The 60,948-nt window shown below is 38.6% G+C and overlaps 1 protein-coding gene and 1 pseudogene across 1 annotated transcript in view; both read left to right on the top strand.

Moving 5' to 3' along the window:
* The first annotated feature begins 1,636 nt into the window (after positions 1 to 1,636).
* Positions 1,637 to 24,790, top strand: LOC139457016 (uncharacterized; annotated as a pseudogene).
* Positions 24,791 to 58,762: 33,972 nt separating this feature from the next.
* Positions 58,763 to 60,948, top strand: part of LOC139457015 (uncharacterized) — a 19,910-nt gene continuing 17,724 nt past the window's right edge. The window contains exons 1-2 of the mRNA XM_071238469.1: positions 58,763 to 58,832; positions 59,861 to 60,157. Of these exons, the coding sequence (XP_071094570.1) occupies positions 58,763 to 58,832; positions 59,861 to 60,157 (367 nt within the window). The remainder of the gene's footprint in view (positions 58,833 to 59,860; positions 60,158 to 60,948) is intronic.

The following is a 60,948-nucleotide window of genomic DNA, read 5'->3' as shown; positions in this document are numbered from 1 at the left end:
AGTCAATCTGGACTTCAGTCAATTTCTATATTACTGATATATTTAGACATTTTAAAAATTGCCTGAGTGAATCACATTTTACACATTGAGTGTAACATACATGTATACACACCTACAGGTACAAGAGGAACAACAATGATTTTGTCCAATGCAACAGCAAATGAATGAAAACAAAATGCAAATGTCATAAAAACGACCCACCGAAGTTTTATGTATACATTTGGGCAGCTTCCTTGTTCGAGGAATGTATCCATGAACATTCACAAATAGGAACAATATCCCTTACGTCTGCAGCTGTGCAAATAAATTTATTCGACTTCACATGGCTCTGTTACATTCAAATGTTTTAAAATATATACATATAGCGTTTCTGGGTATTATAACTCGTGTTCGTTTCTCAACTGATCACTAAGTTTGTTTCAGATGTTTCACAAAGGTGTCTAGTCTCATGGGTCAGCTGAGATAGCACGTGTGACAATTATGTTCATGATGTCAATGGTGCTTTATAAATATCCATGGAGTTAGAAAGCAATGAACAATCAATAAACGTATTATCGGCTAATCCTTTGAACCAAGTATGTTGTTTTTACATCGGCACTTCACGCCATGATATGAGTGTATTCCGTCTGCTTTAGTAAACCTACACATGTAAACACTTACAAACCCACTGTGCAAGATAACAGTGATTAATCAATGAACGTATTTTCTGTGGAACTTTTGATGGCGAGGAATGATCCGTTTACAAAAAAGTAAATGAACTGATCACTCCTCTTGCTGGGCTGCGACGTGAATATTACATAACATACATTTCACCTCACTTCAAACCTGGATTCAGATGAAATAATTACCCCAGACACAAGGCACAACAGCCAAATGGGAACCGTTGTCAGGTAATCTGAGTAGTGCTACCACTAACTATACCTGTAATAGGTTCATTAACTGAGCAAAGACATAGGTGTAGGGTTATGCCAGAAAACGTTGATAACAACAAGAGATAGCAATCGTATTATCCGCGCAATCCAAAATCCGAAAATGCTTTCACTGCTGGGATACCATTTTTTAAACTATAAAAATAAACTGAAACGTTACCAACGATATTTCTATGATAAAATATGACCAACACAAATTGAAGCAGCAATAACAATTAACACGTCCCATTTTAATTCTGGAAACCCTAAAGGCCAGAAACTCTACGGTCTTTTCCCAGTGTCGGTCAAAGGTATTTACAAAAATAAGCATGCTGTTTTCATTGAAACATACTAAGGAAGAAAAAATGAAAAAAAAGAGTTCAAAAACTCAATATTTACACCATCTCGCCCATGGGCCAATTATTGTATTGTAGAAATTCATCATTCAGAACCGTAAAATTGCTAATTCAACAACAAAGTCCTTGACCTCCAACAGGGACATTTCTTGACAAGGGGTCATTCGTCCAGTATTCGATCAACAACATTGGTTACAACTTTAAGGTGACGACGGCCCAGACCGTACAAAACGGGATATGACCTCCATGAGCGACAATGCATCTTCGAATGCGGCGTCGAACTGAGTAGACAAGCGTCCTCACATCGACCGCAGGTATCTGATTCCATTCCTCACGGAGGGCAACGATCAACGCTTGTCTCGTGAAGGGAGGATGTTGACGTTTCCGAAGACGACGCCCCAGCTGGTCCGAGATGATCTGTGGGTGACAGATCTGGTGATCGAGCTGGCCACGGCAGGACAGTCACGCTGTTGGCGTTGAGGAAGTCTCTAGTAATACGGGCTTTATGGGGTGTGGCGTTATCTTGTTGGAACACCGTCCGTTGTTGACGCTGGATGAAAGGAAGAACCACTGGCCGTACGATATTGTCAATGTAGCGTTGTGCTGTCAGATTGCCTTCGATGATGAGAAGTTCCGTCTTCTCGTCCCCGCAAACGCCGCCCCAGACCATCACACTTCCGCCCCCGTAAGGTTCAACCTCCTGGACACAACAAGGAGCCCTACGTTCACCACGTCGTCGATAAACTCGCGTCCGCCCATCAGGTTTGAAGAGTTGGAACCTGCTCTCGTCACTTAACAGCATTCGCCGCCAATTGCCTGCACCACGTAAATCTGGCACGTCGATGTTGACGGGTCAAGGTCATGCCCTTGAAAGGGCGATAAGCCCGGAGACCATAATGTCGTAGTCGTCTGGTCACTGTTTGTCTGCTGACCGGATGTCCTAAGCTGTTGGCAGCTGATGACGTCACAGTAAGAAATCTGTTCCTCGGATGAAGTACCCGTAAAAAGCGGTCATCCTGCGGGGTCGTGACCTTTGGTCTGCCACTCCGTGGTCTGTCTGCGGTTCTGCCAGTCTGTCGGAGACGTGCGACCAGTCTGGATCAGTTCATGTTAATGGCAACCGCTCTCTGTGTCGCTCCAGCATACATATGGCTCTCTGCCTCTGAACAGCGGTGGGGCGGTCGGGTAGCCTAGAGGTTGAAGCGTTCGCTCGTCACGCCGAAGACCCGGGTTCGATTCCCGACATGGGTACAATGTGTGAAGCCCACAATATCATTTTATCCGAATGCTACATTTTGGTCTGTGAGAATTTTCTTTTAATGAATATTCTAGTAGTGTATAAAATTGCCTCATTGAGAAACTCACTGGCTTGTGATTATTTCTGTAACTCACAGTGTAGCCGCGAATATCTGCAATACTGCTGATGCGGCTTTAAGCAATATTACTCACTCACTCACTGACGGTGATAGTTAATGTTTTCACCATCATTGGACATTCACGCACACAATTTCTTTTGTAAAATATATTGAGCATGTTGAGGGTTTTATTATAAAGTACATAGGAAACTGTAACAACGGGAGATGACTCAGACTTTGTGTATGTAAATTACATAGCATTTCCAAGCTCAAGTCATAAGTTTGCGAAATGCTACTTGGAGAATCAAGAGCATGAAAGAGGCATGACCAAAGGATTACTAACGTGCGCATGGGCCTTGACCTTATGATATTACGCATGCGCACGGACAGCGTCTAAAACGCGAGAACACGAGAACGCGAGATCGCGAGAAAATGAGATGTCGCATTCTCGCGTTCTCGCGATTTCGTGTTTTTGTGGCCTAATTTGACAAGTCGAGATTGCGAGATTGCGAGATTTTGCATCATGTTCAAATGTCGCATTCTCGCGTTGTCGACTTTTGACAAAAATGGCTATGTACCCAAAACACGAGAATGCGAGATCGCGAGAACGCGAGATTTTGGCCAAATCTCGCGTTCTCGCGATCTCGCATTCTCGTGTTTTTGGCATATTTACCTCGTTTCCAAAGGTCGAGATCGCGAGAATGCGAGAACGCGAGAATGTCCCTTACAGTATTCCATACTTATCTGAGTGAAAATCAATACCAACTGGTAAGATAACAGGACACGGGTTGTGAACTTGTGAAACAGGCATTCCTGCACAAATTTACCCCAGTTTTTAACCAGGCCACTTAATACACAATTAAACAATGAATATTTACCTCTCTGAAACCAAAACTCTATTCGTAGTAATACTGACAAGTGTTTCCTTTAACGGGAGCAATGTTATTGTATGATATCAATAAATATTAAATAGTTCAGGGAGCGGTCGGGTAGCCTAGTGGTTAAAGCGTTCGCTCGTCACGCCGAAGACCCGGGTTCGATTCCCGACATGGGTACAATGTGTGAAGCCCATTTCTGGTGACCCCCGCCGTGATATTGCTGGAATATTGCCAAAAGCGGCGTAAAACCATACTCCTTCACTCACTCACTAAATAGTTCTGATGTCCAGTTGTTGTTAGATGATATCCAATATTGTTATTATGATTTTAATAATTGATATCTAACGCTTTCCTCATAACTATCATATAAATATCACTGGAACAAGTGTTTCTTTCACAGTAAAATTATTTCCCTGTTAACATACTTTTGTAAACCCATATCTGAGGCGAGTTGAAATATGAGACTGCCTTTCAGGAGCCCATTGCCTTCTATTATGTTATGTTGTCAATGTGATAAAATCTATACGTTATATGCTTCCTCCCCATGCACTATTTCAATTGCTTTTGTTTAGTGTTCCACGAGTCTAACTATAAAAGTCAGATGCAATCTGCTTTATGAACATATATTGTTCAGCTAATTTTGAATAGTATTATTAACAGACAGTTGGAAATCAAAATCATCAGACGAAAGTGTGTAATCTCGAACAGCTGTCCAACATTCCTTCCAACAGTGAAAACCACAGATAGTCTTATTACAATGCTTGTCGTGTGCATCGGTGAAAAGCTACCTATTTTCCTTATATCGTTTAAATGCCGAAATACCTTTCAAATTTCACATATTGAACTGACGTCATCGGCTTCAAATCCAGAACACAGGTATATACTCAGTAGCCCCTCAAAACGGAGCACACATAACGTTTCCGCCTTTAGTATCTATAGTGATTTAGTGGATGATAACATGTTTGTGCATCTGTAAAAGTCGAGATATACAATGAATTATACAGATATATATATATATATATATCTTACCAACCCTCTCTTTACAATAAAGATTAAAATCCTACCTCTACCTTAACAATTTCCCCACTCCTTCTATTGCACTAACGATTCCCCTACTCCTCACTTTACACTAAAGATTTCCCCACCTCTACCTTCAAACACTTTTCTCATAATTACCACAATGTGGCTGTAATACAACTGATCGTTATATAGGAACAAAACTTTGTGTTATTACAAAATCAGTTGTCTCACAGGTCCCGGTCCGTACACCCCCCTCCCTCCGCGCCAATACCACCGGTTTGTTCGCTCACCAGCTTAAATTGCACCGAGGGCCCCGGGGACTAACACATATGAACTCAGAGATTGAGAAAGCCGATTTATGTTCAGAAATTACAATTGTTGAGTGTCCGCCCAACTCTTAAAAGAACCAGTCAGGTTCCCGAAAGGGTTAGCCAGACCCAAATGAAGGGAATTTCTTCACTATGCTCATTGGAAGAAAAAGTTTAAAAAAAAACACACAAAAACATGACTTAAAGTCAAACCACAATAAATGTCCCCGACCGTTTTCAGGTCATATTCTCCGGGTCTAAAAACAAAGAAAAAATACATCTCAACAGAATATATGATCACAAAACGAAAAAGTAGTCCTTATCCTCTCCCAAGATCTTAATGAGATCCTAACAGCTCAAGATATTGCCAGGGAGCTGAAGAAGAGACATATTATTATAATAAAAAGGGTTGTTGTCGGGGACACTCTCACAGAATCAATTGACGTGCCCAAAAGCATTAACGAAATCAAACTAAAATGGGATAACCCAATGTGGCTACCAATGTGATTACCAATTTGACTAAGTATTACTGAACAGCCGCTGTTTAGGCTGCAGATTAGCCGGATATTTTGAAACGAGGAATCTGCATGGTGTGACATATACATTTCAAGATTTCACGGATCCAAAGCCAAGTAGTGACAGAACTTAGACATTACATTTGTTTCGCAGAAATTGTGGATCGTGTATGATTTTCTTAATTGTACGTGTTCTGAAATGAATTTCATCAAGTTTTATAAGCTGTCACTTCTTTTGGGACATTGTTTTCGTGGACTTTCGAAAGGGGAGTATTTTCTGATGGACTTTCAAATCGCCTCCTGCTAAACGGTGGTGGTTGACGGAGATGGCAACGAATATCGATCAGAAAAAGGTTTGTAAACAACATGTTGTCATGAATAAAGGTTTTTCAAACAATTTTTACAATGTTATATTTTACTTTCATTGTCGGTTGTTTCAATGAGGAAATAGCTTAAATTGTTCCTATTCTGGTCACCATCGAACATTTCTCTAACAGTTGCATAAACATTTCATTTGTATGCAAAAGATATGCCTTCGTTAAATCTTCTAATGTCATCATCGAAGCAGTCAGGGTTGCGGCCTAGAACGCCCCAAACATCCGATATCAAACTACCGTATTTCCTCTCCTTGACGCTACGCCGTCTATTAATTTCGCGAGGGCCCTTGACTCGGCGTGTATTAGAGACCTGGCTTGTATAAGAGACCCATTCGCACGGTCTCACCTTTGATTCATACGAAACGACAGCAGTGAACCAATGTTCTTCATCATTTTACCTCACTCAGAGAGTCTGGTTTTGGACAAACCATACATACTTAATAATAATCTTAAATCACAAAGTCACATAGTTTTATCTCAAATAATTAGTAGATCCAGCTTTTGGATTATGTCATTTGCGGTTTAGGAAAACACATTCTTATTCTAAACTTTAAAGTCCCATGCTTGCAACACTAAAAACACATTATACCACAATGTACATTAAATTTGAAAGTCCTATGGTTCTATCTCAGTTTCAAGCCAATCGTTTTTGGCACACTAATTAGTTTGGATTATGTCACTTCATGTTTCGGAAAAGACTTCCATACTTAATTTGATTTTTTAAACTTAATTGTCTTGTCTAACAAAGTAATGAGTATTTTTTATTTGATTATTTCACTCGGGATTTCGGGAAATAGGGGCTGACTATGTCAGAATATCAAAGGATAAAGTGATGTGAATGTAGCTTACTTTGTAGCTTAGTTATTAGTACTTCCTGTTTTGATTATGCCCCTTCTGGTAATTAAGTATAAGTGTAGTCGTTTTGTGACAGATAAAGGGTCAAGCATGCACTTTGTGATAAAAACAAGAAACTTGGCACAGTTGTAAATAATGACTTTCCAAATATCTTCAGATTTGGGGCCAAGGAAGAATCCAATATGGCCGCCAAATCCAATATATTCTCCATTGATGAATGACACTCTGGTAGACAATATGCAGTGAATATCTGATGGCTTTGAGTGGTTAGGGACAATTAAATGTGATTACTATTTCACCACATTTGAAAAGTGGTGAACCAATAAAATGTGCCACAACACCCACCTTGCTCTGCACCTCCTCTCAGACTAGCAACCACATCTCAGAAGCTTTTAGTATGACTTAGCCAGCATGAAATGCAGGTCTTCTGACATGTTGGTACAATACAGCTGACGGAGGACAATTGGAATCAATTGATTTACCTTTCGGAGTGAATACGTCATCAACTCTTGTATAGATACTAACCCAACCATTCATTAAACACCAAATGACAGTCATCGTGATCATGTTTGGTTGGTGCATCACCAAAGCGATTGGGCGTCTGTTACTGCCACTTTTAAACTGAAACTCTTAATAGAAAATTATAGCTCAATTAAAAGCAAAGCTTCAAGGCTTTAAGCATATCTTTTGATGTTTCGGAAAGCATATGAACCTCAATTATTTAGGACCCGTGCCTCTCACATTCAGCAAGATTGGAGGGTGTGTGGTTCTAGGTGAATAAGGTAAAACATTCTTAGTAATTATAGTTTTAATTGTCACTCCTGCTTTAACAACTAAAAAAGTCACACATTTACAATACCAGACCTTCAAAACCAAATTGCTACAAAGGTTATAGTTATATTTTAAAAAAAATTGCCGTTGATGTAAAGGTGGTTTATGGATGCAATCTCCACATTTTCGTCTTGGTTTGCGCTTCTTAAATTGGATTTTGTTGTTATTACTGTAAGTAAGATTCCTTATCGCTTGCAGCTATCTTCGTTAGTTCATAATCGCGATATTTCGTGAATCTATTTTAAGTGGCGAAGAATAAAGCGTCAACAACCAGATCAAAACATTATGTGAACATGCTACTTGAGGCAAAGATATAGTCAACCAAACTAGCTCTTGGTTTAGGCCTCGCATCTCTATTTTTCATATATTAATACTGCGTGCAGTACACACACACATATACATACACGTGCACGCACGGACGCACACATGTCCGCACGCACACACACACACACATACACATACACATACACACACACACAGAGTTTTAGTGCAATGCTCTTAAATGTTAATCCCAATGTTACCCCTATACATGTATAAGCTAGTTATCGGGTTTGATTAAAAGGATATTTGAATAGAAATATGTTCCCCGTTGTATCACCATGCAATTATCCGCCTTGAAAAACCTAGACACATAATCAGGGCCAATCACGGATTCCACCTAAAAGCGTTTCGGGAATGTTAGTAAAATAACTTATCAATTAATGAGGTTGATGTTCTTTTATTTTACACTGGTTTGTTCTGAACACAACACCTCATCTCAAAATAACCATATTAAAAACAAAAAAGTATCTCAATAGAGCCATGCTGAATGTCATGTTGAACACAATACCTCATCTCAATATAGCCATATAACACTTCATTTAAATATAACCATGTTGAATGCAACACCTCATCGCAATGTAACCATGTTGGATACAATACCTCATCTCATTATAACCATGTTGGATACAATATCTCATCTCAATATAACCATGTTGAATACAATACCTCATCTCATTATAACCATGTTGGATACAATATCTCATCTCAATATAACCATGTTGAATACAATACCTCATCTCATTATAACTATGTTGGATACAATATCTCATCTCAATATAACCATGTTGGATACAATACCTCATCTCAATATAAGCATTCTGGATACAATACCTCATCTCATTATAACCATGTTGGATACAATATCTCATCTCAATATAACCATGTTAAAAAAAACAATACCTCATCTAAAAATAAGCATGCTGGATACAATACCTCATCTCATTATAACCATGTTGGATACAATATCTCATCTCATTATAACCATGTTGGATACAATACCTCATCTAAAAAAAAACATGTTGAATACAACACCTCATCTCAATATAACCATGTTGAATACAATACCTCATCTCAATATAACAATGTTTAATAAAACACATCATCTCAATATAACCATATTGGATACAACACCCCATCTCAATATAACCATGTTGAAAACAATACCTCATCTCAATACAAGCATGCTGGATACAACACTTCATCTCAATATAACCATGTTTAATACAACACCTCATCTCATTATAACCAAGCTGAATGCAATAAATCATCTCAATATAACCATAATGAATGCAATACCTCATCTGAATATAGGCAAGTTGAACACGATACCTTATTTCAATATAACCATGGTGAATAGCAAATAGTTCTGCTATAAGACGGCGGTCTGTAAATAATCGAGTCTGGACCAGACAATCCAGTGATTGAAATCATGAGAATTCACCTACGCAATTGAATTGAGTTTGTGAGTTGGGTTTAACGCCGTTTTTAACAAAGTTACCATTATACCATGGCGCCTTAGACGTCTGAGCTACCCGTGCCCCCTAGTTTTATATACAACGGAACTACTTAACGCGTTTCTACGATTTTACGTTTTTAGATCTTGTAATTCTTATCAAGATAATGGAACTATGCATACATATGCTGATGATGGGTTCGAATCCAACATTCGTCCTATCATGATCCTTTGTGTGTCAGCACCATTTCATTATCATTGACTTAGGCAGTAATTAATTAACACATAGGACTCTCAGGTTAATGTTACCGGATAAGCAGTTCGTAGACAATTTTCACTTTGATGAAGTTTCCAAGCATGGGATCGAACCCAGATGTACGGTCGCTGACAGGTCTAAGGGTCTGAAACCTGCGCACTACTACTGAACCACCTATTATCCACGTGGTGACTAGCTGCTCAGTATCTTCTGTCACTTTCAAAGGTGGGTTCAAAAACAGAGAATTGGAACAGTTTTTCAGTTATTCTCAATCGATTTCGAGCTAATGACACAACTCGTTGTCATATGTGAAATGTACATAACACACCAATATTACATCTAGCTTTTGCATGTACAGGTGTGAGATTGGGAGTGAGTGAGTGACTGTGCGGAATAATGCCGCTTTATTTTCCTAGCCCACTCAGATACACCACTCAGACACAGTGTACCAACAGTCCCATCAACGTTTTTTCACGTTTTAACGTTTTTTGGTATGACGCCTCCGGGGATCGAACCTCTGTCTTATAGCTCTCCAGGCAGACGGTTTACCCACTAGACCATGGAGGCTGTACGTTTTCGTGAGTTACATTGATCACAAATTCGCTGGTACTGACATGGTGCTTTTGCAGTATACACGCCTCGAACAAATCAATACCTTGGGAACCATTCTCTTGGTATAATCTTGCACGTCGCTTTTGACAAATATCTGACAACATTTATATTTAGATTTGCATTGTGCCAGACATCAAACTCTCTTAACTAATAGTGTGAACCGGTTCCATTGTTACGTCCGTTATGGCCGCTTAACGATGGGCGATAGATCTTAGAAAAGTAATAAAGTTTGCCCCCACGTCCTCGTGATTTTACAATACTAGTTCAGGGCAAAAATATACGTTTTTACAATACACCATAGAGCAAACTTTGTTTCTTAAATCAGTAAACAAATTGATGAAAGAACAGTGACGAAATCGATGGAGTTATCTCCCTTTTGGTACACGCTTGAAATGCCGCTGTATTGCTGCACCAGTGCTGGGTAAATGTGTTGAAGGGTGCACACACTACGGCGGATGTCTGGAACGTGACAAAACAGACAGGAGTGTTTGGATATGTTACTTTGTAACCCATAACCGTATTGGATATCATCATCAGTTCTTTACAGCCATGAAGGTGGGTGTATTAAATGCTATATGTGTCTGTACTTCTGTATAGGAAAAAGTCTGTCAACTGCGAATGACACCTTAATACCAGAGAATACGTTTGAATATGGACAAGTCATAAACGCATATGAGGAAATGTCGACACAAATAGTTATGAGTCTCTACATTCGTTAGGAGTAGAGTATTCGGCTCTGGTCGATACGTTTTGACTTTCCTCCGTTTTTAAATGACGAAAACACTGACGCACTAATACCACATTCCCAAGCACGCAATCTTACCAGGGGAGTTTCTAATCATTTAGACACGTTAACTTTGAATTCAGGATGTTTGCATATATTAAAAGATCAAAGTGTTTGACTGCATGCCCGTGGTCGATTATCCTCGCTGCGACCCATCCATATTAACAACATGAAAAAATGAACACCCAAACCTATTGACTCGATCCGTGCCTTGACTGACAGTGACATTCTTCAACATTCTACAGCAATCTATGAATGTACTTCAGTATCTATCGAGACACAGAAATAATCACCTATTATTGGTAGTCCAAAAGATCATTCACATAATTAGCACCTAATCGCTTCGGAAATACATCTCGTCACAAATATATGTGACGTCTTGTACAAACTGGTAAAACGAATACTATAAACAAGTTGAACATTTTAAGTGTGTTTGATGTTCATGTGTAAAACTTGTTATGTAATACCCTTAAACCTATAATGAACTTATTACAACTTAAATGTGTAAAAAGTTGTCGTCTGCCCAATCATTAAACCCTGAAAAAAGGATTGAAATGTTCATTAAAACACACCTGTTTCGTCATTCTATTGTCTAAAAGATCCATTATTTTTCAGTAATGGTGAGTAGTTTAAAAGTTATATATAATACCAATTTTTCAATTAATTTATACTTGCAACAGACTGAACTATTGTTTGTATTATTTTGACAAGGGAAGGATTTCAAATTCTGTAGGAACATATATGTCGCCAGCAGATTTCGAACCCGCATCGTTTGATGTCTGGACGTCTATTTGTCGACCTCAGCTACAACGACACAAGACAGCATGGTGTGAAATAAAAAAATCTATAAAGAATTCTGGTTTATTCTTGAAATATTTTCCACAGGAGAATGTTTTGTTAAAGTGTAAAAACAGGGATGTGTTTCAGGTAGTGGAATGTCGTCGTAACTCTCCATTTCTTTAAAATAATGGGCCTCGGCCACTGCTGGGCCTCTGCTCCATTATTTTAAGGAATGGTGAGATCTTCAGACATTCCGCTCCAAGTATGACACACATGTACAAAATGTAGCATGGCAGAGTTCATCCCTGCTACATCCGGGCTTGAGTGCATAAATATATGACAGCAAATGCAGTTATATATACAATGTTAGAAACATATTCTATATACGCATAAATGTGGCATAATGTGGTAACAGTTCTTATGTGACTAGGACATTCAGTTCCAACGTGCCTCGAGTACAACACCGAATCGAGAATACTATTGCAATGACAGAACAATTTCTTGAAATATGAAATGCATGTTGAGTATGTCATGTTGCCTCTACCCGTTACTACACAGGGTAAGGTCTAATCAGTTGTAGGTTTAGGATGGGGAGACATTTTAAATGGATATGTTTCAGGACATTCGATGTCTTAGTATTTCCATTCCTTTGACATAACCATATGTTTGTCTCAAACCAAATGACACAAATTACGACCAAAACAGTAATCTACGAAAAGGTGATAACTATACTCAAGAAAATAGCCGATTTATCGATTTTGTGTTTAACATTTCCATAAGAAAAAACATCTCTGCTACAAACTCTATCGATTAGGGATGATACCAGATGTTCAGGAAAAGGTGAATATGCCTTGACATAAATGGGGAATTGACTATAATCATAAAATATTGTGAATAGTTTTCGTCAAACTGAATCTTAATGGACAGATTTGAACAAGGCTGTTTCACTGTCCCTTTTATTTCTAGTTCAGGTGCGTAAATCAGTGGAAGGGAATTGGCTGTTATTGAACAACATCAGGTTATCGATTTACCTAAAGTTAAACTTGTTGGCTAAATTCACATGTTTTAAAATTACAATACGAGCAGTAATTCCGATGCATAATAGAGAAACATATCAGTGAGGAGGGGCGCATTCTCAACTCAGATAAAATATCTGGTAATGATAATTCGACATACACATAAAGGAACTACATTTGGTTTCATATAATATGTAGAATAGCAGGCCAACAGGGAGAAAATACAGATACATTATTCTTTTATTTTTATCACATGATCATTTAGATCACTGGGTGTCCGAAAAGTGGTACATGATAACGTTTATGGACTGAGAATAAACCACTTCAATTAGTTCATTGTTATGAAGTCGGGAGTATAGACGTTTCCAGACATTTTTGTATATTATTTAGATGTAACTAACATGGAGTTCAGCCATAAAAATATGAATTGTGTCACATAAACAATGGGTAATTATAATGTTATAAATCGTTTTTGCAGCTGATGTTGGTATCTGACATCTACATTCTAATCATCGCATGGTTAATGCATCTATCAAACTGTAAGTTATGAAGTTGTAAAACCAATTGTTCATTAAATACTGATTAGTGGACCTTATTTGTGTGCAATCTATTATCAATACTAGATTATGACAGATGTCAAACAGTAAGTACATGGAAACATGTCTGATGTGAAAGGAAAAAAGCCCAATTTGATTAACTTGTATATGCGCCATGACAGTAAACCATAAACACACATGGACAGTATGAATTTTCTGATATTTCTCTCTGTTCTCTACAGGCACAGTTCGGCTCCTCTGTCCTGACATCTCCTACCTTGGTGTTTCTGCACAGTTGACCTGCTTGACGTCCGAACCCTTTACCAATCATATCTATGCAGGACCTGAGAACCTGAAGGCCCCAGTATGCGAAACATCATTTTCTGGCTGCACAATAGTGAAAGGGTTCAATGCAAAAATCATCAACGCAACTCACACTGATCTGAGGATACTGAATGTAGAACAACCGCATGCAGGCACATGGACATGTGAAGATGGCGCAACGAGTGAAAGTGCTTCTTGTAATCTTCTGGTCGCAAGTAGGTAGACCATCTATGGATTCTGGATAATGCTCTTATATTCACTGAATAATAACCTAATACAATTGGTTTTATTTTTGATGTTGTATTTATTACAAAAACTAGATAAATACAGTAGGTTATACAACATCCTAATATTCAGTTACATTGTTTATATTTATACTGATTGCCTGATCACTTTCCTTCCCAGTGAATTTAACCCAATGCCAATCAGTACACTTTAAGCAATTGTTCCAAATAACTGTTAAAATATAAAAGAAAATCGCTATGGGGACCTTCCATGGTACAAGGTAGAACGCGATGTCAAACCTGGTGCCATCACTGATTTTCACTGATCCATTCATATCACTGTCATACCTCTTTTGCCGTTTACGCCCAATGGAATCTGTGTCGTCTGATAATTTTCCTTCAATTTGAAGTTTTAAATTAAAAACCTCACCCTATTCCAGTGTATGGGCAGTGGTTTCATAGACATGTGTGTGAATATATAATGATTCTACTTACGCTGTGGTATGCCCAATCAATTTCAAGATAAATAGAGTCTCGTCAATAACTTAATAACAATAAAATCAAATCAGATTTGGCTACGTTCATCAATTCGAAAGAGGCACTGATGATAATCTTATGTGCAAGTGTGGTGATTATTACTAGTCATTCACACTCATCAAAAGTTAACATATATGGCTCATACGTTATATAAACAATATACTACTATGTGTATCGCTATATCGTCATATTACCACCTCTGTGTTGTAGTGTTTACATATTCTCCTTGACGAACGAAAGATCCCCTTAAAAACATGCTACCTGTTGTTACCCTGCCTGGTGCTCACCTTATTAGTCTCGTTCAACAGTGATGTGATGCTATTTCTGAATCAGATAACCTATCCACACATGTGACAATATGTCCATGCTCAGCTATAAAATAAGTGTATAGTCTAACTGTTATGATGCAAATATAAATGGAGGACATGTTCACTGGTTATCAAGGGTTATGTTCACTGCAATGAAAAAAACTTCTCCCATCGTTTTTTGCAACTATGGAGACCTCGCTTGTAGAAGCCCTCATTTTGCGTCTCAAACCAGGACTTGACTTAAGATATCAGTGTTTCATCATCTGTGAAACGTTTTCCCCTCAAAAATGACTTGATGGTTGGAAAGAGGTGGAAGTCAGATGGTGTAATGTCAGGAGAATAAGGAGGATGTGGAAGGATTTCATAGCCACAGGACCGCGTTTCTTTCTGGGCAACATGAGAGTTGTGTACTGGAGCATTGTCTTGCAGGAGACCTTTGGTCAGCATGCCACACCTCTTGAGCTTGATAGCGTCCCGCAATTTCCGCAGCAGTGAAGCATAATAAGCTCATGTAATTGTGGTACCCTTTGCCAACAAATCCATCATCACTACTCCGTGCTGGTCCAAAAACACCTCGAGCATGACCTTGCCTGCAGAGGGTTGGACACATGCCGTCTTTGGGGATGGTGACGCCACTTGCTTCCATTGCATCGACTGAACTTTAGTCTCAGGATCATAGTGATGGACCCATGTTTCACACAAAACCACAACAAAATATACTTTGGTTGTCAGTGATCAACTGAAGCATAATCATCAGTGTCAGGGTTTGATAGAATGATGGGATAATACATAATATTTATTACAAGATACATATATACATATTATATGTGAGTGTTAAGAGTATTGATCAAGTTTAAATCAACTAGAATTTGTTGTGGAAGTATGGACGTGATTTAATTCAGATGAGACTCCTTCGCACGGGTGGAGTACTGTAGTAATAGCATATCCTTTTATAATATATAATAAATTGCTTCTGATTAGATCATAATGGCGTCTTCATAGTCGTGACCACAAGAAAAACTTGGACTGTCAGTTATAAATCTGTCGCATGTACGTCCGTTCAGGTCGCTGCACCCGATTCTGAGGCGACGGTGGATAATTGGACAGAATCTGGTTCCAACAGTTGTGTTAATGACATGTTTGTAATTATGACTGCATGATAATGCATTTCGAAAATCGAACATGAGCCAATTAATATATATTTTCTTCAGATACAGTATTCCACATTGTTTGAAGGCCTTAGGAATATTTTGCAGAGACTACCTGGTGCTAAAGTAGTTACCATTTCGTTTTCTATCAATCGATAAATTTTCAAACCAGTTTAATAATGTTCCTTTAATACCATAAGTATCTAGTCTGATAACTAGTTGAGTTAAAATGTTTAAGATAATAAATGTACATACTCAAAACAATGTCTCGTTTTGATCTACTTTACACATCCATACTGTGAGTAGACTCATTGCCTGTTGGCTGATAATCTCGTGACCTGTTTAAATTAACTGTATCTTCGTAGTTTGTTTTTTTGTTTTTTGTGTATTTGTACTCTTTCTGAGAAACTCGTTTATAAGCGTATTTCTACTAATGCTTATATCATAAAGCGGAATTCATTTTCGTTTCTCTGCATTCATGGCTGATCCATCGATTTGGCGTTTGTCGCACCAGCAGCAGCATAGGTTTTCGACTTTCACGGGACTATCTGATATTCTAATTCGGCGTTCGTGGCCCATATCCGCTTATAAACCGACTCGCTTATCACTATAATACACCTATATCAAATCCTAAGCAACAGATTGTTGAACCACACGCAGCTTAATGGTGAGTTTGGTGTGTCCATCTACAACAACACCATGCATATTTGTTCAGACATATGCCGATGTGTTATGCATGAAACAGTAGATAAACTGTAAATTCATTTGGCAGCATGAGCAGCATACTGATACAATGCAGTGTAATATTATATAAAACTACAGTGACACATGGTGGGTATATTAACAGAGTGACAATTAATCTGCCTAAATGAAGAAAACACAATAATATTTATGCTCCTCAGGTATTTCTACTTCTGTCAACTTCGATATGTTTTCCGCTGTATGACATTATATCGTTGTTGACACCAAGTATGATGGAATGAAAAATGAAACGTTTCCTTAATAAAAACGTAACATTGCATTTATCAATGTGAAGGAAATGTAATCCGTGCATGCATAATAGTTATGTAGCATAAGGTGTACATGACCCGTGTACCAGTGTTGCTAACATATATGTTTGTTGCTGGAGTGACCTACTGTCTAAATTTGCACTTGTCTCTTCGTACGTTTCGCCACGGTTAGTACGTCAGGTGATACGCCAGAGCAATATCAATAATTTATCAACGTATTACGGCTTATTCGTGGACATCCGATTTTAGGATGATCCTTCCAAATAAACTTAAACGAAATGATACATACCATCCTCTATCATCAGTGGCAGCATTCGGAACGTTCTTCACGAAGAAATTCGGTCAAAAATGTGTGGAAATTGTATACACTTAAAAAACAAAGACGAATAGTAAGTAAAACCGAATCGGCAATAGCACAATAATAGTTAATGGTTTTGACAGAACAAGCCTCTGTAAAACAACAAATTCAAACACATAATTTTGTATCTAACACTGTTGAACACAGACTGAAAATATTGATGTCTTTGAGGAAATTTCGCATGATTATTTGCCATTGCGTAATCAAAGCAAATGGGGAATTGGTAAAATTCATTTTACCAGGAGAGAAGCATGCAGCACGTACAGTTCATCTTGCAAAACATGGTTATAGATTGCGCCCGACAACAACACTACAGTCGGTTCTTTGGATTCGGTTCCAACAGACACAACACGTGAGTGATCGTCCTCCATCAGGTCTCCCCAAAACCTCCACAAGACAGAATGACCAGTAGCTGCGTGGTGACAACCCACGGAACAGACACCCCACAGACATTTCATTATCTGCCAGCTGACATCAGACAACAGGTACACGTTTATCGGTATCAACAGTTCTAGGCTACAATGGGACATCATCTGTAATGGAAGTATCACAGGTTGTCAAAAGTACTCTTTTCGGATGAGTCCGTTTCAATTTGCTGTAAAAAGATACCCAGATACCTGTTTATCGACGCACAGGTGAATGTTACATGGACGCTGCAGTGGTGGAGCACAATCGGTCCTTCAGACACAACATCATTACGCCAATTATGTTACCGTTTCTTTGGGGTATAAGAGGTCGACCAGTGTTGATGTTTATATACATATTGATGCTTAGTAGAGGTCATCCGTGTGGATTCCGTGTAAGAATATAGGTTCCCAGTAGCTTATGCCTTTAAATGGCGAATAGATGGATCTGGTGGTCAGGCTCTTTGACTTGGTTAATTACAGTGTATTCCAATTGAATGGTTCATGCTCATGATTTCAATCACTGGACTGCCTGGTCCCAACACGATTATTTACTGACTGCCGTTATATAGCTAGAATATTGCAGAATGCCGTATTAAAACACAAACAAAATATCTTAGTGGAGGTATTTGCTTTTAAAATGATTTCATAATGCAATGTATTCACAAATCATATACACACACCAAGGTGATAATTCAGCAATTTCATCATCTGATCATCTCCATATATCAATAGCAATGTTTCATTATATAATATGTTTTGAAGATATGCCAATACAATATTCCAACCATCTTCGATATATTCAAATTATGTTACCATTTTAAGGTGGTATGTAATGTTTCAGAGACACCAACATGCAGCATCACCAGTAAGGAGGACACTGATGTACTTGCCCAGTATCAGGTGCTGACACTAACAGTGGACATGCAAGACTACTACTGTTCCGCAGCCCTCACCTCCTCACTCCAGACCGCGAATGTGACAACACTGCTGATGGAAGCTGGCTCTGTAGCAAGTGTTTCAAACAACAATTATTCAGTAACCCTGAATGTGACGGACTCCCACCTGGGGATTGTAAGACTGGTATTCAGCTGTCATAACAGTCAATGGAATCTAACCTGTGATGGTGTGACTGAACTCAGTGAGACTTTTACGTTATCTCAAAGAAGCAAAGAACCTGATTAGTAGGCTTAAATTGGTACAGGTCAACACCACACTTACAGTTTTTGTGCAATGCAATGAATTGATGACGCCAATTATATAACATGTTAACATTGCAGTCCTCATTTCCATTTGTTTATAATATACTATGAAATCAGTTTATTTCAAGACGTGTGTCTTGTTAATCAAAGTCAATATCTTCTTATAAAAAACAACTATTGTGAAATAGTCCTCAAAGCACACCAATACAATTTATGTAGCTCAAAAATAAAATATTACAACGTTTTCATTTCTTTTATTTATCTCTCGACTACTTGACAGGAAGCTACATCTGCTTCAGAGACTCCAACCTGCAGCATATCAAGTGACAAGGACACTGGCAAGCTTTCCCTGTATGAAGAGCTGCCTCTCTCAGTGGACATTATTGGCTACAACTGTCCTGTAGCATCCAACTTCACTCTACAGACAGGGAACGTCCAACAATTACTGAATGTCAGTGGTGCCGGGGCTGGCATTGATCGTGCAACACAAACCTTTACTGTGACCAAAACACACCTGGGTGGTGTAAGGCTGATATTCAACTGTCAACAGAAACACTGGAATCTGACCTGTGATGGCATAACGAAACTCCTTGAGAGTAAGTATTTCTTGATTGTTGAGGGGGCTGAGATATGAGTGGCTATTACGTCCAGATGTTTTATGATTATGACTCACGAGCACCTGGTATCACCACGATTTATTTGTGATTCATAAACACATGTTTATGACATAATCGGAATCGTTCTTTGAACTTGTATTATATTTAATTTGATTATGGAAAGGGTTTTGTCGTTTTATTGCCAGTATTGTTACTCCACTTCTGTTTTTCTATTACAAATGTGCATACACATATATACACTAATGTCCGAATACCAATTGTCTGACAAACACTGTATCAACTGGTTTGTCTGAAGTGGTAAACGTCTTCCAATGTTTTAGACTGAATACATACTGGATAAACTATGTATTAATATTTAGTGGTATTTATTTGCCTGTTGGTCGGTTGTCCAGTAATCACTATGCCCGTGTCTCTCCAGAGCACACAGTGTTTCTTAATAACTTTTACGTATGGGATGAGATTATGTTTGTTTGTTTATTATTTAACGCCGCACCAAGCAGCATTCCAGTTATATCGCGACAGTTTGTAAAAAAAATTGTATATGGACCCAACTGTCCAACATCGATCTACACAATTGGAAAAAAGATGGCATGCACCCACCAAGTGAGCCAGCCTGACCAGTGGGCTCTCACAAAAAGAGTACAAAGAACAATTCGAAACCGGATCTTCACTGAGGCAGTTTGATTTCAATTCATGTGAAAATATCAATAGTGTTGTGATAGGGATATATCATTCAAAACACGGAGGGTACATTGTTGCATATGAATATTGTAAATGTCTACTTCGGTGTTCCGGTAAGCACTACTGTTGTGCGTGTACTCGCATGTTGTGTATATATTCGTTGTGTTTATATTATAGAAATGACAGTTCAATCCCTACAAAACACGCAACCTGCATAAGGTGGACGAATGCCACAATTCCTGCATATGCAAATGCAACTTATGTATTGTTATTTGAGGAGGTGTATCTAACTATGACTTAAACGCCCTATGACGTTGCAGGAACCAAATCAGCTGCTGTCCCCAAAAGAGAAGGACTAGCCACAGCCTTCATTCCAATTGTTATTGCCTGCGTTGTTGGTGCGATAGTGTTTCTCATCATCGTCGTCATCATCATCGTGTTTCTCGTGAAAAGAAAACAGGTAACTCGAATAAAACCACGGGCATCACTTGAGCCTTCTTCCCCTCCGTACACAACTGTAGGGGCACCCGGAAGTTCAGCTTATGCTACCGTGGAGCTGAATGATGCTCCAAGTTGATCAAAGAACATAACTGTAATAGATGCAGCAGGTTATGCATGTACAGGGGACTTCGTCAACAAAGCTGAAAACATATCAAGTTCGCTAACGAAGGATGAATCACACGCGATATCGTTAGCGGCAACATCCACAGACAATCCTATGAATGACCTCGGTGTAGTCGTACAGCACATTATTCCCGAAGATAATACAAGTCGAATCAATGAGCTCTATGCCTCTATTAACAAAACGAAAGACATGACAGTGCATAATGATGACACAGCAATCTGATAAGTTGTTTTATATTTGACGAATATTTGAATAACCTGATCATATTTTCTGCTGTTTTCTGAAATTTCTGTTTCAAGTTTCGTGTGTATTCAAACTGATTTTCCAGTAACATGTGCGGAACCACATCAAGAGACCGTTAATTTTCTAGTCATTCATGGAACAATTTGCGTCTGATGGATTCGAATGTACCACCTTGTATAAGGTACAGAGACAGGCGATTTGATGTCTTGAAGAAATTCAACAAAGCATCAATCTGAAGTCTGTCAACTTATTCCGACAAAAGATTATGTCTTACTGATCAAGGTATTCCTTTAATAAGTTACAATTATGACCTGGGTATGCTATTCATGACAAACATCCTTTCGTTTCTGATCATTGCAACATAAGTTAAACTGTGTCATTTATTCTGAAATAAGTAGTTTATCTGTGAATACTGTTCTATTATCCGTTAAATATACTGAACCGCAAAAGAAACGTCACACTAAGTAACATTGCATGAAAAGTTGCATGAAAAGTTGTCATTTAAATATGTGGGTAATTTTGCTCAAGTTTCTAGAATTTAACAATACCTTGTCCAGAAAAATGAAATTTGATGATAAAAAAATGCAGATAACAATAAAACCGATCGCCCAAACGCACCATGGCAACGGCAATGGTAATGGTAACCTGATGAACGTGAGTTGAAAATTGAAATGTATATGCGTTCCCCCATTTCTTGCCCTAAAAAAATCCACCCAGATCGGATAACACTCATTCGTTATTGAACTGCTACCACATGCCAAGATTGACAAGAAATCAGCGCCACGAAGACCTTGGGCGATTGCAAGCTGGACTAACCGCTCGGCAGGGAGCCAATGCATTTGTCCACATGAGGACCATATACAGGCTCCAGTAACTGTACCAGACCACCAACACTACAGATGACCGACCACGTAGTGGAAGGCCAAGGGTCACCACCCGACGTCAGGTTTGTCAGATTGTGAGACAGCATCCTCAAGATCGCTTTGTTACTGCTGCGGAAGCTCCTCGACAGACCATGGAGACACACCAGCGACACATTAGTGCTGACACCGTGCGTCGACGATTGACGAGCAGACACCTCCACTGTCACAGGCCACACTGAGGACCCATTCTGACACCACGTCATCGCCGGGACCGTCTTCAGTGGGCATCACAGCACCAGCGTTGGAACCAGAAGCAGTAGAGAAGAGTCGTCTTCTCAGACGAGAGCCGTCATTGTATCTCAACAGCAGATGGCAGAGAGAGTGTCTGGCAATGTCATGGGGAACGTAATTTGGATGCTTGTGTTCTAGAGAGACGTGGGGACGTCCGAGAATCATAGTGTGGGGTGAGGTTGGTCTTGCACAGAGGGCCGGCCCTGTTGTCTCCCAGAACATCGGTACAGGGAGAGGCAATGGTGTCCCAATAATGTGCAGTTCGGTACATTGATCAAGTCTTGAGTCCACACGCCATACCTCATTTGGCACATCACCGCAAGACCGAGTTTCAGCATTATAACGCTCGTGCCCACACTGCGAGAGCAACGAGAGACTTCCTCCAGCAGAATGGCATCAGAACGTCCGACCAAGGCCGACAACTACAACTGAACTGTGTTAACCGTTCCCCAGAGTGTGGGCTCAAGTGCCTATGACCTTCATCAACCGCCTCATCCATTCCATGTATCGACGTTGCACGGCAGTCATCAATGCACATGGTGGACACACGAGATACTGACTTGTGATGCCATTTTCTCAGAGACTAGTGTTGTGTTTCACTTTCAGAACATCTGACATTATAATTTCAACCTTGATGATCAGTTTTTCCAAGTTTTATCTTTTTAGTATGTCTCAAGGTATGTTTACAGTGTTTGGAAATATAACAATGTGCAATGTAAGATTGAATGGTGGCCGCATTGAAAAAATATACATGTTCAGGACAACAATACCCTATATACAGTTGTATATATATATATTACATATATGTCGACGTGGAGAAGTCACTAGCTCGCCGGTACATGGGCTATTTCTTTTCTTTTGTTTTGTCGTTGGATAAAACAGGTGACAAAATCAGAAGACACACATACATATGATAACGTAGATGTAACTGTGTGACAGGGTAAACGGAGGGTCGCAGCCGGATATCCCTCTTCTGACCATACTGTACACCAGGCTGAGGACAATGTTGTAGTCGGCTCGGGAGGATCTGCTTCTGATAATGATCAACAAGAACCCGGATTGCGTATTAATCCTGTGTGCATCCCTACTACAGTAGGTGACAGCCTGGAATCCTATAACAGCACAGTCACAACAGGGACATCCACAGAGACAGGTGTGATGGGTAGGTTGACGCCTTTACTTGCCATAAGTTTCACATTCCAATTTCATGTAGGGTTATCATACTAACAATGTCAATACTGCCTGTGGGCCTTCTGATGCTGAAAATACAAACTTAGACACAAAATCCTCTTCTGAGAATATCAAGTTTATCAACCTAGTTGTAACCTTAGCGATTTCAGGCTAAAAAAGAACGTGTTGTCTTGCATCGGCGTGTCATTTTAAAATCAGACATTTACATTGCGAAACCCCCCAAATGTATGTATATATGTACATGTATGCGTTGTTATTCATGTTAGACAATGTTCGTCATATAGCATTGTAGTATTGGTCCGAAAACAAAGTGTACACAGTTGTCTTTTTGGCTATTTTATAACTCGAGTGACATCATCCTATTGTCTTTACGGGGCCTTCATTTTTCTATTAATCTCATAAAAAAATCATTGAAATCCCCGGCATTCCATTAGGATGTCTGGTCTTGCCATCATAATACTACGGACATTCTGTAGGACCGTTGGCATTCTGTAGGAATGAAGGATTTCACGGATTTTGTCTGCCATTGAACGTCTCACAAAAGTAGTGTTACCTCAGCAAAGATCAATAAATCATATGTTTTAATAAGTAACTAGCGTTGATATTTATTTGACTCGTTAAAAGTCACGATTTGTTTCACTTCAAATTCATATTACTTCAATCGAACCTGCAACTTCACATGTCTTGTTTCGTATTGTAGCCCACTGTATGGGTGATCGAAGTACGTTCAATCTTACATGTCACTGCCTTCAGTTGCCGGCTTGCTGCACATGGTCTTTCTCTTGCCCGCTGTCATCGAAGTCGTTTTATACAGCAACTACACTATTGTTTTACTATAAGTGTCTCGAATATTTCTTATTCTTTCTCGTATTTATTGCCTTTTTTTAACCCTAAACTCAATAACAGTTTTAGTAAATACGTTTATGGCAAACATGGAGGTCAATAGTGATATGAGTGCATTATCGATTTGCAATTTGTATCCATCGTGGATCAAAGTATGAGTTTCTCTTTTAATTTACATCAATTTATTAATAATGTGTTGTTGTTTTTAAATTCTATTGCACTTGTGATATGATTTGTTTGTATATTTTTGTTGACTATTTAACGCCACACATAGCAATAGTCCAGCTATGTCACGTCTATAAATAGTCGAGTGTGGAGCAGACAATCCATTGAATGACATCATAGGCAACCAAACTGACATACAATCACGTAACGGAGCCTGACCAGGCCTCTTACAACAAGCATATACATATACGACGTTCGGGCCCAGTTCTAACCCAGACTCCCCATGAGTGACACTAAAATGAAACTGTTTTTCTACTATTTGTTTGGAATCTACATTATTTTACAATAATATATTTCAAAAACAGAATATACTCATTATCATGTCTTGGCCATTCTATATTCTAATTCAAGTGAATCAATCATAATCAAACGTTGTCCCAATGTATGATCAGAGGCCTTGTTGACATCTGTTTCAGATGGTGATTACCTACATCCTGAGGCGATGGGAAACTATCTTGCTCTTGATAGAAATGCTGTCCAGCCTACGAACATTTATGAACATCTGAGAATATATGAAGAAATTGCCAACATGTGAAATGATGACATTCTGCAACGAAACGGGTGTCTACTTTGTCTCACCTTGTACAAATTGTATGAAATACATGCCCAAAATTGCAAAAGATCACACAATTTTAACCATCACATGAGTTTCATATTATAATTTATAACTAATATTCAACATAATTTGTCACAAAGGACCAAGTGTTGTTTATTAATCTGACCTCCATGTCAGAATGATGAGATCTGATTGGTTCACGTGACCTTGATAAACTACTATGTATCCTGTCTGGGAGGGAAATAAATTGCTGAGTTGGTGAATATATCCCTTGTCCCTTATACCCCGCCACAAACCAACCAGGCTAAACTTTGATTTCTGAGAGGGAGAATAAAACCCTTATACACTGCTACGGAGCAAAAAGCTGCACGTGTTTAAGGAGTCAATGCAAGTTACGTAACACAACACAAGTTAACCTCAGCTCAATTGAACAGATGTTTTCTATCAATTTTTAAGGTGTTTTTAATTATTTTCCAATGGTAGATTGTTCGTTGTACGAGCGTATCACTCGGCGTATACTTGGTTTTATTCATCCGCCTCGTGGAATAAAACCTAACGCGGGGCGCATAAAACCACATATACTCCTCGTGATACTGCTACATCTTATTATGATCCACCCTTATATTAAACAATGGGGGGCACGGGTGGCCAGGCCGTCTAAGGCGCCGCGATTCGCTGTGCAGAATTGCGTCCCCTGGGCACGCCAGAAACCTGCTCCATACCCCTGCTTGTGGGTTTCACCGGAGTGGGAAACGTCTGAGACCTGGATCACTTCAGGTTTTTCTCCCACATCAAGCTGACACGCCGTGATATAACTGGAATACTTGTAAAAGCGGCGTTAAACCCAACTCACTCATTCGCTCAATCAAATAATATACCATACCCCCCTTTCGTTCATCGTGTCTTGATACATTTTGAATTCAAAAACAGTTAATTTGCCTGGCCTTGACAGAATACATGGTTTATTATTTGTTTGTCATGGTAAACATTCTGAAATAACCAATCCATGTTATAGGATCGTGATGAATATGATTGTTGACCCTCCTTCTAATACTAATCTCTTGAACGAAAAGAATGTCTGTCTTGTGGCAGCGTTATTGTAAAAATTATATCTATAATACGTGGCTGCATTATGTTACCAGAGTGACAACTCTATGAAGGCCAACTCCTCTTGGAACTCCGTATTCTTTGTTGTTGTGCAACAAAAGAAGTTGAAATTCGTACAGATGCTGGTTAATTCCTTACCCTAGTGTGCCAGTCAATGAAATATAAATATATTTAGTTTACTAATTTATAATGTATTCACATTCTATGTTATACCCTTTGCCACAGGTTAATAAAACTCTTGTTTTTTCCACAAAAATAAAATGTATTATTTGTTGTTTGATTGCAACAAAATACAAATTGATACAAATTACTGCATACCTTTCTGTCTTCCATGCGGCGTGGAGTAGCCTCCTGGTTAAAGCATTCGCTCGTCACCACAGGGGCCTGGATTCTATTCCCCATTTCTTGTTTTCCCCGCCGAGATATTGCCAGTCTATTGCTAAAAGCGTCATATAACCATACACAATCACTCGCTTCACGTCCACATCCATTGAGACGCGTGAAGATCCGGGGTAGAATACAAAACGTCTTCAGCAACCCTTGCTTGCCCTAAAAGGCGACTATGCCTGTCGTGAGATGCAACTAACGTGATCGGGTGTTCAGGCTCGCTGACTTGGTTGAAGCATTTCATTTAACCCCACTGCGCGGATCGAAGATCATGATATCAATCACTGGATTGTCTGGTCCAGACTCGATTATTTAGAGACCGCCGTCATATAGCTGGGATATTGCTGAAGGCGGCGTTTAACAACAAACCAACAAACCAACCAACCAAACCCATTGGGATTCAGTTCAGAAAGACATCCCCAGTGTCTCGTGATTGTCGAAAAAGCCGACGAGTTCAAGTGCAAACATGTAATATATTGCACACGTGTTGAATATAGCTTAGCTATAACTTGGACAACTTCAAATACATTTTTTAAGCAAGATTTGTGTTATGATTATGGAAATTGATCGCTCAGTAGGTGTGTGTGCGTGCGTGTGCGTATGTGTGAGTGTATGTATGTGTGTGAGCCTCAAATCACAAAGTGCAGAGATGCTTAAACAGGAAAAATGGTTTTTACATGTTGTAGGGTAGCCAAGTGGTTAGGAGGTTTACCCCATGTTGGAACTATCTGTTAAGCTATTTTCTAGTGTCCCCCACTGTCATCGAGATTGAATGTTGCTAGTGCGCCACACTCAACAACTCATTTTCTTCATACGATCATGTATTGTGCCAGTGAAAGGGAAATAATTGATCAATGATAAACATAAGTTATCTGTACTTGGGCGAAGGGAGGCTATGAGTTCGTTAATCCTACTGATTCAAACATAATCATTATGTTAACAAACTTCACATTGACGCATATACACATGAACACTGTTGTGAAAAGGAATTCGTAGTTAATACTGAAGCTTCATATTTAGTACATATGTTAACAAGGATAGCCTTTCTATCAATCACGTAAGTTTTCCTTTTAGATAAGGGGTTAATTAAGCAAATTTCTTGAACATTAGGGATAGTATCATGGAATTACTGGTAATTAGACCTTTCTGGGTTTGATTATATTATCGATTGCACGGGGTCATAGGAGACAGGTTGTTAAATGTATCCAGTTATAAATCTTTGCAAAATAGAGCATATCTCAAGTTTGTATGGAACAAATCATTGCTGAAGTTTTCACCCAAGTCCGTTCTTCCGTCAGGTTATGACAATTCATACATAAGTCAAACCATAGAACAGAATAGAAATGGACGATAATATGTCGGCCATCGTCAAGACCTGTGTTCTCCTTTGATTGAACTCGAAACCATAAACAACACCAAGACTACGAATTATTTTCGGATAGACTGACCTAAGTTATATCCCTATAACAGCGCGGTGAAAGAACCTTGTAACGAGATGATAGCATGTACACATTATTTCATTTCCACAAAAAAATATATCAAGTAAAGTTCGGAGCTAAATATCAGTGTATCCTTAGCTACACTGAATTAGCATCACAGTGCTTTGCATACCATATGTTAATGCATTATCACTGTGCTCCTAATGACATGTATCTTTACAATTTTAAAATATTCTAATTTCCCAAGCGCAGAGACAATGAAACGAATTAGTAAGTGAAAGATTTAACTGAAGTAACAAATTTAAAGTCAGATTTACAATTACGTGATGCTTCAACATTGCAAAATAATCATATCCAGTTAGTTAAAGGGAATGTCGTGTGGGTGTGAAGTTTATATTCATAACAATGATGATAGTAACAGGAACAAGGAAAACCTCGCTTATCTTGTATGACTAAATATAAGTATTATCTGACAAAATGCATGTAAGTGTGACACGACCAGTGAACGTGTTATGCCTGTATAATTACATTGTATTTTTGTAATAGTCGACCGCCCCTGTGAAGATCTTGAGAAGGAAAAGAACCCATGATTGTTGTAAGAGTCGACTAACGGAATCAGGTTCGCTGACATTGTTAACGCGTGTCATCGTACCTCAAATGCGCTGATCGATGCTCATGAAATCACTCACTGGTGGTGGTGGTGGTGTGTGTGTGTGTGTGTGTGTGGGGGGGGGGGGGGGGGGGCGAGAGGGGAGGGGGGGGGGCAGAATCCAGAGGAATTCAGGTATTAGACAGTTGTCACTTTGGTGAAGTCTTCATGCTTGGGTTCGAACACATATCAATGTTCACTGCGCATCGATTACTACTACTGAGCCACCCATGACCCACTTAATGATTAATTCCTCAGTGCACACTGTAACCTTTCAAGCTAGATTAACAATCAGAGAAGAGGAAAAGTTCTCAGATTTACCCATAAACTATTTTCAGCTAACGCGTCATTTATAACGCGTCGATATTATGTCCTGTTTGTTCTGTGAATTTGAAAAATTACTTTTAACATTACAATACATTGCGCATACAACGTATATCAGTAAGCTGAATAAGGAAAATGTCGTTCCTTGTTTTCTGAATAGGTATCAATATCGCTTGATAAGACACTATAACACGAACAGGGAACTTGTGAAGCAGGCATTCCCATACCAAGTTCCCTTTAGTCAATGCTAATAACTAGCTGTTTACATGTCGTGAAACAATGGGAGACGATTTGCAGTTAAATTGTTTATACTACTTTGTTGATTAATAGTGATGTGATAATATGGCAAATAATATTAAAATATAATAGAAGCAATATCTATTAGCACAACATCAGAAGGGGACACCGGGAACAGGTATCGTAGGCCAGTTGGAAATCGAACCCACACCCTTTGCAGACCTGAATACCCCTTAAACCCATGATCATTGATAATTAAATGTCACCATATTTCCTCATACATAACCATGTGTATTCTCATTAAACCGTGTTTATATATCCCAATGTTTTAACACACTAATGTGTGTTAATATACAGTTATGTGATTACACATCAACGTGTTTCTATAATACCCATGTTTATACACTTCGACGAATGTGTATACATACCCATGCGTTTAAACATTAACGAGTGTTGATACATACCCACCTGTATATATACATTAACGTGTGTCTGTATTAACTCATGTATATGTATATTTATTAACATGTGTTTTAATATACACAAATCTATGTGCACTTTAACGTGTGTTGAAATATACATATGAGTATACTCGTTAAGGAGTGTTTTTAAAAAATAGTTACATATAACTGTATAGGCATTTACAACATTGCTTCCCATAATGTCAGAATCAATCGACAGACAGGTTAGTCCGTCTTGGTAGTATAGATCCCCATGTTTTATGTCGACGTAATATGTCGGTTGGTCGGTCTGTTGTTTAACACCGCCCTCAGCAATATTCCAGCTATGTGACGGCGGTCTGTAAATAATCGAGACCAGACAATCAAGTGATCGACATCATGAGCATCGATCCAGGCAATTGTGACCAATGACATTTATCAACCAAGTCAGCGAGCATGACCACCCGATCCCGTTAGTCGCCTCTTACGACAACCATAGTCGCCTTTTACAGCAAGCATGGATTGCTGAAGACCTAGTCTACCCCGGATCTTCACGGGTATAATCCTAGGTGAAAACATTCTTTTTAACAGTGAAAACCACAGATAGTCTTATTTCACATTTATAACGCAGTATGCTTGTTGTGTACATTGGTGAAAAGCTACCTATTTTCCTTAAATCTTTTAAATGCCGAAATACGTTTCAAATTTCACATATTGAACTGACGTCATCGGCTCCAAATCCAAAACACAGGTATCAATACTCAGTAGCCCCTCAAAAGGGAACACACATAACGTTTCCGCCTATAGTATCTATAGTAATTTAGTGTGTGATAATATGTTTGTGCATCTGTAAAAGTCGGGATAAACAATGAATTATATATCTTATCAACCCTCTCTTTACAATAAAGATTAAAAACCTACCTCTACCCTAAAGATTTCCCCACTCCTTCTGTTGCACTAACGGTTCCCCTACTCCTCACTTTACACTACAGATTTCCCCACCTCTACCTTCACACACTTTTCTCATAATTACCACAATGTGGCTGTAATACAACTGATCATTATATAGGAACAAACCTTTGTGTAATTACAAAATCAGTTGTCTCGCAGGTCCCGGTCTGTACACCCCCCTCCCTCCGCGCGCCCATCACCGGTTTGTTCGCTCACCAGCTTAAATTGCACCGAGGGCCCCGGGGACTAACAAATATGAAAGAGATTGACTTGTGTTCAGAAATTACAATTGTTGAGTGTCGCCCAACTCTCAAAAGAACCAGTTAACCATTATTGTGAGATAAGTCTACATTATGAGTAGCGCCTACAACCCTAAATGTAAAAATGTGGTGGCCTCTGATTATACATCATGTTACAATATCTATTGTGAGTACATGATGGGCATACACAGTTTGCATTTAGCCCTTGTTTCCTGGCGAGGTGGAATGCTTCATATACATAAGTTCCTGATTGCTCTGTAATATTTTCTGCTGACATCAATGAAATATCATAATATTTCTTAATGTGATGTGACCTGAGGTGGTAATTCTTTTCTAAATCATTGTCCTTACATTATGTTTACACAACCTTTCCTTTCGCTCACTCACTCACTCCTCTCGAGAAACCCTGATGCTTTGTGTACGTATTACACAAGCCTGTAAAGGATCATATAACAAAGAATATATACTTACTTAATACAACAGCAAAATATAACATGCAATGACAAAATATAACAAATCACAATTTCGTCCTCAAGCAATATTCCTAATATCTAGCATTTCAACAAACTATTTCTTTCTTTTTTTATTTTTTCTATTATTTGTTTTTTTTAGTGTAGGATTTGCACGGTATTGCATGACACTGTATTCAAAGAAATAGATAATGACAGCTTGACCAAAGCTAATTGAAATGATCTCTTTTACAATTAACGATTAACAATTAACTTCTGTATAAATGGAATGTTGGGGGATAGTGTAGGATCCTCAGAATCGAATCGCAAGTAGTAGCATCATGAAAATGGTTGTGATATGTGTGTGCATTAAGGATAACTGCATCCTAATTGTTCAGTTAATAGTTGGTTTTAATTTAAATAACATGGGAACAGTATATGTGCCTAATGCAAATGCATTTAAAATTATCAGCTTTGTGGGAGTAATGTACTTCGTATGTATTATCAAAGTTAACTGTGTGGACAACTAATTATGGTGTTTCTCCATCTGTGTTTTTATGCTGAAAGACATTTATCAACTGTGATAAAACCATTGCCACAGTGGTATCTTCAAAACTACTATATGTAAGTACGTATACATGCAGTTTTTCACAAGACAAGATACACAATGCAAGTTGATCATAAATATAACATTCCTGTCAAAAAGGACAACATTATTATGGCACAAATATTTTACAAACTACTGTGTATTTATAGTAATGCCCCATGTGTTTCTCAGACACTCTAGGTGGTAACAGTGGTAGAGGTAGTAGACTTACCTGTTGTGGCAGTCACATTATACATAACATGCTTTGTTAAAATATTATTATTATATTCATTATGATATTTGTATACATCAGCGAGGTGAAGATTTGGTGATTCTACCAAACGTAGCCAGACTGACACATGCCTACATCACAATTTGACATACGTTATGCCCAAATAAATATATCTTTTGGCATAACGGATGTCACCTATGTTGATTAATTCTTAGACAAACATACTTGAAGTTTGCACTAATATGATTTCATAAATACAATGGTGAACATGAGAATGTTCAAATGTCTTTGCTTCATTCATGTATATCATCTTATAAGTTTGATTTAATCTCAGCATTAGTTCTGCTGTAACACAAGGGAAAATTCCCAACATATTCCAAATATACAATTTTGTATATTGTATGACATCTAGTCTTTCATGCGGTGAGGAGTAGCCAACCTGGTTAACGCATTCGCTCGTCACCTCGGAGGCCTGGATTCTATTCCCCATTACTTGTTTCCCCGCCGCGATATTGTCTTGTCTGTTGTTAAAAGTGTCATGTTACCATACACAATCCCTCACTTAACTTCCACACCCATTGGGATTCAGGTTCAGAAGATGTCCCCCTTTTCTCGTGATTGTCGAAAGAGGCGACGAGTAGAAGTGCAACACGTCTTGAATATAGTTTAGCAATACTTTGGGCAACATGAAATACAGGTTTTTAAGCCGATATTTCTTATGATTATGGAAATGGTTCGTTCAGTTCTTGTTTATAGAAGATTATAATGCTGAGACAATAGATTGATTTAATGTTAACCTGAAACCAGCACTGCTGAAGGCATGTTAAACAATTGATAAGGGTGTGCGTGCGTGCGTGCGTGCGTGCGTAAACCGGTTTACTCGTCTTGACAGAGATTCCCCATCTGTCAAGCTATTTTCCAGTGTCCCCCATTGTCATCGTGACTAGGTGTTGCTAGTGTGCCACACTCATTTTCTATATTCAAACGAAATTGAAATAAATGCACAATTCTACCAAAGTTTTTTATCAGTCATATACATAACTTATCTGTATTCCTTTCAGGAGTATTGTGCGAAGGTAGGCAGATGTTAAGCACATTTCTGAAAGGCTATCTACTAAAACTATTGATTCAAAAAAATAATCGTCATATTACAATTATCAAGTTGAACGTTACTGCACATTGACGCATATACACATGGACACTGTCGTGAAAAGGAACTCATAGATAACACTGAAGCTTCATATTTAGTGCATATGATAACAAGGATAGCCGCTCTATCAATCACGAATGTTTTTCTTGTAGATAGCTGATAATTTATGAAAACTATATGCTATGGCAAACATTTTTAAGCAATCTATCCATGTCGCGGATTGACGCTACTGCCTAATAATCTAAGGAACAAAATGTCTTCCTTGAGGCAGATGATTAGGAAGTAATACTATCTGAAATAGGGTATTAACAAACAAATGTTTTGTTGACAACGTTGCGACGTTTCAGGGGAGATTGTCACACGCACATTAAGTATGTGCACCTGCACTAAACGTCGCTTCAGTGTGAATGATGAAAACCTATTCCAACGTAATATTTCATAATATATTTACATTTTATGTTGCCATCAGTAAGTAGTTCAGTGAACCTGACTACACAAAAAATCCGGTATATAAATTGGATACAAGTATATGTTATTGGAAAATGTTGGTGGCCTGATATTCAACAAACGGTGCGTAAAAACGCAGCCATCGTCGATTTGCAATGTCTTAAACGGCATTATTTTCACACTTGTTCAAAAATGTCATGGAGGAAAACATTAAAGCAAAATTCACGTGCAAGTAATGGCATTCGTAACTCGTGGTAATGGCTATGAAGAGGCAAGCAAAGGCCAATAATTTGTCATTCACTTTGTCAACATTTTTCAATTTCGAAAATGCCGAAACTCAGAGCTGCCGATCGGAACATTGCCATATAACATATCCAAAGAGGGGAATCGCAGTCTGGTGCACGTTACTTCAACGTCCACCACAGCACCATTTCCGGCCTTTTGGACTGATACACACAGTACAACTGCAGAGTTTCCACCCCTGCACAGGATCGCTACATTCGACTGTTCAACGTACGTCATCTCAATGCCACCGCTACGGAGACTGCGAACGCATCCCTGGTTTGAGGAGGATATCGAACCAGACTGTCAGAAACCATCTTCGCGAGGCTGGAATCCGACATAGAAGGCCAGTTATCGTCCTTTTGCAACAGATCCATCGACAGCGACGCTTGCCATAACTTACAGCTTTGAAATTTGAGAAACTGGAGACGAGTGTGGTTTAGCTATGAATCATGATTTATTCTTCACCAGCGAGATGAAAGACAACGTGTTTATCGTCGTCGAAGTGAGCGTTTTCCCCCATATTGTGTACGTGAATTCGACACTTTCGGTGGCGGGAGTGTCATGGTGTTGGGGGCCATATTCTTCACCAAGAGATCTGTCTTGGTTGTGGTTCAGGGAAGTGTCACAGCAAATCGCTACATGAATCAACCTCACCTTCTTCCAATCATTTACCGCCAGAGGGAGCTGTTTCAACAGGACAACGTTCCACGGTAGACTACCTTTATAATGCCAACATCAACGACTTGCCCTGACCGTCGAGATCTCCAGATCCGAACCCAATCGTACACCTCTGGGATGAACTTGATCGACGTGTAGGTCAACATCAGAACAAGCTGCAGACACTCCCAAAACTGGCCAACGCTTTACAATCAGAATGGCGCAGAATTCCGCAGGACACTTATCCAGTCAGTGCCGAGGAGATGCAGAGGCGTGATTGCTGCCCGGGGCGGTTCAGCGCAACGTTGTGGCCTTATGTGACATGACAATGAACATTTTTCAATCCATTTGAACAACGACAACATGTGACTATTGATCTCCATATTTTCATATTTGTATCTAAGATAGTGTACATTAAGCAAAACATAGTACAGAATGGGAATGAAAGCGAAAATGGCAGTCAACATCAAAAGAATCACAAAAGAATTCAGGAAAGTCGAAAAGATAAACTGAACCATGATTATTAAATATTAAATAGAAACACCCCAGATATCTCCCTTCAACAGCATGAAGGCTGAACGTTTAAATGATACGCACACAGTTTAGGTCAACCAAAACTTGTTACACACAAGATAATACTTTTGTATGGATCAAGGGATATTTCCTAGGATATATCGATACATATATATTGCATCACAGTACTTTGTAGACCATTGCGTTTACAACTTTCAGGCAACATTCAAGCACGGTTATAGTGATAACAAGCGATGAACTGTAATTGGACCAATTTGAATACTTGTAAAAAGTGTGGGTTCGCTCAAGATATGTTTTTTTCAGGTCTAAAAGGTAAGAAAAACGCAAGAATCAATAAGCAACAACAATTATATATACTTGACCATGGTCTTATTAGGTTGGATCCCAGATCAACAGTAAACAGGAAAACAATAATAAGAGGAAAACCGTTACTAGCAACATATACATGTAACAGCTTGAGTACTAGTAGCCTATGTGTGAGGTAGATTTTAATTCTAAACCAATAGTATCCAGCACAAAAAGAAACTTAATATCCTATTTAAAACAGGTCACTTATGAGGATCGCAAATGTGATTTGGATTGACGCAAATATGTTCTTTAAAGTATGATACAAATTAAATATAATTAATTTTAAATGGAATGTCTATGCATGCTTACCATTGAGAGAAATAGGTATGTTATAATCCAATTGTCCTCTGACTGGCAAACAAGGTAAATAGCCAAGATGTATCGTCACCACTCTACACAAGACTATACAACATGAGGGACAGCTTCCAATTTTACCAGTAGTCAACTTTCCCTTCATGTCGAGCAATGTTCCAACAGCTTCTGCCTTTGGTGTTCACATTTCACAACTTTCAAGATACGATCGAGCATGCTCATTCTGTCAGGGTTTCAAAGCGCATCATACGAATCTTGCTCAGAAGTTGTTTGATCAAGTTTTAAACATTAAATGTCTCACATAAGCTTCCAAAGAGTTTTATTTTAGACATGTGGAGGACATGTCCAAATTTGACGCATCAGTGACATAAATTATGTCCGATGCAATTCCTCATTTTGTGGCTTGTAGCGTCTGTTCCCGTTTTTTATTCAATTGAACAATTGACTTGCGTTTGCATGTGTTTTTGACGGGCGCCGCCTTTTGGGCAGGGTACGCTCGTCATTTCGCGAACATCTGGAATCATTACTATATGATAGTGATTCATAAACACATGTTTGTGATTTAATCGGAATTGTAAAATCGACCCTGCTTTAGCGGAAATCTGAGAACGTATTTGATTACGAGTTTTCTTATGATATTTGTAGGAAATATGTATTTGATATGATGTTTGACTCATTTTTTATCTGCAATTTAGTACTGTGTTTATGTGTTTGTGTATCTATAAAAGGGGTGATATATAATTAATCATACCTAAATGTGAGTCTTATCTTAATGTCGCCTCTGACGTTGCAGTCTAAATTATCAAGCATCTAATTTTAGCTGTGCTGGTTTGATAGAAAACATTATGATTGTCACGCAACTGAATTATATTGATAATGTTTGCTCATTCGCCTGTTGACCACACCCCTACCTTTACACACTATATTCATATGCATTCTAAATCCTGGTCAAATCCTGTGTTATCAAACCAAGGATCAACTGTTTGAACATGGCATCTGGCAATTGTCTGGTCAAGACTCGAGTGCTCTGCGGCGTTAGACTAACAACAAACAATTACTTTTTGTATGCAAATCGTGTGAGTGGCGGGTGCAATGTATTAGAATTATGTATATATCTTACATAGACTAGACACTTGTGCTACAGACATAAACTTCATGTGTCAGGGAACATTTTCCATCACCTGACTGCATGCATTTTTACTACATGACAGATAATGTGCAATGGTACATTTCAAAGAGAACAGCTGGACAATATCAAATGTAACACCCATGTTGATAGCTACGATGTTGGTGCAATCTCCATCGTGATTGCAGCGCACAGTTAAGAGGTGAAGTGAAGGTGTAAACATTGGGAAACCAACAAAAAACACTTGTCTGCAATAGCCATGAATGGAGACAGGGGGTATTCAAATATAACTTTAATCATTGATCATATTTATAAGACTTTAATGAGATACACACTGATCTTTTTTGGTGATGTGAGATGAACTGCATGTACAACGTTTGCATTTGTTTAGCCTTGCATTGATTTATCCTGTATATATCTTTCAATAAGATGGATTAAATATCAGTCATGGCCAATTTTAGACCAGACAAAACACCAAAACGTTCGGCCATAAGATAAAAAAGATCAAAAACATCCTTGAAATCAAAGGACAATGAATTATCCTGACACGACGAGTTGTATTTTTTATGCGCTTGTACATCAATTGATTCTTTAAAATTAAAAACACCATGAACAAAGTTAATCACCACTTACATGTACAGTTCACGTGTATCATTAAACTACAGTATGATGTAACAGTGATTATACCACTGACGTACCTGTACTGTTCAAAGTTGTGTTTAATTCAGATCCTCGTCAATCGCTGTAGTTGACAAACCGATGATCAACTATGTTGAATCCACTAACACTTGATTGTTTGGTAAAGATTCGTTTGTGTACTTGATGCTTCAAAAATTGTGAATTATATCAATATATATCACCTAATTATGCATTTTAATTTCATGAATATTATTGAATCGTCTCCAATGTGGGTAATTATATAGGGGTTATTCGTACAATGAAAATTGTTATATTTTCAGATTTAAGAACCAGCAACACAAGCGACATATGCCGCTCTTATGGCGAAACTACAGCGGGGACAGATATTGCCCACCCTGTTGATGATAGCATGGACCAGCGGAGACAAATAGAAACTAGGGGGCGCCCCAAGCTCAGAACAATGTCTTAATAGATCCTGTCGGATATCCTTCTGTGCCCAGAGAACGTATAAATAGAAGCGGCAAAATTCACTTCATAGTACTAAGAGCTATCTGCTGAAAGCACAGTCGACTGTACTTATAAAACTATTAAAATCAGTGACCAAAATGAAACCGATGGAATTCCCTCTGACCTTTGTCATATGTCCCCGTGCGTTTTCAGGAGATCATTTGACTTTGAGACGGGTGCCACTAGTGGGGCAGGATACGCCCACATTTCCGCTTTCATTTTATTTCTTATAAATATGGAAATGGTTGAGTCAAGTTTATTCAATATCCTAAATATATATTTGGAACAAAAAGAGCAACACACTTTTGTTTACACATTTTGTCTACAATGGTGCACCGGGCGAGAAACGTGACTTGCAATTATCAAAGCCACAATGAATAGTCGTAGTTCTGGTGATAGAGCAGTTTCATAAAAGAACAGTGACGTAATCGATGAAGTTATCTCCCTTGCGGTACACGCGTAAAATGCCTCCGTTCAGTCTTACTGCACCAGTGCGTGGAAAAGGATGGTGAAGGGTGCACACACTGTGGCGGTTGTCTCGAACGTGTTTCTTTGTTACCCATGACCGTATTGGATATCATCATCAGGCCTTTACAGCCATGAAGGTGGGTATATTGAATGCTATAGGTGTCTGTATGGGAAAGGTCTGTTAATTGCGAATGAAACGAGGAAGGCAATGTTAATACGAGAGAATACATGCACATTGATGAAATCATTCTGAAGAGGAAACAGGCATGCATACAAATAAATTCCATATATATTTATTCAATGTATGCCTCTAGAAATAGACGAATTGACATATTTGGACATTGCTCATATGTAGGTAGATATGCACATTCATTAATAGTTATGCGGCTCTACATTCGTTAGGAGTTAACAGCACTTGCCGACATTCAGTAGCCACCGTCTAAGTGTGGCTGAACAGTATTCCAGTTACATCACGGCATGTCAGCTTAATGTGGGAGGAAAACCCGAAGTCATGCAGGTCTCAGACGTTTACCACATTCAGGAAACCAACGAGAATGACAATGGTGCTGACCAACCTTAACACAAAATCAGGGCAAACCGGAATTCGAAACAACGGTCATAGGTTTCTGGTGTACTCAAGGGACGCAACTCTGCATTGAATTGCCTTTGACGACTGGGCCACAAGTGGTCCCAAATGTATGCAAACCATAAATACGTGGTCTCTAACGTACATAATTATACTGAACAACAAAAGTTCGTGTGACATTGAATACGATTTTATGCAAAGTTATGTATTTTACCAAAGCTGATACAATTTCGGTTTGCAACAGATAGACTCCTGTATGTGTTCAAATGGCTTAATTTGCCATACTGACTGACAGAAAATGCGTGATTTCATAAAAAATAACATGAACATGCCCAAATGTCAATTTTCAAATCAATTGCGTATGTGTCCACCTCTGGTTGCGATGCAAGCAACACATCTTCGTCTCATGGAATGGACCAGACGTCCTGAGGGATATCCGTCCATATCTGCTGGAGCATGTTTTGAAGTTCCTGGAGTGTCTGTGGAACACGTGGTTGACGTCGAAGGCGCCGATCCATCTCATCCCACATGTGCTCGTTTGGTGAGAGATCAGTGGAGCCAGCCGGCCAGGGGATGGCATTGTTTTGTTGAAGAGAATCCTGAACAAGTCGAGCAATATGTGGCCGGGCGTTGTCATGTTGAAAGGTAATGCCTGGGTCATGACGACTTAAAAACGGTAGAACAACAGATCTCGTGGCGGTAGCGCTGTCCATTGAGATTTCCCTCTACCATTATCAAACGGGTCCTCTGTCTTGCTGTAATCCCACCCCATACAATAACGCTGCCGACCCCGAACCAATCTTCTTCCATGACACAGTGATTGACGTAACGTTCACCTCGACGTCGGTACACTCGAATCCGTCCATCGCTGTGGCTGAGGTGAAAACGAGACTCGTCAGTGAATGAAATTGTCCCCACTGCATGGCCGTCCAGCGTAGACGCTGTCTGCACAACTGTAGACGTGCTTGACGGTGGTTTCCTGTCAAAATGGGACGTCTGGCGTGTCTTCTGGCGACAATCCCTGCACATCTGAGGCGGTGACGTACGGTTTCTGGCGATATTCGTCGAAGGCCAGGGGTGCTTCTTGCAGTCACTGTTGCTGGCTGGAATCGATTTCGTAGGTGTGTTGTTCGAATCCAGTTGTCTTGTCGATTATTGGTTACTCGTGGCCTGCCACTCTGAGGACGGTCTCTGACTGCATTCGTCTGTTGCCAACGTTGCCATAAACACAAAATGGTGTTTCTGTGGACGTTAAATTGTCTTGCAGCATCACGTTGACCCGATCCTGCTTCAAGCATACCAATGGCTCGCAGACGCTCATTTTTGGACAAGCGTGGCATTTCGTTATGTCAAATAATTGCGTAATTTTGTAGTTTTTCTGAGTGGTTGTTGTCAGCACGATCCTAAACAATGCATATGGAATCCCGTTAACGCACATGTTTTTATACCCATTCTTGGGTAGTGAAACGCATGGGGCTTGCATAAAAGTCATCTTTGTCACACAGCAAGAAAAGTGTAGGTTTCCGTCTTCCGGAAACCTTCCGGAAACCTTCCGGATACCTTCCCATTTTGGATCCGGCCCGGATACCTTCCGGAAACCTTCCGGAAACCTTCCAAAAAAATTGTCAAACTTTGGGGGGTGCATTTTGTTCACTTAAGTGTGAAACACATAAAAAAATTAACTTTAAAATACCAAGCAATTTGAAGGTTGTTGAAGGCATCTGGAAGGTTTCCGGAAGGTTTCCGGAAGGTATCCGGATGCAAATTTTCTTCATGACTTGCTTCTGGTAAATAATGTTAGCCTGTGCATTACAGGTACCTGTTGTAATATTCTGTGTTATTTTAATGGTAAATATCCTCCTAAAACATTTTTGGAGCAGAAAATTGTTCAATTTCATATTTTGTCCTTTTCGGATGTTAATGGTATTTAATGAACAAACATCAGTTCTTGTATAATGATATCCTTAAATTTCATGTCCAGACTTCCAGTTTGTACTGAGAAAAAGAAAAAGTTACAGGTACCTGTTGTAATATTCTGTGTTATTTTAATGGTAAATATCCTCCTCAAACTGAGATATGTGGGCATGCATTGTTCACAAGTTGTTTTGCGACATGGGTCCAATGTGTGAAGCTTATTGCTGGTGTCCGCCACCATGATATTGTTGCAATATTGCTAAAAGTGGCAAAACAGCATTCTCACTCAGAAAAAAAATGGAAAGTCATTGGCTATGTGCTTTGGCATTTGGCCCTGGTTAGATTAACAGATCAGTTTGGAACGGTATCAGTACTTGTTATATCGGGACAGTGTAGTTTCATGGGAATATAAAACAGAATACAATTGTCCCAAATTGGTGCATAAGACTAATGGCATCCATAGAAATCACCTTAATAAAGTACAGAAAAAATATCAATGTCATTTATCTACTAAGGTGGAACTACAACTTTTGTTAAGTATTTATAGTAGGAAAACATTCAGGGCATTAGTACATTTCATATTTGTTCAGCACCTATGTTATGGCTGATCAGTATTATATATCTTTATGTTAATGAAGCAAAACAAATCATGTTTTTGGAAACAAATCTTATTTATTGATTATATGGCATTTCATTGGTACATTTGATCAAGCAAGAAGAGGAACTAGCATAAAGTAACCAGTGGTGTTTGCAAGGCCTTACAGAACAGACGCTTCAATGCCATTTTCTAAATAAACAAATTAGTCAAATCTCAGAAGAATTTTATTGAAGAAGAATATCTAAAGTCAATTATGTTTCTGCAGTAAACCACAAAAGTCATTCAGATTTGTATGGTCAGCATCGGTGTACACAACCTGGACATAGTCACAGTGCTCTGGCATAAATTCATTCAGACTTCATTAGTGTCATAATAAAACCACCTACAGTCACACTGATGTGGCATTATTCATTCAGAATCATCACTTTCTCAGGTGAATCTGTTGGTTGTTATCAGGAGTACTGTTCATCTTCCGGCGAGTCCCTTGTCTGAATTGTGTGAGCAAGATCTTCTTAAATGTAGCTGGTGTCAGATTGTGAAATCCAGGTACCTGAAACATTTCATAACATCTTTAGAAACTTGTTAGTCAAAAGTTATGTTTAAAGTTGTTTTCTCAAACAGTGAGGTATTGACAATTTATCTTGCAACATATATTTAACCAATCTTTCAACATGTAAATAAGCCATTGCAAACAGAAAAGTGTTCAGAAAATACAAAAATGTATCCGGTCTTCTAAAACAATACCACAAGGTTCACCTGAATTTTGCTTGAATGTTTGCATTACATCAAAATGTAAGGAAGGGTAAACAAGACTATGCAAAACTAAGTTACATAGGTTCTTATACGTAAATACATAAATGCAACTATTCATAATTATCAAAACACATGTCATGTAAGTGATCTCAAAATACAACATAATGAGCGAGTGAGTTGGTATAGTTTCATGCAGCTTGTTAGCAATATTCCAGCTATGGGCTTCACACATTGTACCCATGTGGTGAATTGAACCCGGGTTTCAGAGACTGTTTCACCCACTAGGCTACCCTTGCACACCAAAAACAAAAGAAAGTATATTAGGAATTCAGACAATAGATATTCTCACCAAATTCATTAATTCATTAATGGAAGCTATATTGAAATTCAAATTTTGACAAATTAGGATGAGACTGTAGAAGCATTTATCTAAGTTATTATGGATATTAAATATCTACCGTTAATTGGTAGTCCATCATAGACAGTGATAAGAAATTCAACTGAAAAGTACAACCTGAACCATCAACTAAAAACTATGTATATTACATTAAAGGGGCCGGTCATGTATTACCGGTATGTTCTCATTCATTTTTGACACAACCCTCCCTGAAAGAAAATGCAAAGCACTTTATATTTCAATGTCCATTTTGTCAAAAGTCTCCCCTAGAGACTCTCACATTTTGGGGCGACCCTCCCTGTTTGTTCTGATCTGAATTCAAATATTCATGACTCATTATCATATTTTATCATTCATCCTATCTTTTTTGAAAATTAACTAAATGAAGATTAACAATAACATGCAAATCTGCCAAAATATTGGCCTGGCAAAGTTTAAATTAATCATAATTACTGTTATAAAGTTTTGGATCCATCGACTGTTTCTAAATACAGTGAAACCCAACTTTGACTTGTGTGGCATTGTTGAATCATCTACCCAATGTTCTTTATGCATTGATATGCATCTGCACAGAGAGGTCAAAGTCTGTGTCTGACACATCGTGTGCTACAAGGGAGACATCAGTTTGTGTCTAGCCAAACTGTCTGATAATCTCAAGGGCTGCCTTGGTAGCATCAAGGTATGTAGCTAATCCTAAATAAACATAAAACAAGTGACATCATCTCTTCTACAGAACACATGATCAAAGCCTGCCCCACCTTTGATGTTTATTACCTTGCTACTCTTAAAACAGCTAATTAGCAAAATGAACTCAATGTCAACTCATTGTGGACTAGGGATTAACAGGGCAATTAGTGTCGGGTGGGTATTAGTACTTGCAATTGTCTGTTAATTACTTAATTGAGTAGTGACGGCTTAGTCAGTTGTGCCTTTACAACTGCTATTCAACTTATCGGTTTACTTATCAGTTTACTATGTAACATGCTTCTTGGGACCAAGGAAATGTATCTTGCTGGATAACAGTTTTTTTCTAATTTATCAGAGATCAGAAATAATAATAATGACGTTTTTTATGTGCATTTCTTTGTTGTGTTCACTGGGATGATGGTGATGGTGTTTGAATTATTAGACACTATTTATTCCAAAAGAGGAATAGGGTTGGTGAAGAGGCAAAGCTTATTTGAACAACATATATATTGATATACAGAGACTGTACAAAAAACAGATTAACTGTATCTACAGTTGAAACTATCATGATGCAAATTTTCACTGAATCAAAGTCATATCTTTTCAAGACTCAGATCAGGTTGTAGTGATTGAAGGTCACATTAAACTTGCTAATTTCAAATCATTCATCCCACACTTATGATTTGGTTTGCTGTTTTATGTCGCACTCAAGCAATATTCCGGCTATATGTAAATAATCGAGTCTGGACCAGACAGTCCAGTGATTGACATCATGAGCATCGACCCACACAATTGGGATCTATGACATGCATCAACCAAGTCACCGAGCCTGATCGCCACCTGATGGCGTTAGTCAACTCTTTAGACGAGCATTGTCGCCCGTTACGGAAAGTATTGAGTTACAAATATCCCTTGTAAAACCTTTCAACATGTTCAAATGACACATCGAAAGGCCATTGTGAAAAATTGCACCATGTTAGGATTCTTAAATACAGTTTCAGCTTGACATTGAGTACTTTAAACTTTAAAGTGAAAAATACATTCACAACAAGTGAGCTGTGTCTGCCAATCAGAGTCGGTGAGTAAATTGGAGTAGGGGACTAATTTCGAAGGTAAACTTGTTTCAACGTTTAACAACTACATGCATTTGTGTTTGTATGAGACGATGTGTGTTTAATTCCATATATTTTACTTCAAAGCATGTTATCACAATAAATTGAGTCGGGTATAGGATAAGTTGGAGTAGAGGCTAATTGCTATTGTAAACTTGTTTTAACATTTCACAATTATTGGTCTTTGCAAGTTATCAATCCTAGTTTAATTTCATTTATTTTACCAAGGTAAAAAAAAAAAATAAGGTGTCATTTTCGTCAAGTAATAATCGCCGTTTTCGCTTTCGGCGAGTATGTTTTGCTAAGGTGTCGTTTCAGCTATAACCCGCTTATTGCACATTATTAGTTTCAATTTATATTTATAATCATTTTAACCACTATAATAAGTAAAAAATGAAATAAAAGTATATATAAAATAAACAAGCACTTGTTATGAAATGTGCATCCGCAGGCAATATTTATAAGATAATCCTGCATGTAGCTGTTGCCATCACACTGAAGATGCACTTCACTTCTTTCTCATATGTCCAAATTACAATGATTTAAGACAGAATATGTACTATTATGTTAAGGGATATGATCTAAATTCAATTCTATTAGGTAATCCTGAAAGGACGTCAAAAATAAACTTAGAAATTCTTAAATCAGTAGAAGACTACATTCAGCTATCCAATAGGTTTTGTGACTGTACATAGCATCTTAAATTTATAATACTATTCCTTGCCGTATATTGCAGTACACTATTACTACTAAAAATGCGACCTGACAGCGCCGACAACGTAGTTTCTATAATAAGAACATGTATATAATTGTATTCCTTGACTGTACTTTTGTCATATCATATTGTATTCTAATTCTGGAGCGGTATTCAAATAAGTTTTTGCTTGTTTACCCATCCAGTTCACATATAAATGTTTAAAACAATATTTAGTAAACAAATAATTTAAACTCATGCAACAACATAGCGTGTGGAGACGATAGACCACTGAAAAGAGCATACATATGCACATCCAATGACCCCTGACATCACAAGGCATTGTTTTGCCAGTGTGCCAGGCAACAAAATACTACGAATTACATCACAGGGTACTGTGACCTGTTTGAAAAGTTAGGTACTGTATTCTAAAGGTAGGCCCAAAATTCTAGACAATCCAGTGATTGATATTGTGAACATCAATCCACACTGTTAGATGGTCACTGTCAGATGCCATGAACCAGGTCACTGAGCCTGATCACCTGATCTATTAGGTTATCTCTTATGGGTGAGGCTAAAACGGCACCTCAGCAAAATGTCACTGATTTCTCCAACGAAAACAGCACCTTGATTTGGCAAAAAGGGCTACTAATTGTTGTCTGTTATCTGGAGAGACATGTTGATTCCTGGCCGAAATATATATAAATGAAATTTCTATAAAATTACTATTTATTTCCTACTTACTAAAATAAATATGACATATATAGTACACCTGTTGTCCAGTTTTTGACATTTTCGCCAGACTCAGGTTCAGCTTGACATTGAGCTAATCTGAGTAAAGCTACTTAAAACTTCAAAGCATGTGATCTTTCAATGATAAGTTTAGTTGCACCTCCCAATCAGAATCATGAGTAAATTTGAACAGAGGCTAATTTCTAATGTAAACTATTTTTAGGTGACTAACATTTAACAATTATTTGTGTTTGCAAGTTTAATTGCATTTATTTTACTTCAAAGAAATCAAAGCATATTATATTTTCACAATAAGTTTAGTTGCATCTCCAAATCAGAGTCGGCAAGTAGATGCTAGTTTTTAATGTAATCCTTTTTGAACATTTCTCAGTTATTTGTGTTTACAAGTGACCATGCAAGTTTAATTTCATGTATTCGGGCATATTCAGACCCAAGGTAAAAAAAATAAGGTGCAGTTTTCACCAGGCAATAGTAGGCGAGGTACTATTTGCCTTTATAGTATAACCCTCTCTTACAACTAGCATAGGTTGATGGGGACCAATTCCAACCCGGAATCCCCAAATGAGTGGGTATGGTTTTACGCTGTTTTTAGCAATACCACAGCAAGGGACACCTGACATAGACTTCACACATTGTACCCATGACAAGAATCGAACCTTGGTCTTCAGCACTTCAACCACTAGGCTACCCCACCGCCAAAATTCCCAACATGATAAAGTTGTCATCACGGTATTCTTCAACAAGTTCAAGTGAAAATATCCATACCTTTCAAATGTCTTATCTTCCACTTCACAATGTTCACTGTTGCAAAACTCCTGTCATTTAATTTGTTCTTGATTATTCACACCTGCAAAAGTAAGTTTAGTCGGTACGGTATGAACTAAAAAAATGAGTCACTATAGAGTATCTAGATAAAGGAATATAAATAAGCAAACATATTTCTACATCATATACATTAGCAAGGATTAACATAAGTTAGGTAGATTGCTTATCCTACAAAAATTAAATCACACATTTACTAACATATATAAAACAGAATAAGTGGCTTACAGAAGATAAATAACTTTAATACGTGATCAATATTATTAACATATTCCTTACCTGAATCAGAGACCATATAACAGTCTATGTATTATGGTCTCTGTCTGAATATGTCACATCTTCAGCTCCCTGCAATCGAGGTTGTGAAACATTTCTGCTGTAGGAATATTACATCCGCTGGGATATCCCTTGTCACACTGCCTGGCATGGTAGGCAAACGCATATTCCATACACCACATAGGTATACTTCCTAATACACACTGTCGAAATCCCCGCGGCTCCCAATATGGCCTGTATGAACTGTAATCGGCCAACCTCGTCTCTTTCCGTAACTGCTGCAGAAATGACCGCTCGTCATTCGTGACCAACTCGTGTTATTCCGGGACAAGCAAGTCTACCCATAATTCCCTGTATGGCCGAGGGCGCCATTTTGAAACACAAATGTAAACAAACACTCAAACCTCGTGTAATCGATGTACACCGTGATGCTTGATTGCGATATGCTTACCTCGTGTATCCATACATTGTTCTCAATCACCTCTAACTCGGAAATCCCGGTCGAAATCCACCTGAGCCATCCACAACGAGGACGTCAAGTATTTCGAAAACTCGATTGACACCCGAAGGAAGGAAGAGCAGCTTGCAGATGCCAGGTACGTAGCAGGGCTTCGAGACATAATGTTCCATGATTTCTATACAGAGATCTTATGGAATGGATTGATTTAGATATTTTCCTGATCTCCATGTTACTACTGTAAACGTCAAGGGCCTTTTAGTTTTGTTGTTTTCGGAAACCCTTTGTTATTATTATGATCAAGTGTTTGTTGTGACATGGTATTTCTATTTGGGCTTGCATAAGAGCTACAGGTGCAGGACTTTTAAGGGTCGTGTCCTTATTCTCAACATAACGCTGGGATTTGATGATGAGGGTTAGTTACCAAGGGTATACATCTGGCAAAGTGCATGTCAAACAAAACGTGGCATTCAATTCCAATCATGTGTTGCAACCTGAACAACCTGAAAGTGAGATATGGATTACAATGAATAATGACAGCTTATGAATCTTTAACAAATTCACACTGAAACATTGAAAGGATAAAGACAAGTTAGTTGTTTTCTGTTTCAGCATGTTCAGGGTTTGTGGGCAGGTTCACAGACATCCTCAGGGAGGATACCAAGTATTGAGTGAGTATTTTTGTTTGTGATAAATACAAACTACATGTATTCATCATGGTATATTTCAATGTAATGTGAAACATCACACTCACAATAGTCCAGCTCTGTGATGGCAGCCTGTAAATAATTGAACATGGACCAGGCAATCTAGTGATTGTTATTTTCAGCAAAGATCCATGCCCTCAGAGTATGATGACAACCTAGTCTGACCACTCAATTCATTAGTTGATTAGTGTATGCAGCAGTAGAAACAAACACTTTCAGTCCACTAGTCCTAAAATGATAGCATATAGCAAAACCTTTAAAATGTCAAAATGACTAGTGCCAATTTCTAACCCTGGTGTTTGGATGTTGTGTTTGTGTGTGTATGTATGAGTGTATTTAGGTTGGTCTGTTGTTTAACGCCGCACTCAGCTATATGACGGCGGTCTGTAAATAATCGAGTCTGGACCAGACAACCCAGTGATTCATATCATGAGCATCGAGCCACGGAATTTAGATCAATGACATGCATCAACCAAGTCAGAGAGTCTGACCACCCGATCCCGTTAGTCGCCTTTTACGACAAGCATAATGGCCTTTTACGGCAAGCATGGGTTGCTGAAGACCTAGTCTACCCCGGAATCTTCACGGGTCGAGTGTATTTAACTTAAATCATGAATCTTATACTTGTTTCTCTGTGCTTTTACGATGTAACCCAAATTTTCTCGGGAATAATAAAGTATTCTCTTATTTATATCATTTCTGAACAAAGTGTCATATCAAGGTTAGATCTCTGTCAAAACAGTGCCATGGAAAAGCCAAACAAATAGCCTAGAAATAAAAGTAAATACTGCATTGCATTAATCTGCATTTCAAGAAAATGTGGCATAATTCATGGAATGATATTCACCTCGGTGAGGATCTCTCTGCATTGTCGAACAAGTTATTTCCTATGTAATGTATGTGTTGAATGACCCTGACTTTGTTGTCAAAATATTGTTTTAACATTTGTTAAATATGGGGATAAATGTCATCTCTGAATGTTTGACATGAATTATTATGATTAGGGTAGTTCTAAGTCGGAATCACAACCGGGGTCTTTTCATTTGAATCAAATGTACAACATGTACAGTTTGGACATTTCTGTGATGTGAATGCTACTTATGTTTGTAGAATGTCCGGATGAATAAAAGAGACAGTCATCCGTGCAGCATCAATGCAAAGAAAGACCATAGAAGAGCAACAGTGAGTGGTAAATATTTTGAAATTATTCTGTTTGGTTCATATGGTTATTTTGCAAATATGTCTTCAGTTTGTTCCTTATCGCTGTAGGCACAGATGTCCTATTATCTAAGGCACTACAATTTTCTGTGCAGAGTTGCATCTCTTGGGCTTAGCAGAAACCTATTGTCATGGGTTCAAATCCTGGTTCTCCCCGATTATGTTGCTAGGTTTGTCAGCATTATACACTTACTCGTGGGATTCATCAAAGACCTGCATCACTTAGGACTTTCTTCCCACATCAAACTAACATGCGGTGATATATGTGGAATACTGTTCAAAGCAGTGTTAAAGCCAAATCATTTATTTAACACTGCATCCAGCAATAGTTTGGCTATATGACAAGGATTGTGAATATATATGAGTTGAAACAATCACTAAATGACATCTCTTAAAAAGATTCCCAGCATTCCAAGCCTAATTAATAAATAAGGTTGTGATTGAGTAGGCTCATTGATCACATGTAATCATACCACAGTGATGTGGGATATTGTCCATAATAGTTATCATCGGTTTGTCTGGACCGAGTTCATAACATTAGTCACTGGTTTGTCTGGTTGAGATTTGAGATGTGATTATCTTAAATGTTTAGCATATAACAAGACTCACATATGACAACTTAAGTGATTTTGCTGCCTTCTATCTGTAAGTACATGTGGCAACAATTCTTTTTGATTGCTAAAATCTTTTTACATAATGCTGCAGAAACTGAAGTCCTGCTTGAGATCCCTGGATGAGTACTCCAGGTTGACAGTCTGGAAGGACCAGACAAGGGAGTCCTAAACAGAGGCTGCACCCCTTTAGATATCAGAGGTGATTTGCAGACAGCGATGATGAGGGTCCTGTTATTTCAATGGAGGCCGACCGAGAAATTGTATGCCAAATGGTACTGGGACACACAAAGGCTGGTCTGGCTAATGTGAGAAGACCAACCAATGCCAAGCTGGAGTGGGATTCTTCCAGGACATTCAGGAAATTCTTGTAAACACTTGAAAGGAATGATAAATGGGACTTATTGTCTTTAAATGTGGACCCAAACACCAAATGGAAAGTTCACAATTCTACTAACACAATGCAGCAGAGATAGAGTCTAACTGGTATCCCCTCATCCTGGTTCCTGTTCATCCATGGCAATATAGAAAGAAAAGGAGGATTGAGGGAAAGTAAGTTATCTGAACTGGTGAACATAATCCGTAGGTACTCTCAAGCGAACAGTTATCACACTCTGTTATGAGTATTGAAGAATAGGATGAAATTGCATACTGCATCAGGAACCATCATGTGAACACTGTTCAATGTGCGATATACTATAGGCATATGAATAAAAGAAATTGATAATTTGATTGTTGCTTATGTTCCATTTGCCAGCTGTGTAAATGGGGATGTTTCATGATTTTGCCTCAGTTTAATAGCCACACTTATCTTATGAAACCATGCATTGCTTGGGCATCTCAAGATAAATAACACATGTTTCCTTTGCTCTGAAAACGTCTGATGACACATTGATCTGTTATGTCAAAGGTTAAAGTCACAACCAGACAAAAAGTTTGTTTGTGGTCTAACTCTTCCTTTGGGCAGGGGTCGAAGTTGGAAAAAGGTCGTGTGTGATCTATATATACTACATTTTCCCTTAAATTGCCTTTTCTACAGAAGTCTTAGTAACTCTTATACATATACTGGTTACATTACTTCCATATTTTGGTCAATGATATGTTGAATTCTACCAAAGGACTGCATATTTGGTTTATGTGCTGGATAGCTCTTTGAAATGTTTTTGAAATATTTATCACTGATATTGAAGGTCAAATTCACACTCAAAAGTGATAACTCATGAGGGGTTGAAGTGTAAGATCGAGGCAACAGTGAAGGGGTCATTCATAAAGTATTTCTGCAATTATAACTAAAATGCCTATTTCTGGAGATATTTGTGAAGTATTAAGCACATCGTTGTTATATTATTTGAATACACATATATGTGCAGTGGTTACAACTCCAGTGTCAAATTAACTGTCAATCCCTTTTAATAAAATAATTCACAGTAACTGAGGAAGAGCTTACTGTAGTACCATAAAACTAGGGTGAGGCAAATGTCAATGAAGTTAGTATTTTGGATATAACAAGTACATGTACCGTTACAAATAGTCTTATTATCATCTCACTAGGACCAAAGGCCCAAGTGAGCACATTGTCAATGACTTTTTCTTTTTCTCAGTACAAACTGGAAGTCTGGACATGAAATTTAAGGATATCATTATACAAGAACTGATGTTTGTTCATTAAATACCATTAACATCCGAAAAGGACAAAATATGAAATTGAACAATTTTTTTCTCCAAAAATGTTTTAGGAGGATATTTACCATTAAAATAACACAGAATATTACAACAGGTACCTGTAATGCACAGGCTAACATTATTTACCAGAAGCAAGTCATGAAGAAAATTTGCATCCGGATACCTTCCGGAAACCTTCCGGAAACCTTCCAGATGCCTTCAACAACCTTCAAATTGCTTGGTATTTTAAAGTTAATTTTTTTATGTGTTTCACACTTAAGTGAACAAAATGCACCCCCCAAATTTTGACATTTTTTTTGGAAGGTTTCCGGAAGGTTTCCGGAAGGTATCCCGGCCGGATCCAAAATGGGAAGGTATCCGGAAGACGGAAACCTACACTTTTTTTGCTGTGTCATGGAATGCACGCTGTTTAACAAGGTGACTAATCAATGATGATCAATAGATATAAGTGAGTGAGTGAGTGAGTTAAGTTTTAAGTCACATCGGCAATATTTCAGCCATATCGTGACTAGCAATGGTGAAGTATAATACATAGATTGAAGCTTATGTAAAAATCTGTCAACGAGGAACAGTAAAATAACTAGATATATCACAGAAATAAATGTAAAACTAGTATTTAATCATAAAATCAATAGCACTATACAAAACATGACAGTATAAAAACGGGCTATAGATCGCCAGCAACTGAAGGTAGATCACCATGCTAGGGTCCATGGGGACTTACAGTACTTTTGCTACCTGCATGGACCCCAACCGGATTTACATCATCCCTTCAGCTGTTGGCGATTATGACAAATTTAGCCAAAGGTAAACGAACAGATATACTACTATTAAAAATGTGGTCAAAATAAATATACTTTGAAAGACGTGGTCTTACATATCCTCTCAGGGGGACAATAATTTTACACTACTTCAACCCCCTTCGAGGATACAGCCACTAACAATCTCAGTTATCAAATTTATTTTACCAATTATAAAAATTATACTATATACGAAACATATCAATCAAAATTTATGCAACAATTCAATTTCTTTTAAAAGGGCAATAATTAAATGAACACTGATATTAAAAAGATCCTTTAAGGTTGAAACATTGAAATATTTATCCCTTGTGATGGAAAAATCAACACAATCAAGCAGGACATGCTTGACGGTGATTCTCTCATCACAAGGGATGCAAAATGGAGGATCCTCACCTTTTAAAAGATATTCGTGTGTATACCTGCTATGGCCAATACGACATCGTCGCATAATGACCTCTTCAAATCTGGACTGACAGCCCAAGTAGGTGTAACCAATATTTGGTTTAATTGCATGTAATTTATTGATACCGACTTGGGAGTCCCACTTCTTTTGCATAAGATCACAAATATAAGATCTGATTACAGGTTTAAAATCAGTGTATGGGATAAGAAGTGGTGTCACAGATTTGTTGAGTGCTGCTTTAGCAGCAGCATCAGCCATTGAGTTGCCTTTGATGCCCACATGACTGGGCAACCAACAAAAGACGATGTCATATTGGCCAGTAGCAAGTTCATTAAATAATTCAATGATTTTGATTAAAAGTGGATGTTGACATGATACGTTATGGATAGCCTGCAGGCAAGAAAGAGAATCGGAAAATATGATAAATTTCTTATATTTTGACTGTGTACTGATATATTGTAAAGCTGTTAAAATGGCATTGGCCTCTGCTGTGAAAATGGAACTATTATCGGTTAATCTGGAGGAGATAATCCTGGATCCAATGACAGTGGCGCTGGCAACAGCGCCACTATCCTTGGATCCATCTGTAAATATAGATTTGTAAGTATTATATGTGTTTCTTAATTCATTATATTTTTGTTGATAAATAAGTGGATTAGTTTCCGATTTCTTTAAGTTAGTTAATGTCAGATCCACCTCTGGCTTTACTAACTGCCAAGGTGGAGAAGACAAAAGCTGCGTGGGGGCTATATCGTCAAGATTAATTTGAGCAGCTGAAATATCAGATTGAAGTCTTATTCCAAGTGGGGGGAGAACCGATGATTTTTTTTTATAGAGATTTTCATAGAGGGGGTTAAAAACACAGTCATATGCTGGATTCGAATTATTAGAGCGTAATTTAGAGACATACTGTAAGGATAATTTAATGCGGCGTTGTTTAAGAGATGGCTCATTAGCTTCAACGTACAGACTGTGAATCGGAGAAGTTAGGAAAGATCCAAGACATAGTCTTAGACCTTGATGATGGATAGTATCCAAAAGTTTAAGGTTGCTTTTGCAGGCTCCACCATAGACGATGGAGCCATAATCCAGTTTAGAGCGAATTAGTGCTCTGTATAATTGGAGTAGGGTTTTCTGATCCCCTCCCCACTTGGAATTTGAAACAACTTTCAGTAGGTCAAGGGCCTTCAGGCATTTATTTTTCAAATATTTTATATGTGGTAAAAACGTTAAATGGTGGTCAAAAATAATACCCAGGAATTTAGCCTCTTTTACAACTTTAATCGGAGTGCTATCTAAAACTAACTCAGGATCTTTATGAGGTTTGTATTTCCTACAAAAGTGTATACAATTTGTTTTGGATTTTGAAAATTTAAAACCATTTTCTAAACACCATTTATGTATCTTATTTAGACATAATTGTAATTGTCTTTCGATAGAATGCATGTTTTTACCACGACATGATATGTTAAAATCATCCACGAATAAAGATCCATCAATGGAGTCATTTAAAACCTTAGAGAGGCTATTTATTTTAATGCTGAACAATGTGACAGACAAAATACTGCCTTGTGGGACACCCTGATCCTGATTATAATGATCAGACAGGGTAGTACCCACACGGACTTGAAATTGTCTGTCAGATAAAAACTTGGATATAAATTGAGGCAAACGGCCTCGCAATCCAAAGTCATGTAAGTCTTTTAAAATACCGTGCTTCCATGTAGTGTCGTATGCTTTTTCTAGATCGAAAAAGATAGACACTGCATGTTGCTTATTTACAATGGCATTCTTAACGAATGACTCCAATCGAACTAAATGGTCAATGGTACTGCGATTTTTACGGAATCCACATTGGATATTTGTGATTAAGTTATTAGATTCTAAGTACCAGGTTAATCTGTTATTGACCATGCGTTCCATGGTTTTGCAAACGCAACTAGTCAATGAAATTGGTCGATAATTGGAAGGATCAGTATGATCACGACCAGGTTTAGGTATGGGAATTACAATAGCATCACGCCATGAAGAAGGAAATTCTCCTGACGTCCAGATTTTATCAAAGATCATCAAGAGGGTTTCTAAACAGGATTGCGGTAAATGTTTTAAGAGTTGATAATGTATATTATCAGACCCGGAAGCAGTGTCATGAGCTTGCCCAAGGGCAGTATTGAGTTCATGAATGGAAAAGATTTCATTGTAATCCTCCCCATTATCGGAATTAAAATTAATAGGTTTCTTTTCTTGTTGCTTTTGATATTTTTGGAATTGAGGGGCATAGTTCGAGGAGGAAGAATGTTGAGCCAGAGTTTCACCAAGTTTGTTAGCAATATCAGAAGTATCAGTTAATAATTCATTCCCATTTTTAAGGTGGTGGACACTAGATTTAGAACCCTTACCTTTTATTTTCTTAATCATGTTCCATACCTTAGACATCGGCGTACGTGAATTTATCTTGGAGACATAATTTTGCCAAGATTGACGCTTGTTTTGTTTAAAAGTACGCCGTGCTTTAGCGTTTAATATTTTAAATTTATTTAAATTGTGGACCATAGGATGGCGACGGAAATAGTGTTCAGCTTTTTTCCTTGCCTTCCTAGCTAGCTTGCAATCATTGCTGAACCATGGTTTACGTATGTGAGGATTTGAAGAGGACTTCGGAATACATTCATCAGCTATTTTATTAAGTTCATCGGAAAAAAGTTTAATAGGATCGGTAACATCAAGAAAATCATCAGGTTTGAGTTGATTAGTGCAAAGGACTTCATATAAAGCCCAGTTTGCCTTAGTAAAATTCCATCTTGATGATGGAGGAATATCAGATGGTGTCACAGATTTTAAAATGGTAGGAAAATGGTCACTTCCACAGAGGTCATCGTGGACTGACCATTCAAATTCATCAAGTAAATTAGAGTCTACAACGGACAAGTCAAGACAAGAGTAAGTTCCAGTTGCCGGATGTAGATACGTATGAGAACCATCATTAAAAATGCATAAATCGTTAGTTAAGAAAAAATCCTCTAGTAGTTTTCCTTTGTTATTGATATCATTACTACCCCAAAGTGGGTTATGACCATTCAAATCTCCCATGATGACACATGGCTTAGGGAGTTGGTCATACAGTGCCTGAAGATCAGACTGTCGGAGAGAGTACGATGGTGGGACATACAAAGAACATAAAGTAAAAACAATATTTAAAGTTACCCGTACTGCAACAGCCTGAAAAGGGGTATTGAGAGGTACAGTACTGTGGATGATGCCCTGCCTCACAATAACAGAAGATCCCCCTGTTGCTCTATCCCCTGGAGGGGAAAAGCAATGGTAGGAATCATACTGTCTTAAATCAAATTTGTCAGTAGTTTTAAGGAAAGTTTCTTGTAAACAAAATGCAGATGGTTTTAAATCTTGAATTAAAAGCTGAAGGTCATTTAAGTTGTTCCGAAATCCTCGGCAATTCCATTGTATTAAGGGAGCAGAGCAGCTCATGGGGGTTCAATTGGAGATCGTGATCTGGGGGAAGGTCCTCTACGCTGTAATGCCAGCGAAGGAGTGACCTCCATAGCTAGAGGTTCAAAAGTGTTGTGAACCTCTACAGGGATGATCAAAGGAGATGGCACCTCTACTTGTTTGAGGGCCCTTAATTCTTTCTTTTTCAATTGTTTCTTTTCCTTGTTCGTGAGATGTTTAGTGGTAGTTACTTCTCTCACTGGCTCAAGTGTAGGAACAGACACAGGTACTGCCAAAGGTACAGACACAGGTACTGCCAAAGGTACAGGCACAGCCTCAGACACAGACACAGGCACAGACTCAGACTGAAGCTCAGACTGAGATGCAGACGAAGAAGAGTCTTTGCTGTATCGAGGAACTGGAGGTAAGAATGACTGCTTGTCAGAGACCCAGCTGATGTCTGTCTGACATGCACAGTCAACTTTGCGAGTGGAAGTGGCAACTGCGGCAGAATATGACAAGGAGGAAGGTGTGTTTGGAGTTTGTTGATCCAAGAGTTTCATAGCGTCGGAAAAGGAAATGTTATTAGTGTATTTTATTTTGAGAAGCTGAGATTGTTTCAGATAGAATGGACAGGATTTGGAAGAAGATAAGTGCTCACCACTGCAGTTTGCACAATGGATATCATTTGTGCAATCAGCACTATCATGACTTTTACTGCATCGGGAGCAAACAGGGGACTTGTCACAGGATTTGGCCCCATGGCCAAATTTCTGGCACTTGAAACAACGGAGCGGATTTGGAATATACACATCCACTCCGATGTTGAAATAACCAGCTTTAATTGAAGTAGGTACTCTTGGACAGGCAAATGTGAGAAGATAAGTGGTTGTTGGTACAATCCTGTCATTATCTTTCCTTGTGAATCTTTTCACAGACGTGACTCCTTGAGATTTAAGTTCAACCGCAATCTCCTCTTCTGACATGTCAGAAAGACATCTGGCACGATCACGGATGATACCTCTACACGAATTCAAATATTTGTGAATAGAGACAGCAATTTCTACATTTCCGAAATGGTGTGCATTGAGCAGATTTATGGACTGTTGACGTTTAGAACATTCGACAAGCAATGACCCGTTCCGGAGGCGAGTCACGTTCTTTACATCTCCACAAATTCCTTCAAGAGCTTTCGACACAATGAAAGGGTTGATCTTAAGAGGAGCTCCATCAACACCATCGACCACCAGAAAGCGGGGCCAGGATTCAACATTAATTTGGAACGTACACTCATCATCAGATGATGAAATTGTGTCTGTGTCTAAATGTCGTCTCTTATTTTTCGTTCGAGAACCAGTGTATTGTTGAGTAGCCATGATAGAGAAAAGTGATTCAACATCCCGGCTCCCCACCCACCATGGAGTGTCAACAAGGACGATATTGTAGTGGAAGCCGACTACAAACACCAGGGTTACAGGGATGCTATACTCCAGCAAGAAGGACACAGGTAGCTATATATGTCAAACAGAATAAGAGTCAGGCTGGTTCGGCCCTTGACAATTATCTCAAGACAAATAGAACCCGGAGGTCAATGATGCCAGATTGGCCCATGAGCCACCGCCTACAGGCATTGGACTCTGGGCAAAGTTACAGCCATACAGTTATAATGAGCAATATGCAAAAGTACTTTCTATAAGTAATACAATGTATGTAGCATGCCAGGGCATGACATGACCAGCCGATTGATAGAACCGGGCCCATTCTACCACCCGTCTAGGTGAAGTAAGGGTCAAAGTGGTGTGTTGGGCAAAAGGAACACCTGTTCCTGGCTCCAGTGCCCTCAACCACCAGACTCCCGTCCTCCACCGACACAGGGGCGCAACCCACGGCAAACGGGTTGCCCACTTTGGTCGCCTCTTACGACCAGCAATGGGGTGCTGTGGAAATATTCTACCCCGGTTCCACACGGGGGAAGAGCTATTAGCGTTACCCAGCACTCACCACGAGGAGGTTGCTCTTCACGAGTGCCCAATAGATATAAAGATGGCACAGGATCAAAATACACTTAAGGGTCATACCAAATAGTTCTGATTTTGGTATGATTTGATAGTTTCTACTCTTACCTTTAATTCAGTGTATTGTTCCATATCATCGATCTAAATTTATTGCTAAATGTACCTATGTGTAACTGTTATTGAACCCATTGTGTCCGTCACCATGCCTTCCTTATAAACGTTTGTTATAGCCATATATAGTCATCACTTGAGAGAACTGTTGCTAACAGTATATTTTTATTAACCTGGCGTTTACACTATATTTGACTTTTATATTGGTCAAGAGGCCGACCACATGATCGCAAAACTGACTTTCGTTTGAATGACACATTTAACGACCATACGCTTTTTAACGAGACTGGTTAGCGTACATACACCGAACCAACACATGTAATTATATAAACAGTGTTATATATTCGTTATATGCACCAATGTGGCAAATATGGTTCTTGAGTATGTAAATGGATATCAGTTTACAACATGCTTCGAGTACTACACAGACTCACCGATGGGTAACTGTAATAGTAGAACAATTAATTGAAATATAACATGGAAGTCAATTACGTCATGATGTCTCGACACATATTTTCGACTCTATATGACGCGTCGAACGTCTTGCTCATAGACCTGCTGCTCTTATACGGTTTCGTACGGTTTAGTCGGAGATTCTGCGCAGTCCGGGTATTTGGGATGCGGTTGGCTGTGGTCGTCCTTTCACGTAGGTGGCGCAGTCGGATGTTGCGATCTTTGGTCGGGGGTGGTTACTCTTGGTCGACCCATGCTGTTGTATTCAATCCCATAGCCTTGTGATGGTGCTGGTCGCTACATTGAAAACCCTGGCTACAGCTGATCGGGATTCTCCTGCCTGCAAGCAGCCTATGACGTTGTTTCTTTGCATTTCTGTTATTCTTGGCATGTTGTTGAACCTGTCACTGTGCGATTGACGCAGATGCCAGGCAACCACAAACCCTGCACTTAAATACCGTTCATAGTGCTGCTGCACGTGCAGTACGTGCAGCTCCATAGCCGTTCTTTTAATGCACTGGGTGCGTTTTTCCGAATCGTACGTATTTCCCGACTAATGATTTGCATGTCCTTGTTATGGAACTGAAACTTACAAATATAGCACCTCTTGGTCCGCTCATTGCTATTTCATTGTTTGTTTTTCGTTTCTTTTTTAAGTGTATATGTCACAATGCTTAATTGAAGTTGTAACTCGTTTTTTTGCAGGTGAAGCTGATATTTAACATCTACATTCTATTCATCGCATGGTTAATGCATCTATCAAACTGTAAGTTATGAAATCGTAAAACAATTTTTTCTTTAGACAATAATTATTACACTTATGTGTGGCCTATCATCAACACGCGAATATGACTGATGTCTGACAATTAATATTTGTAATGTATATATCTGTTGTGAAAGAAAATAGGTATGTTAGTTTGATTAACTTTTATATGTGCTATGACTGTAAACCTTAAACCTACATTGATTCCTGGGATAGTATGACATTTCTGATATTTCTCTCTGTTCTCTACAGGCACAGTTCGGCTCATCTGTCCTGACATCTCCTACCTTGATGTTTCTGCACAGTTGACCTGCTTGTCTTCCGAACCCTTTACCAATCATATACATGCAGGACCTGGGGCACTGAAGGCCCCAGCATGCGAAGCATCATTGTCTGGCTGCACAACTGTGAAAGGGTTCAATGCAAACATCATCAACGCAACTCATACTAATCTGAGGATACTGAACGTAGAACAGCCGCATGAAGGCACATGGACATGTAAAGATGGCGCATCGAGTGAAAGTGCTTCTTGTAATCTTCAGGTCGCAAGTAAGTAGACCATCCATGGATTCTGGATAATGCTCTAAAATTCACTGATTGATAACATGATCCCAATATTGAGATAATATATTATATTAATACTGATTGCCTGATCACTTTCCTTCTAAGCGTGAGAATAAGGGAAATATTTAAATTAAACCCAATGCCGCTCTATAAATTTCTCAATATAGCTGTTAAAATATAAAAGGAACTCTGGAAACTGTTTCGTCAGATAATCGTCAGAAAACTACATTTCCTTCAATTTGAAGTTTTGAATGAAAGATTTCACCCAATTTCAGTATATCTACAGTGGTTTCATAGATATGTGTGTGAATATAAAATGTATTTACTTACACTGTGGTATGCCCAATCAATTTCAAGCTTGATATAATCTCGCCCAAAACTTGATAACAATAAAGTCAACACAGATTTGGCTACTTTCATCAATTCAAAAGAGGCACTGATGACAACCAGTGTTGCGATTATTACTGGTCATTCACAGTCAAAAGTAAACATATATAGCTTATACGTTATATTCTCAACTTACAACCTCTCCTGGCAGTGTCTCACCAAAAGACGTTGGAAAATGCCTGGTGCTCGGCATTAAGGAATAAAACAAGGAAGAGTCAGCTAAGGGTCAATGAACTGTATCTGAGTATAGTGTCCGTGTTAAAATGCGACGCGATGCATTACTGGGCTAGCACTTTAGAACGTGCATGATATGTAGCTACAAACACAATGCATGCACGTATAAATAAAGTAATGTTGAATGTTCCTTTTCACCCCATTTCACCTCAACT

Source organism: Haliotis cracherodii, unplaced genomic scaffold, assembly GCF_022045235.1.
Source record: "Haliotis cracherodii isolate W230 unplaced genomic scaffold, xgHalCrac1.p SCAF_12, whole genome shotgun sequence".
NCBI classification, from domain to species: Eukaryota; Metazoa; Mollusca; class Gastropoda; order Lepetellida; family Haliotidae; genus Haliotis; species Haliotis cracherodii.
Note: the sequence above shows the minus strand (reverse complement) of the source record. Positions and strands in the feature narration are given on the sequence as shown.